Source organism: Zea mays, chromosome 5, assembly GCF_902167145.1.
Source record: "Zea mays cultivar B73 chromosome 5, Zm-B73-REFERENCE-NAM-5.0, whole genome shotgun sequence".
Classification (NCBI taxonomy): Eukaryota; Viridiplantae; Streptophyta; class Magnoliopsida; order Poales; family Poaceae; genus Zea; species Zea mays.
Genome location: NC_050100.1, coordinates 223,594,646 through 223,655,593, shown reverse-complemented (window position 1 = coordinate 223,655,593; position 60,948 = coordinate 223,594,646). Strand labels below are relative to the sequence as shown.

At 46.3% G+C, this 60,948-nt stretch overlaps 3 protein-coding genes, 1 long non-coding RNA gene and 1 pseudogene across 6 annotated transcripts; 1 reads left to right on the top strand and 4 right to left on the bottom strand.

Annotated features, from left to right (window-relative positions):
- Positions 1-465: 465 nt before the first annotated feature.
- Positions 466-2,043, bottom strand: LOC100217312 (F-box protein PP2-B10). The gene is made up of 2 exons (NM_001143658.1): positions 1,540-2,043; positions 466-1,304 (listed from the first exon to the last, which is right to left on the bottom strand). Exons 1-2 carry the CDS (start codon positions 1,980-1,982, stop codon positions 713-715), a joined length of 1,035 nt encoding a protein of 344 aa, NP_001137130.1. The 5' UTR covers positions 1,983-2,043; the 3' UTR covers positions 466-712.
- Positions 2,044-2,588: 545 nt separating this feature from the next.
- On the bottom strand, positions 2,589-10,940 carry LOC100272405 (Trimeric LpxA-like enzyme). Of its 3 annotated transcripts, none has more exons than XR_553885.4 (16): positions 10,652-10,936; positions 10,298-10,537; positions 9,484-9,798; positions 9,219-9,326; positions 8,930-9,122; positions 7,908-8,170; positions 7,652-7,781; positions 7,465-7,538; positions 7,104-7,340; positions 6,949-7,025; positions 6,253-6,344; positions 5,149-5,231; positions 4,282-4,353; positions 4,022-4,147; positions 3,463-3,580; positions 2,589-2,932 (listed from the first exon to the last, which is right to left on the bottom strand). XR_553885.4 is itself a non-coding variant. In XM_008648191.4 (15 exons), the coding sequence occupies exons 1-15, from the start codon at positions 10,808-10,810 to the stop codon at positions 3,536-3,538; spliced, it is 2,214 nt and encodes a 737-aa protein (XP_008646413.1). In that variant the 5' UTR covers positions 10,811-10,940; the 3' UTR covers positions 3,168-3,535. The 3 variants fall into 3 exon arrangements, 1 of the variants encoding a protein (XP_008646413.1); XR_004849783.1 differs by having other exon boundaries at positions 2,589-2,980; positions 10,652-10,935; XM_008648191.4 differs by lacking the exon at positions 2,589-2,932 and having other exon boundaries at positions 3,168-3,580; positions 10,652-10,940.
- Positions 10,941-13,615: 2,675 nt separating this feature from the next.
- On the top strand, positions 13,616-14,650 carry LOC103627886 (uncharacterized; annotated as a pseudogene).
- A 1,108-nt stretch (positions 14,651-15,758) lies between these two features.
- LOC103627885 (uncharacterized) lies at positions 15,759-16,574 on the bottom strand. Its single transcript, XR_002262098.1, has 3 exons — positions 16,522-16,574; positions 15,961-16,025; positions 15,759-15,816 (listed from the first exon to the last, which is right to left on the bottom strand). It is a non-coding gene; the product is annotated as an uncharacterized lncRNA (long non-coding RNA).
- A 12,127-nt stretch (positions 16,575-28,701) lies between these two features.
- On the bottom strand, positions 28,702-31,008 carry LOC100278838 (uncharacterized). Its single transcript, NM_001151983.2, has one exon. It carries the CDS (start codon positions 30,786-30,788, stop codon positions 29,142-29,144), a length of 1,647 nt encoding a protein of 548 aa, NP_001145455.2. The 5' UTR covers positions 30,789-31,008; the 3' UTR covers positions 28,702-29,141.
- Between the last annotated feature and the right edge of the window lie 29,940 nt (positions 31,009-60,948).

The following is a 60,948-nucleotide window of genomic DNA, read 5'->3' as shown; positions in this document are numbered from 1 at the left end:
TCAGATTCGCTACCAAAATTATGGAATCTTAACCAAACGGGTACAGTAGGAGAATAGACTCCCATAAATATATAAATTTCTATAGTTCAATTCAGAATCACCTCTTGTCCTAGATTTCCAAGATTCGTGTCATCCATGTTAAGTTGTGATGCTGTTATAGAATATGTAATTCACAAACGTTTGAACCAAACATGTTTCATTTTTTCACAGTTATTAGTTCACAATGAATTTCGTGTAGATCACAACTGGAATTAGATTTTCAGAATTATACAGCTGAATCAAACATACTCTTAGAATACTTAACAATACTATCTTCAAGCTAATAGTGGTGGGCCTTAGTCGGGCCAGCTGTTGCAGCTAGGCCGAACGTGTGTGCACCGCAGGCCGTCGTCACGTCATCTCGTCTTATGCATGGACATCAGGACATGTCAACAGTTAAACGGGCGGCCCGTTTGAACATGTCATGCAAGCAACTGACCCGAAAATAGATAATACAGCATGCGCAAGCTATATGGACGGTCATTTTAAAAACTGCCCTTGCATGCACGCTGTCTGTCCAGAAAAGAAACAGGTTCGAAAGCTACCCTGATGCTGATTATGCACATGGATCGGCTAGCTGCTCCTGTCTAAGCATAATTGATCGGCATTTGTTAATTAATCACTGAATAAAAGAACGAAGAAAAGAAAGATGAAGTCCACTCCAGCTATAGCGCTAGCACGGCGTGTGCTGCTTGGGCCTGATCTCGACGCCCAGCACGACGAGTCCTCTCTTCCAACGGCGGCAATCCACCTCCTGCACCCTGACCTCCACCACCGCCGCGTCGCCCTCGTCGCCCGCCACGTGGAACTCGCCCATCTCGACCTCGGCCCACCCGTCGCCCCTCCGGCGGGGGCACCTGATGTCAGGGTCGGCCTCCCGCGTCGTCGTCAGCACCGTCGTCTTCCGGCCACCGCCGTAGCCCCTGCGGAGGCGCACGTACTGCTGCTTCCGCCGGTGCGCGGCCTCCTCCTCCTCCCCCTGCATGTGGTGCAGGCAGATGGCGTGCTCCGCCGTCGTCGTTGACGTCACCGCCTTGCTGCCGCTGCTCGTAGTCGTCGTCGTCCCACTAGCGCCGCCGGAGGAGACGGTGACCGTGGCCTTGGGCGGCGGCATCCCGACGTGGCACTCGAGGCCGTACGAGTCGTCGGCCATGGTGAAGACGAGGTAGGCCGCGTAGGTGGTCCCCGGGGACAGCAGCGACAGGCTGAGCTTCCCGCTGATCTCCAGCCAGCACACGTCCACGAGCTCCGCCACCTCTGGGAACCTGATCGTACGGTCACTCGATTATGACATAATTTTTGTGATGCAACCATGAACCATGCATGCAGTCATGCAAACTTATACGTCAGTGCGTGCTTTGTCAGTACCTTCGGAATACGTGCCCGCATGCATGCATGAACAGATATGGAGGCATGCATGCATGATGAGACGTGTGTAGAATCAAATAAAACAAAAGGTAATGTAGTACGTTACAGCATGGGCATTCGTGATGGACCCACCTGGACCCTGGCGGGCTAGCGGCCCACGTCCAGCACGAAGGGTCGTCTCCCCACGCAATGCTGAGGGCCCTCGCCGACAGCACGAAGCATCTGGCGCCGCTCCGGATCGACCGTACTGGTGCTACGTTACGAACCAATGCCATGGTGGCCCCGTCCTCCAGGAGGACGGGGCTACAGTCGCAGAGGCGCGAGAAGGGGTCTTCCTTGGACGCGCAGCAGCCGGCGGCGACCGGCCGCTCGTCGGCGCGCGCCAGGACGTCGTCCGCGTGGTCCGGCGGCAGGAACCGCGCCCAGGCGGCGTCGGAGTCCGCAGCGGGCCTGAAGGGCGCCGGCGACACCGCGGACGAGTGGCACGCGTCGCCGAGCGTCGTCAGCGAGATGGCGTGCGCCACGCACTGCTCCGGCAGCCGGCAGACGATCTCCGCCGCCGATTCCGTCGCCATGCACGCAGAGTACTCGTACGTACGTCCGCGTCGCCGGTGTGTGTGTGTGATGATCACGTCGGGTCTCGGTTGAGTGACGGCGGCGGCTGCGCGCGCAGCTAGCTTAATATAAGGGGCAAGCTTAAGGGCTAAGGCTCAGCAGCCGGGCCGCGCGGGCGGGTGGAGTTGGAGCGGTTGCTTCGCTGGGTCCGGTCGGAGGCCGTTGCTGTGTACGTGCTGACTCGGAACGCCGTTTTATTAAACCGGAAATGCGACCTCCTCTCCTCTTTTTTTTTCTCGGCCCGAGATCTCCTCTGCCCCCACAGAACCTTTTTGCTCCATGGGCTGCTGACATGGTTGGCTTCATACCTCACCTCTCAGCACATACATATGGATATTTCAGAGCAGCAATTCTTCTATTCGGGAAAAAAAGAGAATCATCTTTACTTGCGTGTGACACAAATTGTCGTCTGACTGCAAAGGAACGACGCAGAAGAAACGGCAGACGAAATGAAATGCGATCAATCTTTCCCAATACGACGACATGATCTCGATCGACCAGCGTGGCTGTGAGGTCAGAACCAGAACTAAAGATGGATTCCTCTTATCCGCACAGAACACATCCCAAGTCCAAAATGCGATTCCTCTTATCGACGAATTGTCCAGTGTGATTCCGCGGTAACTCTTTACGACCAGAAGATTACAAAGGTCAAACAGTATTAGGAAAACTGCATGCTTTCTCTTCTCATGGTCATAGTAAAACCATCACCAACATTAAACAATGCACACTAGTCACAGTATGCAGCTTATAAACTCGAAACAGCACATGCTGCAGAAGATGTGCGAACGCACAGCGAGATTGCTTAGCCCAGCAGTGCAAGTGCAACCTTCCACTGCTACTCCTGCCGGCTTTTTCCTCTTCTTTTGGCCCCCAGGGCCCTTCTGGTTTTTTCATCGTCCTTCGATTTTTGCTGCCCATTGTTCAGTTGTTTCACAAAGCAAGCAGGGCTATCAGGGAACTAGGGCGAAAAAAAATAAAGAAACATCAAAGGTTTTCGGGGCAAAAGAGCGTGCTTTAAGCAAACTGTGCCCCTTTTGAGGTAAGATTAGTGCCTGATCTACGCAACCCACATGATCCACTGGGACCTTTCGGAGAAGAAGCCTCCATTGTTTCTTTCCCACTACATTTCTCACCAGAAAGAAGATAAAAAAAGGGGGGCCATATCTAAACAAGCTTTTATTAAAGATCTGTGCGAGTGCCGGCTGGGTGCCAAGAAACAGGTGATGGCCAGTTAAACAAATGTGGCGAAGACTTCGCCCAAGCGTCAACCAAGCAAAGATAGCACAGTTATAGCATGTCATCTACACTGGGATCATTTTGGTTCATTCACGCCAAATCGCTCCTTGCTACTCTCCACCAGTTGCGGTTAGGGACAAAATTGTGTTGTGTTGATGTACAGGCAATTACAGGTTGCAAAACTTGCTGCTCGCGAGAACTCACCGAGAGACCCACTCAAATCAGATCCTGCGCTCACAATGCATGAAAGAATTCGAGTGCCAGCTCAACTCCAGGGTTATTCCTCTTCTTCGTCATCCTCCTCTTCCGCTTCCTTGAGCCACTGAGAAGTTGCAGAAAATTAATTGCGTCAAGGCAATCATGGCAAGATATCATCATGTTTGGATAATTGGATTTCAGTCGAGCGTACCCACATGGAAGGCACAAGCACAACGAACAAAAACATGTATGCAAGCCAACACGAGTGAGCTAAAACTAAACCAGTCACACGCAAATCTCTGCCCCATCAGAAAAAAAACTAATGCCACCAACTCAGATGGTTCCATAAACACAAGTTAGCAACATTTAAAATCAGTAGCATTCACGTTGGCAAATGCAACAATTCTATGTCTATGGCTATAGGAAAAGTCTCCCTAGGACCAAAACTGTGCAACAAGAGGAAAGATCAAAGGAACTATAAGTGAATGTGCTAGATTCAACTGGTTCTGTGAAACCATGCAGAAAAAGGGCAAAAAAATAACTAACTTCAGCGCAGGATATATACCTGAATAAAAGCCTCTGACTGTTTAACAAAAACTTTATCAGACTCATCAGCATGTTCTTTCTCTTCCGCCCATCTCAAAATTGCATCTTCACTTACTACCTCCGTATCATAGAGGTATGGCAAGATCTGCGTTCAACAGCAGATCAAGGAAAAGCAGTCACAAAGGCTCAAGTACAGTATATGTTTGGCAGTCTAAACAAAGTGATTTCTTGTTCGTGGTGTACAAAAATGGAACCCATCTCCTGTGAAATAAGTGTTACCTTTGGAAACAGCGGAGAAAAATCTTTTGTGGTCTCTTGACACATTTCCTCAAACTTTAAAAGTATCTCCATCTATAGCAGTACCCAAGAAATGGTTTATTTAGCCATGGCAAGAATCCAAGGCGAAATATACTCCAATAAGTCATAAATCAAATTAGATAACAACAGTTTCTTTCAAACAGGCCCATGAAATTTTACAATTGCAGGAGAGGCCTTTCCAAGAGTCATCATGCAACATATCGTAATTCGGTAGCATTAGCATAAAACCATGCCCACACTTTGCTGTCTCCTACTCCAACTTGCTTGGGACTAAAGGCTCTATTGTTGTGTATTAAAGATATGAACAACACGACGTAACTTTTTACCCAGGTGCCACTGGAGATGTGAGCTAAGCAATCCTAAAGCTTTGCAAGCAATAATTCTATGACAAACTCAAAGAATGGCCAGAATTATTGCTGGCAGGTAATGTTGGTACTGAACCATGCAGAAGCACTTAAGCAGGGATAATGTGTTGGAAATATCTTGTGTCTAGGTGCATGCTAGTGTCTACATTCACAGCATTTACTTGAGCTAAAATTCTGCATGGAGAAATAGGAAGTGATAGGCTGATAAGTTGGGTAATATTCTGCATTTATTAGGGTATATCATAGCCTGTTTTGCAGCTCGCATTTGGCTATATTAGTAGAAGCAAAAAAAAGCTAAGTCATTCCGGCCACCAAAACACTCGTGCTCGTGTGTGTTCTTGTGTGATATTTTGTTCCTGTGATCTGTTGGAGGCTTTAGGCCTATGATAATGTTTGAAATCTCAGCAAATCTTACTAATTTATGGTTCAAGGTATTAATTCAGAAATATATTGAATCATATACCTCTTCATCAACTGTCTTGGTGTAATTGCGCAAAAGATCCTTCCACTTGCCAAGTGCATCAGCAGTTGTCTTCAAAAGAGTATCTAAAAAGCAAGAAAAAATTAGCTTTTGGTAATAATTGTCAGATTAGCAAGCATTATGACATAAGAAAGAAATGATAAAATTACATCCACTTTGTAACTAATGAATTATGCAAATTTGCAACCAAAAGGAAAAGAAAACAGGATTTTAAGTGACAGACAACACAGGTTTACACAAAAACATGAAAACCTAACCAAATTATTTAAATCCATTAATTTGACTGTGCCACTGCATTAATATTCAAGTATGTTACCACCAAGGAAATCATTGAACAGATCCACTGAAGTATTCTAAAGACCAGAAATCAACCAAATAAAATGAATTTCCATTATGAATGAAGATCGCTAGAAATAGGCCAATGTGGTTTAAAAGCATAGTGCAAACAATTTTAGAAATGATTATGTTAGGCTGCATACTTAGACTGAACATTCGAGAAAACAAACTTAGATTGTACTCTTCACCTGTCTGAGCACAGCTAATATTCAACAAAGAGTAATAACTTTTTTTTGTGTGTGTGTGTGGGGGGGGGGGGGGGGGAGAGAGAGAGAGCTGCACTGGACAAGGAAACAGCCTCTGGAAGCATTTCAGTTGCCATGGAACATGCAAATATGAAAGCATAGTTGGAGGCCTGGGTTGGCGGACTTATGGGTTTACTAGGGTTAGGTTATGAGGAACAAGTAATGACTAGTGAACTTGTGAGTGGTTGTACTTGTATACACACGAAACACAACAGACAGGATAGCTGCCATGCTTATATGATGTTGCTGTTGACATGAAGCACAACCAACATCACAATGCCATCAAAGTAAATAAAAGAACCAAAAGAAATTAGTTTCTTCTTCGTAGTACATACTCAACAATAAAGGCATTTTCCGATGACTATTTCGAGGTGGATAAGAGGATACTATCTTCTGTAAGGCATACCTATTCTATCAAATAAAAACAGCCAGATCTCTGAGATTCACTGCCCAAGTTTACAGTCGTTATGGGTTCGTAATATTCCTAACACCTATAAAAGCTTACCATTACTAGATTGTGCAGCCAGTAATGCACTCTTCATGACAGAATAGAACACAGCTCCAGCACAATCTGCATGTTGAAGGCTGTAGGCTAACCTGAAACACATAAGCATTGTATATCATAGTCAGTGCAATCAATCATGGTTGGCTGGTTGCTACAATGACATAATTGACAAACCTGCAGAAACAATATTGCCTATCAATGATTGTCAATTTGCAAAATATGAAATGAAACTGGATCGAAAAAAATGCATCTACCAAACCATTGCAAAATAATAGTAAAGTCAACTGAAAAGAAATCAATAAGAACCGGCACGCCATAAAATCAACACACTTAGTTCCAATAACATGTAGCTTAAAATTTCTTAGACAACAAGATAATTCACAAGCAGGCAATACATTGCTGATCGAACATTCAGTTTTAAATAAACTAAAGTACATTCTGCTACAGAAGCTCACTTTCTCGTTCTTACCATTGCCATTAAGAAAAAGGGAGATTTAGATTATCTAACAGGAGAAAGCATATTTAAGGGACTGATTATTTCATGTGTCAATTAAAAATTCTTAAGACCTCTGACAAGGATGATTGTTCAAGTATTGGATTCAGTTCAATCCAAACTGACACTGCCACATACAAAGGCAGATCCTTAGTGTTTTCCAGTTTTTACATTTGCCTGATAAAAGAGGAACGATCTTGCACCTTAGGCCATTAATCTCTAGTATCAAATTATCTCGATTAACGCCGCCACCCAGAGCTCGTTGGAATGTCTCTTCCACCTAAACAGGGGAAACCACTCAGAAAATGGGCAACAAGAAATGCAAGTACGTATTTCTTAATCACATATATGTAATAACCTCTTTCTCAAACTTAGAAATATGATCATCATCCTCAACCAGACTGTCTGAAGAATCATCTTTATCTGGTAGAGTTGGATTGTTGGATTCATCTTCTGACCTATCATCATCAGGCACAGCATGCTGCAGCTCTTCAAGCTTTTCTTTAGGAATAGGGGCAATTGATTGTCTCCATTCTTCCATGATCCCACTATCAACACTTGTCCATATGTAACCGACAACACCACAGGTGCCAGTCTAGTTGGTGACATCATGAACAACCACAATCCAAACAGTTATAGAGATGAACAGTTCCCCATATTCAACCACATAATTCCATGAATGTTCCAAACACTAAGGCAGATAAGAAAAAGAAGGATACCTCGGATGTTCCCAACTCATCTTCTTCTGAAGGAACAGTTGCTTGATCACCATTACTCCTCATACTGGAAAATGCTGCAAGGAAGAAACCAGCTCACCAAGTAGAACATGTAGGTTACATGGCTACAGAAACAAAATGAGTCGTCCGACATAAAAATCAAATAAATTTTTTGGGTCTGCAGACTTACGTGGACTATCTGCAATTCCAGAGTTAGTGTCAGCATACTCAAGTTCTTCATCGCTATCTTCATTTGAAGGCTGAGGAAGTAATGAAACTTTTGAGTGGGCAGGAACAACAACATTCTTTCCAACTTCAACCTGAATGGTGAAACAGTTCAGGATGTACCCAACACAAAAAGAATACAAGATTAAAAAACAGATTATGTATTTTTCAAAGACAAGAAAAGCCTCTGATGTGGTAATGTCAATACTGTTGCAGTGTACCTTAAATGACAGTACACAACCAGGTTCAACAACAGCACCAGCTCTTAGATGGACACCATCACAGACTAAAGAGTTACTAACTTTGCATCCATCTTCAATTATGACATTGTCCCATATAAATGAGCCGTTAATCAGAACATTTTTCCCAATCTTGCAGCCTTGTCCAATAACTGAATTTAAAACTTTGCAGTGACCTGCAATACTAGTCACACTACCAACAACAGAATTTGCACCGATTTGTGCAGAAGGTGACAATGTTACATCTGTTAAAAAAGCATGAAGAATTACAATGTGCAGAGAATAATGGAATTGATCGCCATAAATAATAAAATATTCATAAGCCAGAAATGTAGGCAAAAAAGAGTAAGAAATATAAAATACAGTCTAACAGCAGAATATAAAATCCTATCTAAAGCTAGCTAAGCATCTATAATAGTTCAGTTTACAAGACCAAACATATAGTTCCCTTGGAACTAAATATGTAGGCTAAGTGCATGTACAGTTGGACATTTGGACAATAAGCATATGTATCAGAAGCAAAATTTTATAGTTTTCAGGATGCAGATAAACTAATTTGACTATTATATGCATTGCTTAGTAAAATGTCTCAAAGAATAAGATATTTCCTAAGACCAGATACCAAACTAAAAATTCAGATTATTACATATTTTGAAGCAAGCAAATAGTTAATGCAAATATAAAGGGTTGACTTCGTGTCGGAGGCTCCCACATGAGTGGGGTTGGGGAAGGGATAAACCGAGGCAATCCTTTCCCGCACAAATGCGGAGAGGTTGCTTCGAACCTGCGACCTGGTAACTCGGTGAGACAGCTCTCACCACTGCACCAGGTCTGCCCTTCTTAGTTAATGTAAATACATAAAATAAAAAAGTGTAACAAATAGAAATATAGTTGTGGATGTTCAAATATCTGGCTTTACAGGAAGCATGAACCAAGGAACAATAAGTCAATAGAAAGTGTCTAGAAATAAAACTACTGTACAAAATTCTAAACACACCATATACCTGATGCCTTGTATATTCCCTGCCTATGAAGTCTACTCTCCGAGGAATCACGACTGGATACTACATCAGGCACCATAGGATATGTCCACCTTTGAATTACATCTTTGCTCACGGTATCATAGCTCCTAAAATTATCAATCCTTGCAGCATATCCAGAGCGTAATTCATGAGTATAGATTTTGTACCCCATAATCTGAAAGAATTGGTAAGGACATTACTTTGTTGCAGAACAGGCAAACAGCATATGTCCTTTTTCTTACTGTGGTCAAACAGTAGTGAATTGTCTTACATCATCAACTAGTAAGCCCTTCACAAAATGACGGCGAAGATGCTGATAATCGAAGTTATCTGTAAAAAGACTTAGGACTTCTGGAGAGCAGATATCAATGTAGCAGTCCTGCCAGGGAACAAAAGAAGATCAAAATAAAAACAAGACATACATAAGCAACAATATTTTTTTTACCATGAAAACTGTACATAAGCAACAATATTAGCAGAAACATATCATGAAAAAAAAGGTATCAACTCTTGAGTTGTAGACTTTGAAAGCAAACCTCCATATCATTATGCAGCTGGAGAGTAGGATTATTGGTCAGTATATCCTTATCAATTGTAACATGCAAGTGTGAGTTATCTGCCCTGTCTTCATAATAAAGTAACTCCTTTGTCTCAGGATCTATCGCCATAACAATTTCATCATTACCAAGACGGGTTTGGTGCGTCAAGATAGAAGGTTTTGAATGCTTTATAACCATAGTCATAACAGCAAGTGGGTCCTTTTTCTTCCGATCCATATGTTCCTGGAGAGCGTCCTTCAAGCTCATGTTACTGACTGTATCACCACTGATGAGAACAAAATCTCCGTGTATCTACAATAGAAGGATGGAATGCATGGCATGAAACAACTGAAGCTGCAAATGGAGTTACATTAACTTATAAGCATCGTAGTGCTTAAGCTTTGTATAAGTTAAGATAGACTGGCGTCAAGTTTTCCAAAGAGGATGTCAACAAACTAGCAAACTAGCAAAACAAACCAAAACGAAAATAAATAAATAAAAAGTGTCTTTATTTTCTATTTAGTAGCTTAAGAAACAAATTGTATTACTATGCTGATTCGGAGAAATGCTACAAACAGTTCTCTCTTTGATTGGTGCTATAGGATGGTTTTGATGCACTCCTGGATCCCTCTACTGAGGCAACCAACATGGAAGGCCATTCACACTTTCTTATAAACGAACTGAAACAGATATCAGTTGGGAATCATCAGTAATAAACTCAAGGAATGATCATGCCAAGCTAAAATCCTCAAACGTCGAACACTAGAAAGGCAACATAATCCGGAACAGGGAAGCAGGACAGAGCACACACCACGCCGCGGTCGTAGATGACGCGGAGCGCGTCGCCAGCGCTAATCGCATCGTGGGACTCGACGGCCGTGACGGCCATGCTCCCGGGCCCGGACTTACCGGACCACCCGGCCTTCTCCAAGTACTCCTTGACCTGGTGCGAGTGCGCGCAGCAGAAGACGAAGGCCTCCTCCACCCCGGCAGACTCCAGCCATGTGAGCGTGTACTCGATCATCGGCATGTGCACCAGCGGTAGCAGCACCTGCGAAGAGGCAGCGGCGGAGCAAGAGCTCGTTCAGAGGAGCCGCCAAGCTTGACCGCCGGTAACGAGGTGGCGCTGGTGTGGGATTTGAGAATCGGGTGGTGCATCGAGTACCTTGGGGCGCTCGAGGGTGATGGGGCGGAATTTCAGCGTGAAGCTGTCAGCGAGGAGGACCGCCTGGAGGGGTGGCGGGCGGGCGAGATCCTCGTGGCCGTCGCCGGAGGCGGCGGCGCCGCCTCCCCCGCCCCGGCTGCGGGATTTCTTCTGCGACATGATTGCTGCAGGTGCGGCGGCGGAGAGGAGTTTCGGAGGTTTAGGTCTGCTCCCTCGCGCCGTCGGCGTCGGCGTCGGCGTGGCTCGGCGAGTCTGGACTCCGGCTGGACTTTGATGGGTGGGCTGTATCGTAGATGGGCTCTTACAGTTTGGGCTCCTAAGTTCTTTTTAGGTAATTATTCTTGGGCCACTCCAGATTGGTTTCTTATGTGGAGTCGGAGTTTCTTTTTAAGGGTAAAAGGACGTCACACCACTATACACATCATACCACACGCGCAAGAAATAAATTGAGAAGTCTACATCTCTAGTATGTGAAAACACTCAATACTACTGAACGTACATACGTGTATTTACCCTGTATCTAAAGGGTATGTCACCCAAGGTTTGAACCCTAGGAGGACGTACTTACAACTAGTGGCCTTTGCCACCGTGCCATGAGCCCCTTCCGAAGTAGGGATGGCAACGGAGAATTCACCGTCGAGCTTTGTCTCCTCATCCCCAACCCCGCGACGAAAAAAATCGCTGCGGGGATCTCCACGAACGTTTATGGAGGAAATTTCTTCCCCGTCCTCGTTCCCTGCGGAGATAGAAAAATCCTCGTCGGGGATCCTCGTCCCCACTTAAATTATACTAGGTGAGTGCCCGTGCGTTGCGACGGCAAACCAATTAGGAGAGGCCACGATAGGGGAAATGGAAGTGAGGGGATACTTGACAGGTTCTAATGTTATGTAAACACCTAGAATATGTTTCTCCACATACATTTCTTTCCATAGAATGCTATAGAACTACATTTCATAAATTGCTAGGAATCCGAGAGCAAATGACTGAATATGGACATGGTAAAAGACAAGAAAGAAAGATAGTGTTCTATAGTGAATCAACGTTTGAGTTAGTAGATGTGATGTATTTTACTTATGTCTGATGCTTTCTCCCTATTTTGCAGAGGGAGGAGATAAGTCGTATGAAAGAAAACATGTACCAAAAATCATGAACAAGTTGCACTGGAACAAATGATTTTTAGCATATTTACTAAATGGCAGTCACGACTATTACCACCCACACCTATAAAACTTAATCCAATACACCTGACTTGAATGTCTTACCTTCTACGACCACGTGTGTGACTAATTTAAGAACTACACAATCAAATTCATTCGCATAATATCAGGATACCTAACTATACAACAGAAGTAACTGATTCGCTGTTCAAGACTGAAGATTCAGATACCTTTGAACAAGGTCTCGAATGACACAAGTTGGCTTCAATGCATCCGCTTAACTTCTCGACGAACAAATTTTACTAAATCTCCTTCAACTATTTGTTGTTGTATAGGCCTTACAAACGCCCAAATAAAGGCCCTATTTGTGGGAGTTGTTGTGTGTTGTGATGGCACACACGAATTTACAATTTGAAAGCACCATATGCTAAAGATAATATTGAGTCTTTTGTAAAAAAAATTACTGAGACAAATGAAAAGAAACAAAAACTATGGTGCCAGTGCATCCTTACGAGCTTCTTTTAACAAGAACAAATGAGTGATAAAAATTTATCATTCCACCAATCTGTAACATTTAGATGTGAGGACCTCATAAATGTTTTCTGCCTAGTTATTCAGTGATACAATACCTTCCAGCAACAACCGAATTTAGGATATAACACCTAAAAAGCTAAAGGAACAGAAAAGGTCAGGCATCAAGCTGCTACAACTGAATGATCGTGGAATACAATACCTCCATAGGAAAATATGCATGTCGTGAATCACTGTAAGTCTGATGGCAAGGCCAAGAGACATACTTCAATTTTTCTTATCCCAGTCCAAGCTGAAACGAAACACCATAGACTTTACGCTGAAAGTAAACACCATAGAATTTAGTATTAGCTTAGCCCAAAAGAGTAAATGAGATTTAATCCATAGAAAAGCTAAGACTTTCTTTGACAAATTGTTAGATACGATAGTTCAGGCATGCATGTTTGGCCAAAAAAAACATAAACAATTTTTGTAGCTAGCTACTGATTAGTGTCCAAAATGGTTTCATGTGTAGTGACCAAAAATTGAAAATCCCGACATGGCCAGCCCAGCCATACATGCCAAAGGAATGCAAAAGATACAATCTAATGATCTAATGAAATTAAACCTCATTTGTAGTCTTTCATGGGACAAGATCCTTATAGTTTTGAATTTCATCTCCATTTGAATAACTGGATGATGTCCTTTCCCCTGTAACTGCACATAAAATACAGATGAGAACTTTGATGATGAATACCCGTGCGATAACTGGACGTGAGGTATAAAGCTATGGATCAATCATGGATGCTGAGGTGAGAAGCAAGAGGATGCCTCAGTTATTAGGGGCAGCTTACGTTCATCATGCAGGAGTAGTAGGTATTGATCCAGAACGGCAGCCTATTATGCTGGTGGGAGAAGCCTGCTAGGTCAACCAAGGAGAGCTTCCAGAGCAGCGCCCTGTTTTTTTACAGGTAGCAACGATCATTCATTCCATCAATATGCCAAGTCAAACAGACAACAACTCAGCAGAATTCTAGTTCTTTCAATTTGTTGATAAATAAGTTTTATTTGTACGTCAACTGGTGAGTTTTATATTCTTTCCTGTCATCTTCTTGTAATATGTTTTACCACTTCCTGCAAAAAAACATGTATTTTTACCGCTTTACTGGCGCAATTTAAACATCATTGCACCGAAGTTTTCTGGCCACATTTTATTATTATGTTGGTCTCTTGTTCTAATCTATTGTCTGTGTGCATATTATTGATGAAAGCAATTTCTTATACCTTTTCAGTTATTACCACAACATTAAAGGAGATGCCTTTACTCCAGAAAGCATTGCCTCCAGAACTTGCTGATAATGTGCTCAGGGCAACGTTTCTTTTGCACCTTTTGCCTTTTGCTGTGGTCTCCTTGGTATTATGGGTCGCGGCCAACTTTCAAATCAACTTGTACTGTTGTACTGTTAATGAATAGTCAGTCATCAGGCTTCATTCATTTGCATCAGTTACCCTAAATTATAGCTTCAGCTTTTCCAGAAGACACATCTAATATGCACCCTGTAGCCTAGTTTTTTGTTACTTTTATTAAAAACTGTCATGAATGAAACAAAACAAAATCATAGTCGATGCTGGAGAAAAACATTTTTTTCTGTTTATTGTTCTCTCCTTTTTCATGATGTAGTTATATCGTGAATGCTTACGGAGGGCGAAGTATATTGGCCATCAGGTATGCATATTTTTATCTGAAAATTTACCATTGCTCTCCACCATGAAGTTGTGATTTTTTTAATAATAGACTGAACCAGCCTTTTGTAAACCAGAAACACAATACAGAACTTTTAGTCGCCATGGTGAGACAACAATTCAAGAAAAACATGCATGAAACTGATCCAGAGAAGATATAGAAAATGAAGGACGAGTAAGTGACTGCCCTGTGTAAATTTTTACTTTTGCTTTCAATTTTACCGTCTTATCTTCCAATAATTTATCATGGTTGGAGCATACCTTATGAAATTGTTTTCTGCTGTGCAGTGCTGCAAGGGGCCTTATCAATCATATTCTATATGAGTCCGAGAAGATTACAGGACGCAAGTTTTCAGGTTAAAAACAGAAGTTGAAACTGGACTTACAGTGTGTCGTGCTGTATGAATAATAGTAAAAATAATTTACTTTCTTGCCTTTGAATGATTCCGGTTCTATTGTACAAGGATCTGCAAGTGTTTTTTTCCTTCGGATTGCTGAGTACTCGAGCTATTGCAGCAATGATTTTCAGTAACCAAGAGTTTGGCTGTCTTTTCTTTTGTGCATCTGTCCAATAAATGCTGACTACAAATTATTTTGGATACCGTATAAATGTAATCCTACTCATAGCCAGGAGACAGAAATATTCGGTGCCTTTGAACTCTTCCCCAGTGGTTATGGATAGTACCCTTTTCGTTTGAGGCTTTTTGCTGTTGATGTTATGGATAGTACCCTTTATGTTGGTCTCTTGTTCTAATCTATTGTCTGTGTGCATATTATTTGTACAGTCAAATGTAGCTTGCACCAACAGATCAGTAGTACTCCCAATTTATTCTAAAATAAGTACATATTTTAGAGTTAGACTATTTAACTTCAGTTAACTTTTTTTCTACATCCTCTTCTCGTAAAGGCAATGATTATTAGTATATATCTAATCTTTTACAGTACGAAATGTATTTGATTTGCAACGGAGGTAGTAGTAGTTACCGATCAATGGAAACTCACTTCAGTCTCTGGCCAAGAGCGGAGTCGTCGCCGGTAGAAATGTTCGTGTCGACTGACCGGAACTGCTTGTACCGGCGAATGTCCCGCCACCCGAATTCTGGGACATCGTAGGGGTCTGCTGAGCTTCTTCCGCAGGAGCCGGAGACCGACGGCGGCGACACTCTGCATCTCATCTCACCGTAACAGCAGACTGAAAAACAATAATTTGGTCCAAGGCACAATCTCAGCCCCAATAGCACCTCGCCAGCTTGCCTCACGCACACGCTTGCACAACACCGCCCAAGCTCGGACGTGTCTTCTGGTCGGCCGGCAGATGCCACACCCAGAACTCGTCCTTGGTGCCGGCGCTGGGGTGCTTCCTGGGGCTCGCCTTGGGCGACATGGGCCTGCGCCGGTGGCCGAGGACGTCCTTGGGCTAAATGTCAACTAAATTGCAGAGGTTTGTGGAGCTAGAAACTTAGGTCCCATGTTACAATCGATCTAAATTAAAAGCCCTACTATTCTGCCATCCATAACGTGATCTTCCTCCTAAACCTTGTCTATAACAGATGGATCAAAAAATGTAACAAATTTAAATCCGTGAGGCATATTAGTATGCTTGTCCTACATAATTACAGAATCAGCTATTGCCCCATATTTCTCAAAATGCTTGGAGAATTATTCTACATACAAAAATAGCAAACCAAGATTAGAGATGAAGGTGCTAAACGCAGCTCACCAGATTTATACCTCTCAATATCTGATGCGGGGCACCTGCATAGACCAGAGGAAAATTAGTTAAGAATCACATTGCAGGGAAAACACATTTCGGACACCCTTCAAAAAGTTGCATTCAACTGTCGTTCAGTAGGGTGGATGGGGGTGGGGTGGGACTTCATGAATACAATGAAAACTCACGTCATAGTTAGAATTGGAACTTCATCCTCATTCCCAAGATAAAGTACATTGGAGTACCAGCTATCCTGCAAGAAATTCATCCAACAGACATTAGATATATTCCAGAACTTTTGAGACTCAGTATTGCCACATAGATTAAACATGGTGTCACAATTATACTGGTAAGGCTGGGTTTGAAATTCGTCCACTGATGACATGACACGATACTGTTTTTCTTGTGTACTTTTAGCTTACTAAAATCAGCCTTCATTTCAAAGGTTTTGGAGCTCTGCCAACCTGATCATACAATCATTTCTAAGACCAGATGAACTTGAATACTCAAAGAGGCCTGTTCTGCTCCATGCTAAACAGATCAATATTAAAAGCGACCTACATCTCTATGGGAAAAAAATTTGTCATCTATCAATAAGCTCTTAGAACAGCAGTCAGCCTGTCATACGTTTAGCAGTAATGTTTTCAACAGCATGCTAGTACAGTGTTATTTAATCTCATTAAAAATCATATAGAAATTATGTACAAAGGGAAGGGTACAATTGTAGAAGTGGGACAAGCAAATCAAACCTTAATAGGTTCAAGATGAATAGCTCTGTTTGTAGATATAAACTTGATTTCAGATGAACCACTCGGACACCCCATACTTCTTTGGGGGCGTGTGGGGGCATGGCGAGGGCCCTGGCTGGAGCAGAGATGAGGGCAGGGCGCGTGAGCGGCAAGGGCCCTGGCTGGAGCAGAGATGAGGGCAGGGCGCGTGAGCGGCAAGGGCCCTGGCTTGAGCGCAAAGGGCCCACGTCGCCGCCGCCGAGCTCGACGGCTTTCCTGGCTGCCTCCAGCCTGGTGACATAGTCGCACGCTGGAATATGATGGTCGGGTCACGAAAGCGGCGAGGCGAGGCGAGGTGGCGGGGAAACGGCGGGGGCTGGGTGCCTGATTCGTTGCGCTAGCGTGGGAGGGGGCCGCATCCGTGCGCGGTTGGCGCAGTTGAGGGCGAGATCCGCGGGAATGGGGGCGGGGAAATGGCGGGGGCTAGGTACCTGGTTCGTTGCGCGGGCGTGGGGGAGGGCGGGGGCACAAGGAACTCATGGGCCACAGCTCCCCCTGCGTGCCCGCCTATAGAAGCCTCCTGCTTGTGGCCGAGGAAGGTCGTCCGCGGCGGGGGCAGGGGATGGATGACGATGGGCGGGATGGGCAGGAGGGACATCTGCAGAGCAAGTTTGTAGACATCGCGCAGGCGGACGCTGGAATCATGGCTGACATCGCGCGACACGGCGGGGAGGGGGGAGAACGCCGGCAATCCGGGGGTAGGCAGGCCAAATCGTGGGGGCGAGAACGCCGGCAATCTCGGGCTTGCGGGGAGAGGGGGCGTCGGGCGGAGCCACCTGTGGACGCCCTCCTTACAGACTTATAGAGTAGTAGTAGATTTAGAACACACATCAAATGTTATTAATGCATAACATTGTCACTTATACACATTGTCAGATGTAGGAAATCATTATGTGTACATCAAAATAAACAAATTTGTACAATGAATGATCTCTTGGCAAGGTAATCATTTACTTTTATTATTAACTATTACATGAAAATGTCGTCACGTGTAAGTTTAACGGGTCCCCCGAGGGGAACGGTGCTTCCCCATCTCCGTCCCCGTTTACCCGTCGAGAAAGAATTTTTCCCCGTTTACATCCCGTGGAGAAAGAAACTTCCACATCCCCTAATAGATGAATTCCCTGTGGGGAATCGGGGATCGGGTCCCCATTATCATCTCTATTCGCGAGTCGAGTTCCTTTTAGATTCTTTGCTAATATAACCATGTTCGGCTTGGCTCTACCTCTGCATGTTTATATATATATGATCCACTCTATAATTCCAAGTGGAGCAGGCTCCACCTAGAGTTAGAGCTATTTGAGAGGAGAGGTTTGGGCGTTTGGCTAGTAACTTGTTTTGACTAAAGAAAGTATGCTTTTATCGCTACTTTGATATTCTTGCTTAGGCCTTGTGGGGAACATGATCGTCGACCGGGATGGGAGTGGGGCAAGTGAGGAATGGGGTGGGTGCACATAGGAAGCAGCGACCCAGCATGCGAGGGGCGCACAGCCAACAGGGCGGCTCAAGGCCAGGTAGGTCGACGTAAGTTTGGCCGATGACGCGAATCAATGGTGGCAGCGGGCTAAGAAGAAACACAAGGCGGGCGATGCTGGGAAGAAACATGAGCATGAAGGAACATGATTAATTGAATAGGGACCAAATTATTTTTTAATTGATGGCATTGGTGGATAAACACCACCGAACTCTATGTCCTGATCTATTTTGAAGTGATTCGCAGTAGGAAAAGAGGTGTTCCAAACTTCACGCCCAAAATAAATTAGAGCTCAAGAAATTTTATGGAGTTCGGTTGCTCAAAAAAGTGGGGTTGGATGTTTGGATGTCTCCACTCAACTCCAATCTGGAGCTTAAGGTTAGAGCAATGCCAAACAAGACCTAAATTCATATTTGGTGAACGTGAGTTTCTTTTTTAGAATGTATTCTATATATGAAGAGGTGTAGATCTCATGTCAGTTGCAAGATTTTTGTCATGGGACCCAACTAAACGCACGTGTGTAACATGAGTCTATGATTAAGATGTTTGTATTTGTTGAGCTCAATACATCTAATCCGGAGCCCAACTCATCGCATCGTACATACCAAGGGCACGGTTCACACAACATAAGCTCGGAGCCCCCTACCCTTCGCCTCCTCCTCCGCCTCTGTTTACGTTCATTGTTCCTGCCAAGCAACCGGCTCTAGGAGTATCGTGCACTTGTCTTTGATGTAGGGAACTACAACAAGACAAATGGCAAAGCAATTCAAGTTCTCCAACCAAAGGCTTGACCCTTTCCTCGTCCCACACTCTAGGGGTGACTTGAGGGCCTCCCAATGTGTCAACATCAACTTTGCTCGTTCCTATCCCTCCTCGTCGTCGTCATCGAGAGGGGCATGTGGATGTCGACAACTATGATGAGGTGGTGATAGAGCTTTCTTTATCCTAAAGTGTGCCAAAAGGGTGTGGTTGGCATGTCGTCACCATCCTTGATGGTTGCCACACCGTTGAGCTCTTGTGTGCAATCTATTAAACATGGATAGGTATTATCTATAGGTGGAAACCTTGAATCCTATTTAGGTTGTGCTCCCATGATTATAGCACATGAATACGGTACATGCACATGATAAAGGAATACAACCCATGAGGGCTTTGTCGTGTGCCACATTAACATGGTGAAAGGGAAATAAGCTTTAAGCCACTTCTATATTAGTTTAGTGTTCGATGTCCATAGCAACATTAGAGCTAACTAGTTTGCTAAGTGAATTGATGTGGGTTCATAACAATGAAAATAGAATATTCAATATGAACAATATCTCAAAACTCAATTAGAAAGGGCATAATTTGGAAAAGGGGAACCTTGAATGGTTTAACTGTTTGGATAAGTTCTAAAAGGTCCTAGGGACATTTTTGAACCCTTGGAAGTGGCTAGAATGTTCATATATGCAAATAGTGGTTCCAGGATCTAAGTTTAGGAAAACCGAGTCTAGAAGAGCATATGAATTAAAAGTGATCAAAACGATGAAGATCTATGACTTAGGGCGTTTGCATAGTTCGAGAATGTGTTTATCTAAGTCATAAAAGTGCTCAAATGTATAGCCAAATGAAGATAAGAGAAAAAAAGGCTAAATTTGATTTAGTCACGATGTTTTTGGGTGCACCAGACCAAAGTCCTAGAGAAAGATTTAGGCAACCCAGGTAGCTGATGCACCGGTCTGGAGTCTAGTGTGTGGGGGTAGATATCCCCTAGGTCCCTACGAACATGATTCAGTCTATGGACCGTCAAAGAGCTTCCATGGGTCAGACGAAATAAACCACGCAAGCGAATCGATCGGATGTGGCCAAAGAGAGACACGTGAATCCAAACGCACGATCTGAAGCAACGCAACCAACCCCCATGCATGTAGGGATAATATAAATCCCACGAAGGTTCACACGCTACTGTATGGGTTAGAGTCGGTTCTTCGTAACCATATGTGGTAATAGTAGTCAGTTTATCCCTTTATAACCCTAACCTCGTCGAGTATATAAGGCAGGTTAGGGCCCCTACAAAACGATTGGACCCTCTATTATACATAGCAAGAGCTAAGACTTCATCCACTTTGTAACCTCAAACCCAAGATCAATTCCACCTCAGTAGCACACAAGACGCAGGGTCTTACACATCGTTGTAGTCCAAACATGTATAAATCTTCGTGTTCTTTGTACTTTGTCGTGTGCAGCATGAACCATCGAACTAATTGTCGATGCCGCCAACCACAAAGCATTGCGAGGGACACCCCGTAGTGCAATACCGGTGCTAATCACCGATAGTGTGCACCGGACTTAAATTCCAGATAGGCTATTTTTGAACCAAGATGAGTTGATCACCGGACCCAGTTCGATTGAGCACTAGACCACTTTCCCATAGAAACTATTTTCCATGAAGTCAGATGATGCACCGGACCTGTCGTACACCTAGTGGTGGATGGGAAAGACCAACGGGGACATAGGTTTCATTTGGAAACTGAACTCGGTCCTAAGGGACTCCTCAACAGAGACGTAGGTTTCATTTGGAAACCAAACTCCAGTAAATGAATTCTTGTGTTTTTGAAAGGGAAATAGGGTCAAACCTTTTCCTAAATGATTTTGGTGTTTGAATTACCCAACACAAATTATTGGACTAACTAGTTTGCTCTAGATTATAAGTTTTACAGGTGCCAAAGGTTCAACACAAACTAATAAAAAGTCCAAGATAGGGTTCAAAAAGAAAGGAGCAAAACCAACCGAAGGCTGCCCTGGTCTGGCGCACCGGACTGTCCGGTGCACCAGGGAGATCAACTCTGAACTGCTCAGCTTTGAGTTTTTGGAGAGCCACTCCGCTATAATTCACCGGACTGTCCGGTGTAGCACCGGACTATCCGGTGTGCCGGCTACTGCGCCAATGGTCGTCTGCAAAAGGTGAACAGTGCGTGAACAGTGCGCGGACAGTTCGCGCAGAGTCAGAGCAGCGCTAGAAGGCGCACCGGACAGTGAACAGTGCATGTCCGGTGCACCACCGGACTGTCCGGTGGTCCCAGCTGTCAGAGCTCCAACGGTCGAACCCTAACGGTTGGGTAACATGGCTGGCGCACCGGACTGTCCGGTGCGCCCATCGACAGACAGCCTCCCCAACGACCACTTTGGTAGTTGTGGCTATAAATATCCCCAACCACCACGCTTAAAGGCATCCAAGTTTTCAGCCATTGCATTCAATACAAGAGCTCTAGACTTCACTCCAAGACACAAACAAGAGATCAAATCATCTCCCAAGTCCGGAATCACTCCAAACTCTTAGTGACTAGTGAGAGAGAGATATTTATGTTCATTTGAGTTCTTGTCACTTGGATCACTTTTCTTCTTCCTCCATTCTTATTCTCAAGCAACTTGTAATCAAGCAAGAGACACCAAGTTGTGGTGGTCCTTGTAAGGGGTCTAAGTGACCCGTTGATTAAGGAGAAAAGCTAACTCGGTCTAGGTGACCGTTTGAGAGAGGGAAAGGGTTGAAAGAGATCCGGTCTTTGTGACCACCTCAACGGGGAGTAGGTTTGCAAGAACCGAACCTCGGTAAAACAAATCACCGTGTCATCCGCTTTATTTGCTTGAGATTTGTTTTCGCCCTCTCTTTCGGACTCGCTTTTATTTCTAACACTAACCCGGCTTGTAGATTGTGCTTAAAGTTTATAAATTTCAGATTTGCCTATTCACCCCCCTCTAGGCGACTTTCAGTTTTTGTGTTTGTCTGTATACAATTTGTTTTCTCCTCTCCTCACTAAGTTCTCTTTCATTGGTCTTAATCTAAATCACTTAGTGTAGTTTCAAGACTTTTTTCCGCACATATAAAAGAGAAACAAAATGCAAGTTGACCTTATCCCTTACTTTAATTGACTTACATCTTACTTTAACCAATTAATCAGGATCTCATTTTGTTTTAAGTTGCAAACTTCAGGTTTTGCTTATTCACTCTCTCTCTCTAGACAACTTTCATAAGGTACAAAGCCAAGGCTATTTTCTTAAATCCCCACCACACATTTTTTCCGCATACTCTATCATGTTGGTAGACCTCTTCAAACGTCGGTTTGAGTTAGGTCAAGGTCGAGTCATGGGTCATTTGGCACAGCTCGCGTCCGACCTGTGCATAGTGTTAGGTCAGGTTGGGTTGGCCCGTGCCTCCTAATTGGACGCGTCAAGGAGGATTTTTTGGGTTGGGTTGGGTTTTTTTGGCTTTGGGTCAGTTTTTTTGGTTGTGTCAGGTTTTGGGTCAAAAATCATGGCCCACTCCTAGACTATGGATTGTTGTGGATCAATAACTACGGCTCGTACCTACCCACCACATCGATCGAGTCATATCGAATTGGTCGTGTCAGGTGGCCCATGATTAGGTTTACATGTTAGCCACCCAGAACACCACCATGATCCTGATACACATTCATGAAGTCATAACCACTACACTAATGAAATCCAATTTTATCCTATGGCGTGCTCTACCCTGTCATACCTTCGAAGTTAGAAGTTGATTGGGTACTATCGAGTACTCAGGAACCAGGTACCAGAAATAGGCCTATGAGCCTTTTTCAAAAACGGCCTACCTGTCGACTAAGTCTCTTTCGAGCGACTCTACGAGGTAGACCAGTGGACCAACTTCGATGACCAACTTTGCCGACTAACTCTGTGAGGCGGACCGGCTGACCAACTCTACGATGACCAACCTTGCTGACCAACTCTGCGAGGAAGACCGACTCACCAACTCTCTAGTGACCAACTCTACGAGGCGGACCGGTCGACCAACTCTCCGATGACCAACTCTGCCGACCAACTCTGTGAGACAGTCCGACTGACAACTCTCCGCCAACCAGCTTCGGCCGACCAACTCACCGTCGAACAACCCAACGAGGCAGAGATCTAAGTCCAGAGCTACCTATCCACGTCAGCTATGACGAGACGCGCCACCATCAAACCACGTCCGAACATATGCATAGCATGCCGAATGGCATCGGGGTCTCTACAGTTACCCGTACATCGGAAGGACGAGACAACACGGCAGACCAAGCATGCACCTGCGCATGCTGACAGGTGACGAAGGGCCCATGACAATAGGAGAAGCCACACCACGTACGACCGCACTTTGAGACTGATCCGTGGAACCCGCCGCACACCATTACGAAGATGTCAGCGATGAACTCGCTACAGGAGCTAGAGTAGTAGGTGAGGACGACGCCATGCAAGGAGTACGACTACACGCGACCCTAAGGAGGACCCGCCACGCCAACGCGGAGCAGATCTCTCTATATCTCTCTCCGGTATAAACGGTCATATGGTGCACCAACGGTCCGATGCCACCCAATAGATAGTCTGGTGCCCCCAAAACGCCTAATCAGGGATTCAGTAGCCATTGCACTGTTCGATGTGCACCGGACAGTCTCGTGCACCCGCGGACAGAAGGCAACCAAGTCCTTCCAAATGGAGCCCCAACGGCTCCTAGGTCCCTTGGGGCTATAAAAGGGACCCATAGGCGCATGGAGCACTACACCAAGCTCTCATTGAACATCCTACAACGCTGAGATATCGCATTCAAACCTTTGCTTTAGTAGATAGAGATTTGAGCACTTGTTTCGAGTTTTAATTTTGTCGTGTTGTTTTTGTGCTCTTCTCTCTCGATTTGTGTGCGTGAGTTGCTGCAAGTTTGTCTCGTGTGTTTGCTTCTACTTCCTCCTTGCTCTTGTGGTTTATTTTAGATCAATTGTGTAAGAGTGATAGACTTCAAATTGTGGTGATTCCTCACAATGGTAAAACGTTGAGATAAGAAAGTGAATCGTGGTTCTCAAGTTGATCAGTGGATCACTTGAGAGCGGTTGAGTGCAAGTGTGCAACCCTCGTCCATTGGGACACCACAACGTGGATTAGGCAAGCATTTTACGCTTGACCGAACCACGGTATAAAAATTGTCGTGTCACTTGTCTCTCTACCTCATTGCGATTCTACTCTTTCTAGCAGTTCACTTGACTTACAAAATTGCTCTAAGTTTAATACTCACCTTGTGAGAGCAATTATGTGAAGAAGCTCTCTCCTCTCATCCTCTTCATTCGGATTTGGCTTTTGAGCTCACTAATAAAATATTAGTCCAAGTTTGTTTTGCTGAGCTATTTTTATAGGATCACCTATTCACCCCTCCTCTAGGTGCTCTCACCAGGCCGAAAGCGTGGACCGTTTGTGGTTGGCAAAAAGTGGGCAACATGTAAGAAGTGGTTAGTGGCTATAAATACAACCCCAACCACCTCCATTGATAACACCCAAGCATTTCAGCTCCCACATTCATTGCAAAAAGCTAGAGTTCAGTCCAAATCCTCACACAGGGATCAAAGATCCTCTAAGTGCAACAATTGTGATTATGTTCGTTAGTGATTAAGTGCCTTGTGAGAAATTCTAGAGAGTGTGAGCTAGTGTTTCATTTGTCGCTCTTTGTTGCTTGGTTTCTTGTTCGTGCTTTCTTCATCTCCTTCTAAACACTCAAGTGACTTGTAAATCTAAGAAGAGATACCTAATTGTGTAGTGATCCTTGTGGAGTCTGAGTAACCCTCGAGATTAAGAAAAATCACTCAACCGGTCTAAGTGACTGTTTGACATAGGAAAAGGGTTGAAAGAGACTCGGCCTATGTAGCCTCCTCGACGGAGAGTAAGTTCTTCGGAACCGAACCTCGGGAAACAAATCGTCTGTGTCTTTATGTTAACCTTACTTCACAATTTGATACTTCCTCTCCCTCCCTCTCCCTAAGTTCTCTTGCTTACAATCATTTTGAGTTAGCTTCCAAAGTTATCTGCATTGATTGCGCAACTCGTGGCAAGAAGAACTATCTTTCGCACTCTTGTTTTATTATTACTCGTTGTAACGCTAATCTTGGGTGAAGTTCGTGTTCAAAGTTTATAATTTTCAGGTTTTGCCTATTCACCCCCACTAGGCGACTTTCAGCGCTGGGAGGTCGCTATCGACATGACTGCACATCCCGACGTACGGTCCCGGGTGCGCTCCGACTACCCTCGAGGGGCCAGTCGACCCTACTAATGAGGGACCTCAACACCGGAGCTCCTATAGTGACCTGTATAACGGATAGTACGCAGTAGATACACCATATCGGGTGTACACCTACGCACACCAGTGAGTGACATGGGCTCGTAACGACAGGGAAGACCACACGACGCACGATTGCACCATATGACTGACTCGTGGGACATTTATTGCCCCTACTTTCATCTATTTAGTGCTCCTAAAGTGGCCAAGTAGTTCCTTGATCAGATTTAACGACTTCATGGGTTGCCAACCTATATTATCTTAGATCGGGATAGAATCTTCACCGACACGTTTTGGCAACAATTATTTTAGCTGATAGATACACGTTTGTGTATGTCTTCTGCCTATCATCCATAATTGGATGAGAAAACTGAGAGATTAAACCAATGCTTGGAAACTTTTTTGCGTTGTTTTGTGCACGCCTGCCCAGTTAAGTGGTCCAAATGGCTGTCAGTTGCAGAGTATTGGTATAACACTTCTTTCCACTCAACAATTGGTCATTCTCCATTCGAAGTTTTGTATGGGTATGCTCCCAGACATTTTGGGATATGTTTAGAGGCAGTAGTACCTCAGCTAGAGTTGGAGCAATGGTTAAAGGAAAGAGAGCTGATAACTCGAGTGATCAAGTGGCATCTGACTCGTGCACAAGGTAGAATGAAGAAGCAGGCTGATAAGCACCGTGCAAAGATGCATTTCGTTATAGGTGACTGGGTGTATTTGAAGTTACAACCCTATATTCAGTCCTCGGTGGCTACACGTGATAATCAAAAGCTGGCATTCAAATTCTTTGGACCATATAAAATTGTGGATAAAGTGGGATCAATAGCTTATCGTTTACAATTGCCACCTTCCAGTTCCACTCATCTAGTCATACACATATCGCAATTGAAGAAAGCGGTGGGTCAGAATCAAGTCTTGGTTCACTCTCTACCCGAGGATACTACACCGGTTCAAGTGCCCCCACAAGATAGTGCAACGTCGAATGATTGAACATGAAGGTGAGCTTGTTTCATAGGTTAAAGTGCTTTGGTCAGGTACGGATGTAGCATTAGCCACTTGGGATGGTGTTGAGGCTCTCCATTCCAGGTTCCAGAAGCGCCCGCTTGGGGGCAAACAACTGTCCAAGGAGGGGGTATGTGGACGAAGTGGCGGTGCCTACTGAAGAAGTTGATGATGTCGGTGCTCTGAATCAGGATGACAAGGGCGTTCTGAAGCATGACAAACAGATGCGGGTGGCGGGAGCTTAAGTGAACAAGCCGAGGTGGGAAAAGAATCCCAATACGAAATACCATGGGCCTACTTGGGCCATGTAATAGGAGTCTTAGCACTACATTATATGTGACTTCTGAACACTAAAGTGAATAACGAAGAACCGAATACCTTATCCCAGTCGCCAAATGTCTCTTCTTTGTCCTTGTGCCGTGTTCTACCCTTCTTCTTCTTCTTCTCCATCCAACACCACTCTACTCAATCCTATTAACAACGCTTGATCCTATTAGCTTGCTAGATAATCCAAGGTTTAAGCGCCTATTTGATGTGGTTTTATCGATGAAAAATGGTTCTATCTCTCTAGAAAATCAGAGAGATATTATGTTGGGTACTTGATCTCAATCCCCTAAAGGTGTTGAAAATCACGACAACACGTGTTAAGAAATGAAGACCTTCGTCCTGAGGTTAATACTCTTTCGGGGTATGAGCGCGAAGGGCGAAGGTCTTCGGATACGCATGCATAACATAAGTGAAATGCGATAGAAAGAGACAATTTAAATAATACATGAGAACTTACCTCTATTTGCTTAGCATTCTCAATATGTCTATGTCTCTCATTACATTATACGAATTTACAAATATACCTTCGACTCCTGAACAATAGGATGCACAAAGGTTTTCAAAGGCTAAGCACTACAAATTTATGGCCCTTGTAAAAGGTACTTTAGGTAGGGTATTGTTCATCTATTTATTATGGGAGACGAACCGTCTCTATACAGATTTCCAATAATGCCCACCAAGGCTTTCATACACTGTTTACAAACGATACAAGGTCAATATTGTATTTTCTCTATCTTTGACTTTGCGGATCTGTCATTTAGTGATTTCCTTTTCAACTCGTGCTCGAAGTCATTGCTTTTCGTACTTGTTGTTTGCGCATGGACGAAGCGTCTTTATTTAATGCTTCAGCCGAAGGTTAGCTTCGTATGTAATAAGAAACGTTCCTAAAACATATATACTTATGCCGAAGCTATGTGTTAGTCAGCTGATTGTTTCTTCGTCAACCAGTGATCTTCGGCATGACTTTTGTCGTGTCCTTAAGACAATCATGCAATACAGTTAATCAGAGCACCTTCGGCAGTGTTTGCTTCAGGATGAAGAAGAGCCCTTGCGTACACGTAGGAGTAAGAACAATATCCCTAAAATTATGTTCTTAACCGTTACGGCTCGACCAAAATTTGATACAAATAGAGTTTGTATCTTTTATGCAAAGATTGGAATATTTCCTTTGGTTAATTTTGAACGTGCTAAGAGAAGTAGTATTAACCAGCAAGCTGGAACCATTGAACTGGGAACGTTGTTGTCTTGTGTGGTGACCCTTTGTTGTACGCAACAAAACAAAGGTGTTGCTGCACTGCACTTTACATGAATGGAATGGCCAGGCGCAGGATGAGGATCAGGATCGACGGGGTGCAGTCGCTGCTTCGGCTACGGCGGCGGCGCCTGAGGCAGAACGAGCCGCACTCCTTGTTTCGCGGTCGCGGGTGGACATGGATGTGAGCCCTGGCCCCGCCCGCCGGTGGGCTGCGCGACCGATTCCTTCCTTGTGGGCGCTACTCAAGTCGGCGTCGGCGGCGGAGTGGAGGTGGGTCCGCTTTCTGGCCCAGTTTCACTCACGGGCCCATCGAGACGCGACTAACTGGACTGGCACTCAGCGAGCGCCCGCTGCAAGCTGAGATCATTTATGCCTTTGATGTTTCTGTCACGATTCAGAATGTAAGCATTTCGGTGTGCGCTATAGCCGATTACGGGACGAAGCCATCTTCGGGCAACGCTCACCAAAGATTTTTCAGAACGTTTGCTTGCAATCATCGTCAAGGAACATGTAACATACAACCAGCGAGCGGGGTAGTATAATCACACACAGGTCACCTCCTGCATGGGTAAAAGGTCCATGGAATCATCCGCTCCAGGCTCGACATGCTTGCGCTTTCAGACACCGACGCGCAAGGGCATCCCAGGCATGATGATACCTCGATGGCCGTCGAAAGATCCTCTCTGCGATGCAAGGGCATCCCTCCCAGGCCTTTTTTTTTTCTACGCACGCAGCGCCGTCTTTACAGGTGACAACGGGCGGCGAGGGAACAGGACCTGTCGGTTGCCAACTGGATAATGGAGATGGCCTTCGTTTTCAATGGACAGGTAAGGTAATTGCTACGCATTTATGATGCTCATACTACACATAAAAGCAGCACGCTGATCTCCCGTGATCAGACAAGGGAGCAAGGAAATAACACGCTCATCAAGATCACATGGCCATTGGATTTCTGGAATTCATCCATACAGCAAACCAAAGAATTAACAAATGCTACTAGCAGAAGTGTGATGACACCATCAAGATTTGCCCAACTCAACTCTCCAATAGGCTAATATATATATAGTGCTTATCCATCATGTCCAGACTCTTATCTACATCTAAGCACACCAAAGAACTAATAGTTGCATCATCATCATATCACGGAACCAAGAAACGCCAAGCCAAAAGAAAACTCTAGACAACCAATGAAAACTCTAGGCAATTATAAGGGAAAACATATACTTAGGTGCATACTAGAGACGATAACGAATCCAACTGACACAGTATTAACGAACGCATGTTGACGAATCCAACCGACACAGTATTAACGAACGCATATTGACGAGTGGGTGGCGGGCGGGTGAGGATGAAAGAAAGATGGGAAAACTCCTTTGATCCATTCATTGGCGATGAGGGGCTGTGCTGTGAGGCGAGGTGTTGTAGGCTGGTTGGTGTGCTCACGAGACGGTCGGCTTCACGGCCACCTGCTTCGCGGGCTCTGTCCCGAGCACGCCGCCCGGTGCCGACATGCCATTGACAGCCGAGGGGTACTGGGGGAGCATGCTGGTGTAGTAGATGGCGCGGCCATTGCTGTCGTACGCGACCTGTGTGGGGGCGGGGGCGTAGGCCGTGGCGTTCGACACCACGGCTGACGGGGCGGAGCCGTTGGCGGTGGCACTGGGTGGCGCGACGGCGTACACGGCGGGGTAGGAGGTCGCGCCTGGGGAGGCGGCGGCCGCAAAGTAGCCGTGGGGCGCCGGGATGAAGAACACGGGGGCATGGTCTGCGCCGGAGCCAGGAGCGACGGATGCGTACCTGCCCTGCACCTGCACGTAGGTCGTCGGAGGCGGAGCGGATGACAGCGGCGGCACGGGCGGCTTCTCCGGGAACTTTGGAATGTAGTACTCAGCGTTGGAGGTTGGGGTGGCGGTCACGGGAGGGTAGGCGCGGGCAAGGGAGTCGTCGCTGCCGTTCCTCGGGAGGGCGGCGGGGACGGGGCCGTGGGTAGGTGCCGGAGCCGTCGCAGGAGGTGGTGGTTGGTGGGTGGCGTTGTCGGCGACCTGCAGCTTCTCGAGCTCCTGGATCTGGCGCTGGTACTCCGCAGGAGAGACGACAGGGGAGACAGCCACGTGGTCGCCCGCGGGGTTGGGATGGCGGTCGTCGTTTTTGGCAGGTATTTCCACGGGCACATTCTCCCTGACCGTCGGAGGATCGCCCGCCGGGTCCTTGACCTTCACCGCCGGGGGAGGAACGAAGCCGTTGTCGAGGCCGAACAGGTAGTCGGGGCCGGCCGCCGTGAGCACCACGTGCGACGGCTGCGGCGGCGGCGGCATCTGAAACGCCGTCTGCGGCTGAGGCGGAGCCTGCTGGACGAACACCGCCTCGTGCTTGGCCTGCGGAGGCGGCGGCGGCGGCGACGACGACTGTTGCGCGAACACCGACTCCCGCTTCTGCTGCTGCGGCGGGGACGACTGGTGCGAGGGCACGGGCGGCGGGTCCAGCTTGGAGGAGGGCAGCGAGACGGTGTTGAGCGCCTCGACGATATAGAGGCGCTGGTCCGCCTTGGGCTCGAGGAGCCCGGCCGGCGGCGGGGGAGGCGGCGGCTGGACGGGGAAGAGGAAGACCCTGAGCCTGGGCGTGGCTCCGCCGCGGCCGGAGCCGGAACCGGCGGCGGGGCCGTTGTTGTGGGCGCGGTCGTACTCGACGACGAGGTGCTCCAGATCCTCGTCGTTGGTGACGGAGATGAGCGCGTCCAGGTCCTCCCCGGGCAGCTGGTACTTGACGCAGACGTCCCGGGCGTTCCCCACGAGCGTGGTGAGGCGCGCGGCGAAGTCGGCGAAGAGGACCGGCCTCTCGAGCGACAGGATCTTGGTCTCGCCGTTGACGTACGCGAGCTGGTTGTCGTGCGGCCGCGGCTGGATGCGGCCCCCGTAGCTGACCATCAGACGCACCTTGGATGGCTGCGGCGGCGGGCGCGGCTGGGGCTGCAGCTGCGGCTGCGCATGCACCGCCGCCACAGCAGCAGCAGGCACCTCCGACCCCTCGTGGTGCGTGTCCTCCGGGGCTGCGGCGGGGTTCGGGGACGACTCGCCGGTTTCGGCCATGGCGGCGGCGCGGGCGCTAGGTCTGGCCGTCTGGGGATGGGAGGATTTGGGATCGGAAAAAGGAGGAGGGAGGCGCTGGGGTGGGGGCGTGTTAAGGGTAGGTGGGGAATGCCTGGCCTGCGAGTAGCGGCGGCGGAGGCGGGTGGGTTTGGGGGATACAGAAAGGATTAGTGCTAGGGAACGGCCGTCGTCGCTGGGATTCTGGAAGCGTGGCGGCTTCGGCGGAGGGGGTGTCTTGACTGCGTTTAGGTTTTTGCCGTGGCCTCCCCTGCGTCGGGACTCGGGAGGCGTGTGGGGACAGTTGGGATTGAGGTGTCCGTCCGCGTCTATCTGTGTGTTGCTGCGGTGGGTCCGTGCTCCCGTGCTTTTCCGCTTTTTTCTCTATTTCTTTTCATTTAGATCATCTCGACCCATTCAACTATATTGTCACTAAAAAAACTATTTTAAGGTAAGCGCTGATTTAGTGACCAGGATCACGAAGAGATTAAAGGGATTGAGAAAGAAATTAGTTTATTTTCCTCTTAATCATATCTAATCCCTATGTGATCCTTTTGTTACCAAATAAACCCTAAAGTTGCTCGAGATAGCCTAACCCGCAATATGTTTTGCGGTAGGAGAATGCATAGTTATGTAATTATGTTAGGCTAGCGAGTTGTTTTGCACAGCTGGTATGTTTAAAATACGGAGTGATATTAATAAGACATTGTTCCAAACGTCTATAGCTAATTTTCTGTATCTACTATATTAAACCATCAATTTCCCGTGTCAATATTTTTCAAAAAACCTCCCACATCTATTTCAAATAACTCGTTGTAGACCCCTACCCTCTGCGCAACCAACCTTTACATCTCAAATCACACCTTTGCATATAGATGGCCAAACGGGCGGCCCGTCACAAGCTCGCTAGGCCTGACGCCCACGGGCCGCATCTCCGGCCTGCTGACCATGCCAGGCCAACCCGTTAGCCCGTCGGACCATTTGGTTAAATCGGCGTAAAATGTTAATAATGACGCAAGAGATGGGGTTCGAACACACGCCATGATGGAAACAAGGGGGGGACACTATTTGAAGTCGTCTAACGAGTAAAACATCAATGCTCAAGTGTTTTAAATACTGAATATAAATTGTACATGTGTATATACAATTTTTTATAAAATAAAAAAATATAACCGTATCGGACCGGACCAGCACTACGGGCCAAGGCTACGGCCCAAGCACGGCTCGACGCTCGTGCCAGGTTGGCCCAGTCACTATTAAATGGCATGTGCCCTAGGCTGGCCCGCCAGGCACGACCCGTTTGGACATCTATACCTCCGCACGATAATGATAGTCCTCGCCTCAGTTACCGCCACCTCGTTCGCCTTCCTGCATCTTTTCTCTCTCCCCTCATGCCTTCGCCTCTGCGCCACCCCATTCTCGCCAGATGGCATGGGAGCAGGCGCCTCCTCCCCGTATTTGTCCGACACCAGCCCTGACATCGACCTGCGCAGTGGCTATTGCATGTCCACGAGGACGTTTCACAGCATGTGCGCACCATCGTTTTCGCCGTCGCCAGACGTCCCATTCGTCTTTCCGGCCTTTGCCTTGTTCTTCATTCCCAACCTGCTGCCCCCGCCCACGGTCGCAGCTGTGAGCCGACCGACGCTCGTCGACAAGGGTACGAGCGAGTCAATCTTACTCCTGGTCTTTCTTTGTGTGTGCCGCCGAGGAGTCCAGGTATGAGATATTGGACAACCAAAGTCCATAGCGCGGCGGCAATCGACATATGCTACGAAGTTGGTGATGGTGTTGTGTCGCCTCAGCGGGTCCAGGGCTGGGAAGGCACTCACACTCTCTTGCCCTTCTCGGACTGACGCCTGGTGCGGGTGCCTCTTGTTTTGGAGCTGCTACAGCTGGGCTGCTTACTCCGCTTGCATGCTCTCTCCCTGTATGCATCTAGAGGTATACTACATAAGCCGCCTCCAGACGCCTAGGTCTTCGTCGTGTCCTTCTCCGACAACGAACAGGTATGCATGTCTCTTCACTTCCCTTCCTGCTCTACAAGACCTTAGAAGTGGGGGCGAGGGATGGGGGGTCCCTGATTTGCTGCCTATGGTACCCGTTCGATGGCTCGACATCGTCTGTCTACATGGCCTTTTTCTTTACCATGGTGTCGACTCGGTATGCTTCTACCACTTATATGTACCCATCCTTATATCATTGCAACTCTATTGTTTTGGGTGTTAATTGTTTGTTGTGCTAAGGACAGAACATAATTTGGGTGTGTTAATACTTTATTTATTGTCTGCACGTGTTTTGTGTTCTTCTGATGATGGCTCATGGATCCTGCAAAATATGTGTTAGGATTTGGAGATCCATGCGGGCACTACCACAGGGTGCTTGTCCCTTGTGTTCTTGGATCTTGCATGCATTAGGTCGTTTCTGAAACCAAATTGTAACAATGGACTCCATGGTGTTTGAGATTACTGAATTGGATGAAGCAGAAATGATTTATCACGCTAACAGTAAAAGGAAAGGTTATTTGTTGGTTTTAAACGTTAGTAGTTGCTACGAAGCTAAGTACCATAATTTATATGGAGCACATCCAGTTTGTATTGATGTCTGACTTTAGCAACCACTCCATATTTGATCTTTCTTTTTTTATAAGCAAATGACCAGATTATAAGCAAAAGCCACCAACAAAGAGGATGTAGGGTATTATCTCGCATTGAGAGCCTGAATCTGTCTAAATCTTCGAGTGAGTTGTGTATTTAGTTTTAGTCCTCAATCTTATGATCTACCATATAAACTCATTGTCGAATATTCCTAGAACAACATCAAATCTCACCGGGAGATGTGACAAAGAACAAGGTAGAGCGAACAAAGGGGTAGAAGAATCGATTTAATGTTGAATACCTCGGTCAATTGTAATCCTCTCGTATATAGAGACTAGTCAGCTGCACATGTTTTGCTATGATTTTTATATATCATATAAATATATATTGATATATTTATTTCTAAACACTAAGGTATGTATGGTCTAGTGACTAGCTCCAAATTTATAGAGTAGTGGGCATGGGTTCGAGTTCTCGCTATGCACTATTTTTTTGATATAATTATCGTATATTTTTAAACATTAAGGTACGTGTGGTATGTTGTTAGCGACGCGGATGGGGTCGGGTGCGTGGGTTCGAGTGCTAGGTGCAAGGTTTTGTGGGGTACCACGAAGGGTGAAGCCATGCGAGGATCAGGTGTCCACATTAGATCATCATCTCCAAGAGACTAGTTAACTGGCTCGCCAAGCCAAATTTTAGCTACTCAACAATAAAATAACTCTCCAACAGCTATGTGACTCGCCAAGCCAAATTTTAGCTACTCAACAACAAAATAACTCTCCAACAGCTATGTGACTTGTCAAGCTATTTGACTCTCCAAATTGGTTCTCTCACTAGCCAGATTTGGCTAGCCACTTGCCTAGCAAAACTAGATAGATAATCTGTTGGAGTGAGATTTAGTGTAATATTTATGAAAAGATAAATAGAGAGTCCAATAGAGAGCCAAAATAAAGAGTCCATTCGAGATGCTCGTAGGTTTTTAATAGATTAGTATAATATAATGTGGTTTTTAATTGATTATCTTTACTATACTTAAAACACTAGTTTCAACGGTAGTCCTGCGTCATCTTTTCACAAAAAAGTCCCTACATTTCTTCTAAATTAAATCAGCGTAAAATATTAAAAAACGGTGCAACATATGTGGTATGTTAAAAAGCGATGCAGGAGGTAGGGTTTGAACCCACACCTTAATGGAAGAAGGGTGAAAGATACTGGGCAAAGCTATTTAATCAGTAGAACATCATGCTTAAATGTTTATAATATTGAATATAAATTATACATATGTATATATGATTTTTTTTTAAAAAATAATCGTGCCGGGCTGAGCCAGCACTATGGGCCGAGGCTACGGGCCAAGCACTGCACGACGCTCGTGCCGAGTTGACCCATGTACTATTAAATGGGTCGTGCCTCAGACCGGCTCGCCAGACACGGCTCATTTGGTCATCTATACCTCCACACGATAATGATGGTCATCGCCTTAGTTGCCACCACCTCGTTTGCCATTTTACTTCTTTTCTCTCTCCCCTCATGCCTCCACCTCCGCGCCATCACATTCTCGACAAAGGGTGTAGGAGCAGGCGCCTCCTCCCCGTATTCGTCCCGCACCAGCTCCGACACCGACTCGCGCAGTGGCTATTGCACGTCCACGAGGACGTTTCACATCATGCGCGCATCATCGTTTTCGTCGTCGTCGGACGTCCCGTTCGTCTTCCCTGCCTGGCTGCCTTCGCCCTATTCTTCCACCCCAACCTGCTGCCCCCGCCTAAGGTCGCAGCCGCGAGCGGACCGATGCTCGTCGACGCGGGTACGAGGCGAGTCGGTCATGCTCCTAGCCTTTCTCTGTGCGTGCCGTCAAGGAGGACATGGTGGCGCTTGGCTGCCTGCCATGCTTAGATTATCTTAGCGATGAGGAGTCCAGGTCTGAGATATTGGACAACTAAGGCCCGTAGCGTGGCAGCAGTCGGCATATGCTACGGAGTTTGTGGTGGTGTTGTGTCGCTTCGGCAGGTCCAGGGCTGGGAAGACACTCACATTCTCTCGCCCTTCTTAGACTGACGCCTGGTGCGAGTGCCTCTTGGTTTGGAGCTGCTCTGGCTGGGCTTTTTCTCCGCTTGCGTGCTCTCTCCCTATATATCTAGCGGTATACTGTCTATGTCGCGTCCCGATGACCAGATCTTCGTCGTGTCCTTCTCCGTCAACGAACAGGTATGCCCGTCTCTTCCATTCCCCTCCTGCTCTATGAAACTTTGGAAGTGGGGGAGGCGAGGGATGGAGGTCTCTGATTTGTTGCCTATGGTACCCGTGCGTTTCATAAAAAATATTATGCGAAGAGTAGAGACAACCAATAAAAAATATTGATATCTTTTTGGTGAATAATTTATAAGGTATTGTTGTGAGCCGTCGCAGCGCACGGGTAATCGACTAATATAGATATAGATGAGAGTCTTATCCCGGCCCGTAGTTAACTTATCCAACCCGCATTGGACAACTTCCCAATTTTAAAATTTGATGTTAATATAAATTATTTTAAAAACCAGTAAAAGTTGGTCTGGCTGATTAAGAAAGTCGGCTAAACCAACTTACACGAGTAAGGCGCCCTGTTCCAATCTCGCGAGATAAACTTTAGCAGCTTTTTTTTAGCTACTTTTAGCCATTTGTAACCTAAACAGGAGAGCTAATGGTGGTAATTGAAGCTAAACTTTAGCACTTCAATTCATATAGCTAAAGTTTAGCAGGAAGCTAAAGTTTATCCCGTGAAATTGAAACGGGGCCTAAAGCTGTCATGTAGCTAGCCTGACAGAGAAAGCCATGCTGACCATGTCAAAAAAGGCGGTTTGGCCAACTATCCAATCTTGCCGTATTAGGGAGTCGGTCTGGCCAACTCTAGACGTAATCCTCTTTTTGTTCGTTCTCAGGTCAGATGGGCATATTTAGAAGTAAAAGTATTTTTATTGTCTCTAGATACCATGATATTTTTAGAGTATTGAAAATTCTAGTTTAATCTAAAGTTTTTATGTTATGGTTAGCCTTTGTTAAAATACCGTCGTTTACAATGTTGTATCTAACAATATCTAGTATTTTTAGAGTTGACGAAAACTATAGTACTGTATATTACCGTGTTTTACGAATTTTTCCAAATTTTTAGCTAATCCAAAGCTACAATGTTGTAGCAATTGTAGGATAAGTACCGTGACTTACGAATTTAAGAAACATTGTTATCATACATGTACCGTGACTACATGTATATGTGTGCCACTTGCGAAGCAACTAGAGGAAGACGTTGACGACGCACCTCGCCATATATATGTGTGCCACTTGCGAAACGCAACTAGAGGGACGCACACTTTTCTTGCGGCGCCATCTCAGCTTTCTAGTACGTTTCATTTCCCCCCCGCCGAAATCTCGGCTAGTCGCCGACCCATATGTACTCTACCGGGGCTAGCTGAAACCGACGGGCCGTCTCATTCTCCGGGCCACGCGGATCTGGAGCCGATGTGGACGGACGTCCACGTCCCGGACCTTGACACTGAGAGATCAGATCACTCACCTGACTTGGCGGTGAGTATGCATGCATGTAGGCATGCATCGTCCGTCGTCGACCGGCCATTATGGAGCCTGAAACCGCGGGAGCCGGCACGTGCATGCGTCCATCCATGCATTCATCGTGGTCACTGGTCTCTGTGTGTCACGGGCGGCCACTCAAGAAGAGTGGCCACGGCTGAGCTGCTTACGACGAGAAAGGTGGGTGCACTTGACTGTTCCACGTCAACCGTCGCTTCTGCGAGCGAGCTGTTTGTATTGTATTGTATTGTATACAGCAGCGGAACGAACTTTTTTCTCTCTCTCTCTCTCTCTATGTTTCTTTTACAGATCGAAGACAGAGACACAGAGGAAGTAAAAATAATGATTAATTAACAGCCGCTCCCTGGCCTGAAGCTGATGATGCATGCGAAGCAAAGATTATTAGCGACTAGCGACGGCTCCTGATTACAGCGTCCTTTTAAAATGAGGCTTGTTTGAAGTTGAGTTACAGATATGTCCCTTCATCGAATCATATTATTATAAGTGTGTGCCCGTGCGTTGCCACGGAAGTTAAAAAATACTATAAAACATATATAATAGAACAAAAAAACATCACTATGTTATACAAAATCTGTGTGATAAAATATCACTGTAACACTAATATTATATTGACAATATAAATATGTAATATTGTTATAAATATACTGACTCATAGAATGAACTGGTATTGAACAAACATTATAAAAAGTTGAACAACTATGTCAAAACATTTATTCATGATTACCGTCAAGTACAATTCAATACAATTCAAGGAACGAAAAACAATCCCTTCTCACGAAATGAAATAAGAGGTAACATATCAAGACACATGACCAGACTTAAACCAACAATGGAACTCCACCCTCATCATCAGCAATTGCCCTATCAAACACACGTCATTGAACCCTTTTGCTACGACCCTAGAAACTGAACTTGTACACTATATATTAGCCAATTGCCTCTACCTACAGTCTTCATATAGATAGCGCCACTCCTAGAGTAAGGTCGTGTTGAAATAATCATTTATGGTCACAGGCGCTGCAGCAGCATAAAAAGGTCTCATTCAGAATTACACAAATTAATGAACTTGATAGAATCTATGTAGAAAGAGCTATGCATATTACATTACAATTGCATATTATGAAAAAAAAATGAAGCAACTGAGAAATAGGTAATATCCATGTGGCGGACAGGTGATGTCATATGAATCCATGCTAGGGTGATTTCATGAAATGTACTAAGTGATGGAGCATATGATTTTCGGTTAAAAGATATGGTGCCTACTTTGACAATAATGTCCTCATATATTGATAGCAAGGATTGGATATTTTCATAATAAGTCTCCAGTTTTAAACTATAAAACAACAAAAACAAGATGTGTCAGAAGTGGATTCTCATAAAACCATACTCACTGATTTTCCTGGTCTGCATAAACAACAAGCAATTGATGAAAATACATGATCGAGTAGAGCTATGCAAACCATCATAATCCACAGTTGAAGAAGCATCATCCTATATCAGTTACGGCTCATATGAATGTGTTTCCTCTTATGCATCACCATACCAAGACAATCTCTGTTTGCAAACAACAAAAAAGGGGAACCCCCATCCATTAGTAAGAATGGCAGCACAACAATGGAGTTGAGTAAAACCTAGAACGACATAACACACATCATGCATATTTGTTCACGTTGGTGTGAAACTGCACCTCGTCGACGTCGTGTCACTGGATAGTGTCGGTGGCCAGCGTCGCCACGTCGACGACGATAGAGCGTAGGTTGACTTTGATCAAATAATATCGATCGAAGATCCTAGTTCTAAAAAGTGCACACCAAATTAAAGTTTTGAAGAAACCATAGCCTTCCTTCACATGTAACTTGATTGACGCTACCGTAGTATTTTCTAAGTACCGATAGTTAGAGTTGGGCAGCAGGATGAAGATTTTCCTAGTTTAATATCTAGATTTATTATAGAACAACATAACATGACATAAGTTAGAAAGAAAGGAACAAGAAACATTACCTGATCAGGATCTCTCCAAGGTTTCCAGAGAATTGCTCATCAATGTACTCCTCAGTGTAGGCAAGCTACACAGTAGAAAAAGAAGGCATTGATGAATTTTGTATGTCATTTAGTACCAATTGATGATTATCTATTCATCTAAAATGCATTCAATAGACGATCACTCTATTAGTACCACATGCAAACTGTCAAATTAGTACCTAGAGATTCATATAGGACTTCGCCGAAGCAAGATAACCTAGTAATGTACTTGTTAGAGTTTCAGTTTGATTAAGAGCAATAGTAGTTCTAGCAAATAAAATGTTCCAATTCAAACTGGATAAAAAAGAAACCATAAATTATAAAAAAATTGGAACCATGAGGACAATATATATTGTCTACAGCTGCCTAGTGTTCTATTGTTAATTAAAAAATCTTGCCAAAAGAAGTAGTGCCATATAAAACTTGTGATGAAAGCTCAATGTACCTTTTCAATTCTTCATTAGTTGCAGATCAAGATCATTTACTCTGCTAGAAATCTTGCGCACTTCAGCATTCTTCTCATCCAAAATTATCTACAGAAGAAATAGTTAATACGACCATCGAGACTGGATTTACACATAATAAGGATAAATGTTAAATTGTGCAGATTCAGAGTTAAAAGAGATATGACCAATGATGACTTGAAGGATTTAGAAACTAAAAGAAACATTACCAGCTCGTGCACGGAAAACTTGTCAATGTGTCCAAAATCAATTATCTTGCAGACAATGGTACAGAACATAAAGAATTTGATATGATTCAACACATATAGTTGGAAAGCTCGGAAAGTGCACTCATCTGTGTCATCGACTAAATTATCTACAGACAGATCAAAGCAGAACCTAGATCGATCTTTGTGGCAAGCAGTTAGTTCAGGCACGAAAACACCTCAGACACTGCCGACTGTAACCTGCTTTGAGCTAGAGAGGCGTCCTCTTGATGCTGCCGCCTTGGCCTCGCCTCCATCTATTTCCAACTTCCTTATGTGTAAGGTTAACTGTTTGGAATTTTCCTTCATTTGAAACTCGATAGCTGAAACAGAGCAAAAAACATTGTGAACCAGATTAGCAATTTTCAATTCTCCTTTTTGCCTGTAGGAATAGAGATCAGTCTTCCTATTTAAAAAAGTACATATGGAATATGAAAGTATTCCAGCTGGACGAAAAGGTTATCTTTATTTTAACAACAATGTAAAAATTCACACTATAATTTCAAAAAATGAACAAAGCTTTACTTATCACAAGGATGAAATGAACTGTCAAAAGCCAGTGCAAATTCATCATCAAAGATGTGTGGTTCATTTGTTCTCGAAATAAGCTTGATAAGAAGGTTTAGAAGTAGTACAGTCAGGATTCACCTTGAGAAAAAACACGAAAGTTCATTCACAAACAAATAGTGATTTTCCGGTTCATAAAAATGAGCAGTTTTCATAAGGTAAACTTGACAATATGAAATTCAGCATGATAATACTTTAAAATATACTACCACTCCAAGTATCAAGGTATACCCACCCCACCCCTGTAAAAAGTCTCAATGGCATGTAGGCTAAAGGTCCTTATTAAATAAAATGTGGGGTCAAGGTAAGTTGTATGCCTCATAATTAGGATGTCAACCTTAAAAATTTGTAGACTGGTTCTATATCAATTACTGAACAGATAAGTAGACATAAGCCCGATATTCACGTAGAACACAGTTCAGTACTACATTGAAAAAATGATTACTACTTGTTTAACCGGAATGTTCATATATTTTAGTTAATAAAAAGTTGTGTAAACAAAACTTTATCTGGATATGCATCAGGGCAAATGTTGAAATCTTCCATACCTCATATCGATGAATTGGTAAGGATCTACACTCACAAGAATAATTGTTAACAGCGGAAGCTCCAATTAAGCTACAATAATCATATTTTAGGCATAATAAACTGGGTAGACCTAAATATAAATCGGTTCAGAATCAATGCTACAAAGATGTGAAGTGTCCCTTTTCTTTTTCTTCAGTCATACAAATGAATGATTCCAGTAGGTAATAAAATTTGTTCAGGTTGGGCGCAAGGTATATTTTGTTCCCTAAAAAATGTAGCATTCCATTATCTCGAAAACAAGTACAAATTTGATTATTAGCAGACATAAAAAATCTAAAAAGTACTCATATTTGAACCATGTTTGCTACTCTACCCGCAAAGAAGAAAAATAGACGCATCAACAGAGCAAGAAAAGTAATCCACTCACCATAGTCACCCCTAGATATGGTTGTCGGTAACATAAAATAATTAGGCATAATATAGTACTTTCACCAAAAATAAGAAGCATCCATATTGTATTGCAGACTGGTATCAAATAAGATCAAAAAATGGCACAAGAAAAGATTTGTATATGGCAGTGCCTTTAGCAAGTAATAACACTCTGCAAAAGATAAGAAAGAGTTAACAACATAACATTGTTCAAATTCGAATCCGCAGAGTTATGCTGTAACAGTGTATTTGTTTTTCCAATCCCAAGTGTTCCCTGAAAATCCTAAAAAGGTTAGGAAGAAAATGGACTTCAAAGTGTATGTGTTCTTCCACCTTCTTTTGAAATAAATGCCCAACGTCATGCTAGGGAATGGCTGCATGTATGTGGTATCTCCTCTCACCCAACCCCACCTTTCTTCCCCAATGCTCCAGCGGCAAGCACACAGGGGCATCCCACTCGCCACCAGGTGATGCCAAACACCGGCCAAGTCCACCAGATTCCATCCTAATGTACATCAGGCACCACCAACCCTTCCCAAACACATTCCCCACCCAAATTTAGACATCGGAGCCCCCACTACGCCATCCATAGGAGCCAGCCGATGATAAGAAACCTGAGCGTGAGTAGGGTGGTGGCTTGTGGCTTGTATACCTGAAACTATGGCGAGGTCGTAGCCGAGATGAGGATGGAGAAGGGTGAAACCACAGAGCTCTGATGCACAAAAACCTGTATGGGGCTTGACGACCACAAGCCGGGAAGCGACCACGTGGGGAGAGAACGTGAAGCGCGTGACACACGATTAAAAGGAGTAGAGGGCGGCAACCGTCTCATCTCATAGATCGCGAGCGGGGCAGGGGGAGGATGGCGGCGGCGCAGATTTGGGCAGCAGGAGGACGGCGGCACGAGCTCATGTTCGGGGGAGGGAGGGGCGCCTCGCGAGCGGGGCGGTTGCGCGACGGCTTCGGGGCTGGTGGACAGGATCAGGGAGTGGGACTGTTGTGTGGGATCGTACGACTTAGATCACAGAAGGATAGAACGGGTGGCTGAGATTGTCTAACGACAGAACGTAAGGGAGGCAGGCTACCTTTGCAGCCTTAATAAGTAGTATATATATAGATTATTTTCTGTATTCTAGCAACCTATGAATAAAAGTGAGCAAAATGTAACAATCAATGGCATAGCTCATGAACTAAAGAAAGTAGGCATGCTGACAAAAATTTTAACTACATCACTGTATAGAAAGGCATACATACCATATTTTATTAGACAGTGGGCATGATATCTCCTTAACACAAGAAAGACAGTTGAATTCAAATTGAGGGTCATCATCCTTCCACTTATAAAAAGTTAGCTCATCTAGTAATTTTATGGCTGCACAATGCATATGAAGCCCTTGGTTTCTCCTCTCACAAAAAATTATAAAATCACTACTCGATATAGGAAATAATCAAACAAAACTCCCACCACATACTCTGAGAATCTGTAATGATAGCAGCAGAGTTTCAATGATTATAATTGTTTGTCTAAATGCAAGAACTACTAAAAGGGATAGGTATAAAACTAACTATGTATGACATACCTTGCAAGCACTTCTTTGTGACAATGACCACAAAACATGGTGGATCTTTTTTTGCTTTGGAATAACCTATTCTACATATGAAATACGAAATACCTTTCATAAATAGTCTTTTCTAAGTCTACAAAAGCACCACCACATATAAAAAGAATATTTGTCATGTCTATCTGCAGTATGATGATTCATGGCATTCTGCTACAGGTTTGTCACCCTGAACAGTGAAAGACCATGCAACATTTACAATGAACCAATGCCTATAATATCTAAGCAAGTACAGAGTTGCAAACATACTCTATGCCCGGAAACACAAGGTATCCAAGCAATTTAGACAAAATAAGGAGCCTGGTTAAATACCACCTTGCCCCTACTTATTAGGACAGATGGAGTAGTTCAGATGTTATTTTCCTAAGTTATTGGCTGGCTATTTTGGGTGACACCAAGTTCAAAAGGAATCTCAATATTTGCTACCAGAAAAAAGACAGAGGAAAGAGAGGGTTGATAGAGGATCCAGAATACCTTGTATTTTGGTACAAATTTTGAACACTAAATAGAAAAGAGCATAGGTATTATATATGCCACTATGCCAGTAACAAACAAGTTCCTCGAAGTCTAGAAGCAGTTGATCTGGTTTTGCCCTTTTTTGTTTCGGCAGTTGGTGCTGAGCACTCTTAAGATATTGTGAGAAAATTGGCATGTGTATGGGAAGGAAATGCATAATAATTAGAAAAGGAATCAACTTGCGTACCAGTGAGCTATAGAATTATTTAGTCATAAATATGAGAGCTTATAAAACAACACCATACTTTCGTTTTGAAGGATACAAGTGAGCTATAGAGACACCATCAGCTAGAAACCCATCATCCTGTTTGAAGGATGATGCTACTCTCAAGCCCACTGATCTCACCCTAGTGCTGTTTGAATTTGTAGCGAAGAGTTGGCGGGTCGATGCCTTTGTCTTCTTGGACACATTCCCACCCTTTGAAGAACTGGACTCTGCATTATCACAAACAGGCGATCAGAAAGCAAAAATCTTTCTAAAACACTAAAATGAGCATGGTCTTATGAATGAATATTAGAATTATTGCGAAAAAAACTCTAGTTCAGTTCATGGAGCCATAAGAAACTAAAACTCATAGCTGACAAGTCACATATTTTTTATTTGACTAAACGGATTTATGGATGAAGTAGTGGTTACCAAAGTTTTGGATCCTAACCTTTTTTATCTCCTTCCAACAAAAATAATCCATTGATTATTTCATCCATGCACCTGCAGGCGCCTGGAGATATGTCCCGGATCCTCCTTAACTTGAAACCCAACACTCTTTAGCGAGCTGGTAACACCATGCTGAATAGTGAGCAGATGGCAGGCACCTCTAGCTGCAGGCCAAGAAAGCTTAAATGAGAAACTCGCCAATCACAACAACACAATATGTAGCAACCATCAATTTGGTGTAACATATTTGTTTCTTCTTCTCCTCCAATCCAGAATGAGATCCCCATCCTCATCCACGACGACTGCGTCAGGCGAATCACCTCCTCAACAGAGTAAATCATGTTACCCCAACGAGCAACTCAACACATACGCACCAAACTAACCTCTACATCATCAACACGAGATGAGGAGGCCAGAGACTTTGTCATCCCAGTTGTTACAGCCCTCCCTGCAAGATTTGGGTATTTATATAAGAGGTATGAAACCATATTGACATTGCACTCCCACACCCTCAATGACTCTCCGAGAAGAGAATGCAAACACAATATGTAATGTATACTAAGTTACTAACTGCTTCCAGCAAATATAAAGCGCCCATAATAATTAAACTAAATTGATGAGTTGAAAGACACAAACGTACAAGAACTTCCACTTTTGAGACCAGTGCCTAGGGGCAGGTACTGTATTTCTGTATGCCTTGAGATATACAGGCAATTTTGGCTCTGTAGCAGTTGCATCCCAGACATAGAATTGAAAAAAAAACATGAAACAGTTACCCCGAGAAACATTAGGCACTCATCAGCTCCTTCTTCATGTGCATCACAGTTAGTTGTCTCGTCCACATTTACCTCTTCAAGCTTTGATCAAAGTTTTAATGTCAATAATTAACTCTACTTTCTGCGGGTGGTACCAGATATAAACAAGCATCAATTAATAATTAATAAAAAAGAATAAGGATGAAATGGTTCATTTGACAAAACTGATTTACTGTAACATAAAATTGTTATTGCGCCATGATACACAAGGTTGCTTTCAAGGAAAAAAAGGAAGATTTCTAGTACTACTTTGTTCCAGTGACTTCTAAATGATAGTTTCCTCATAATACCCAAGGTCATGTAGGAACCTGACTAAACTAAGCACCTTATGTTAACACAGTGAAAACAAAGCACTACTTCAAAAAATCCAGCGCTTACAAAATGCCTGAATTCATAGGGATATATAGCATAATACAATGTCTATCAAAACGTAGCACAACAACAAATGGTGAAATACTAAAATGCATCCTAGACAGGTACTGTAGTTATAGGTTTATTTCACAAGGTGGCGCAAACAATTGTGATAAATGCCCCAACCAGGCGCTCCTGCTGTGAGAGATGACTAAGGAGGTCATCGGACCTAGAGATATGCATCGTGTACTTCTTGATCTGCAGCAGCCACGCCAGCAGGGCGATCAGATTGCCGCAACTGTCGTTTCTTTTTTGGGTCGCTAATTTTGGTTCAATCTAGAAAGGGTGGCGCAAGAACAAACACATGGTGGGTTGTGAAATCCTACTAACCTTCTCCAGGAGGAGGTAGGAGCGGAGGAGGAAGAGCGTGCGATCGAGGTCCATCTGGTAGAGCGAGACCACCAGGTCGTCAACGCCGTCGTCGACGAAGTCATCGAGCGCCTCCTCCTGGGTGACACGACACCAGGAGAGCGAGCCACGGTTAGATCCAGAGCTATGGGGGGAGTGGATGAACTCGCGATGTATGGGGCCCACCTGTCGTCGATGGTGTCGGCGTAGATCCGAATCGGCCCGTCTGTGGGCACACCCCCTCGCTGCCGGTGGGGAGATCTCGGCGGTGGCTCGCGTGCCGCGCATGGTAGACGGGGATGTGGAAGGTGGAGAGCTGTTGCACCGCGCTTTATGGATCCACGGAAGGAGGGTGGCGGCGGGCGGGCGACGTACGAACCGTCGAGGTCGTCGTGCACGAGGAAGATGATGACTTCACCAAAAGCGAAATGCCCTAAGTTTCAGGGTGGAGGACGATAAAACTGAGATGGGCGACAGATGGCTTGCTTTTGACCTGTGGTCGTGGGCAACGAGGAGGAGGTGTGCTCGTGCGATGTTGATGTCGGCACAAGCGGCGAGGTCCATAGCATGACACTCGCGTCGATCTGGGGGCGGAGGTGGAGGTGAAAGAGGCACAAAAGATTCAGGCGTCTCCTTGACTATCGACCGGTCAATCCACATTTAGGCGTGCGCTTCGCCGGTAACATCGCGGGGTGAGAGACGAGAGGAGCGTCGGGGTCAGGGGGCATCACTTGGGTGGGTGGGGCGATGGCGACGACGGCGGTGGCGTGGGCACATGCGAGCTAGGGTTTTTGGGTGAGAGAGGGTCGGAGGGAGGAAGGGGAAGCAGACGAGGGAGCGGGGCTGGTGGGCGGGATCGGGGAGCGGGGCTGGTGGGCGGGATCGACGGTTGAGATCGCAAAATGGTAGAATGGACGACTGAGATCGTAGAATGGCAGAACACAAAAAGGCAGACTACTATTGCTAACTTAATAAGTAGTAGAGATATAAATAATTTTAAATAAGAACTACCATCTACAACTATATTGCTATGTACTAATTATTATATTTTTGGTTTATTAACCATTATAATAGCTAACTTTGTTCTTTATTTTTGTTTTGTTTTGTTTTGTTGATCTTTGTAGGAAATGATGGAGTACAAGAAGTCATGGATTGTCAAAAGTCACTTCGTATTGGAAGATATTTACAATATATCGAGAGATTTAAGTTTGGTTTTCAATTATGCTAGATTGATGACCAGCAAATTAAGGGTACACTACCATTTAATTAAAGAATATATATTTGAGAAAGTGATACTTTAAGTGAAAATCAAGACCAAACATACAATTACCATATTATGATCAGTCCACTGAGTAAATTTCATTAGGGTATCAAGAATGGTTCTTTTGGGACTAACTTTATCCTAGATGGCATGCCGCCCTGTGTCGGATTACCAAACACATGGCTTATAAGGCTAAACAAAGTGGTGATTTAAGGAACATTAGTGATATCTAATTAAAGCTATGAGAAGGGTTGATCAAAAGCAATCAGTGTAACAAAAACATGCAAAAATATGGAGATCCAAAGATTTGTTACCCGTGGATATGTTAGTTGTTAGTAGGTAAAATGTTGTACCCAAAGATTTTTTGGGTGTTCCGATTCTAATTTGGACCCTGGATAGCCGAAACGCTTCTTCCAGCCTTCCAGGATACACGTCGCGGTTCTACGGATTCGGCCCAGTCGTCCCGTTCATGTCGGCCCATTTTCAAGAGGTCGAACAGGGAGCACGGGGCTGGTGGTGCTGAGGCCCGAGCAGAATCGCACAGGCGCACAGCATACATGTGCTTCTCGTTTCTCGTCTGTGAGTACTCGTACCGTCCTAACAACTACGTTACCACGGATCATCAGATTCGCACCTTTCCCTCCCGTCAGCAGATTAGACGCGAGAAGTCGTGGAAGACCCGTATCCCTTCCCAGAAGCACGATAGAGGAAACACACGAGACACGATATAGAGTTGGGCCTTTGACCTCTTTCTCTTCTCTGTATTATGAGGGGTGTACATGTTCCTTATATGTAGATGTGAGACCCCTCAGAGGCAAAACAAGTATTTGCCCACATAACTCTGACTAGGGTTACTTAACACTCCCCCTTGGGCGAATAGCGCGACCAACACATGCCTCGTTAAAACTCCGAAAAACCCAGTGAGAAAAATGTGGAGAAAGAGTGCATGATGATACAAATTGCATTTGCACTTTGTTGCCTCGTTAAAAACCATCATGTGAGATACTTCAAGAAAACTCACCAAGGGAAAAAGAATACAACAGCTGTCATCGGGACAGATTTTGATCCTCTGGGATCTAGATTCTATCGAATCTTCTACAAGGGCTAACTTTAGAAATATGCTCCCCATGATATTTGCAAAACCGTATCGATAAGGCAAAATATTTTCTTCTGGAAGTATATGCACATAAAGATTTAGCAAACGGATTGCATATCCTTGCAAGGACTATTTCAGGAACTTTAACTCTACTCACTTCTAGGATATACGAGGTAAGTGCACGTATCAATATAAATAAGCCACTTTAATTGATGGTGTTCGATCGACTGGATCTATATATTTGATAGAAAGTTTTATAAAGGTTCACATATTGATCATCAAGCTCACGCCTTTAGGGCATAAAATATGACATTTATTGTCTCACGATTGTGATCAATATAAGCATTCGCTCTCCCTGACGATGACATCTGTCAAAGTCGTTATCCCTCATAACTCAAGCATATTCTTCAAGATATATGTCTCATTGTTCATCTAGAATAATGATAATGGATGAGGTTGGGTGCTATCATTTTCTATCTACACCACAATTTATACATAGTTGTGCAAAGCAAATAACATGTCCTTCAATAGGACTTAGGGGATAATATAGTTGCAATAGTACATATTCTAAATATGACACATTACTCCAGGCGTTCATCCTTTGCAACATCTATGATGGTGTAACAAAAGTCCATCAAAGATCGTAATCCATCAGGGATTTTTCATCGATCAGATATATCATTATAGTCTGTCTTTCTGGCACAATGGGGATATTTTACCAGTAACACCTAAACCTTAAGGTTTTTGCCATCGTGGCTTTAGAGGATACCGTAATTCCACATCTAGTGGAAAATACCATGAGTAAAGATCGTGGAATGCACATGTGCTTATTCGGTGAACTTCAAGTCCTTTGGTACCTCATCTTATTGCTTTTCGGGTCTGTATGGATCTTTATCCCTATATAGGGATTATCAAACTTTGGTGTTTAACACAGACTTTATTTCTTCTGGAAAGGTTCCATTAAGGAACTATAATCTCATCTAGGAGATATTCTCTCTACACAGGAGAGTGTTCATTCGTCAGGAATGTATTATTCGGTACGAGATTTATATGTTGCATATTTATAATTCAAAGATATGGGTCCTCCTAGGATCTCATGACGGATCTTCAGAATCCTATTAACTGCATATTTTAATTCATGCCATTTGCCAGATATATTACATAGCAGAACTGTCGGCGTTTCGGATCCGGGGGACCCTCAACCGGACCGACTAGTGAATTTTGTGCCACGTGCCCTTGTCCAGATGGGTTGATGCAAGATGGAACACAAGAGGAGGGATGAGGCTTAAATTATCTTGCACCGGGGTGCTTGCAGTAGGGGTTACAAGCTTCGCGAGAGAGGGAAATGGGTCCTAGGTCTCCTGAGGAGTCTAGTGTTGCGGAGTGGAGCTCGATGCTTGAGTGTGTCCATCTCCGTCGTCCTTGCTGCCCGTCCTCTCTCCCCTTTCTCTTGAGAAGGCCCTGGGCATCCCCTTTTATAGACACAAGGGGATGGTCCAGTTGTACATATGGGGGTGTTGCTATGTGCTAACGTGGCCTGCGGAGAAGTGCTCGAGCCCTGTAGAAGCGTAGCTGGCGGTGCGGTCCTGGGTCCTGCTGACGTTTCTTTGCCTTCGTAGAGAGCTTGAGGACTATTGACGTCATGGACGCATGCGGGGAATCATCATTACCTGTGACCGGAGTAATCTAGATGTGACTCCGGTCTTGTTCCTTCGTAGCCTGAGGCAGCTAGCTAGAGGTAGGGTAATGATGTATCCCCTATAGCGTAGTCGGTCCGAGGCCGAGGTCAGACGAGGCAGTGACTTCTCCTGAGGCTGAGGTCGAGGTCGGGCAAGGCGGAGACCTTCTCCCGAGGCCGAGGCTGAGGCCGGGGTCGGGCGAGGAAGAGACCTTCTCCCGAGGCCGAGGCTAAGGCCGGGGTTGGGCGAGGCGGAGACCTTCTCCCGAGGCCGAGGCTGAGGCCGGGGTCGGGCGAGGCGGAGCTCCCTGTTGCGCCCGAGGCTGAACTCGGGAGAAGCCGTGACTCACTGTTGTTATCCTTACCCTGGTGGTTGGCATAGTAGTCGGAACGGGGTGAATAGTATTGTTTTCCTGTCAGAACGATCAGTAAAGGGGTGAAGTGACTGCGATCACTTCGACCTTGCCAACTGAGGCACACGTGTCAGGATAAGGTGTCAGGCGATCCTTGCATTAAATGCGCATGCGATACGGTCGGCGGTAAGGCGATTTGGCCGAGGTTGCTATACGACAAAGTTTGCCCGAGCTTAGCCTCGGACGAGCCAGGGGTGCGCCCGCTGCCTGAGGGGGGCCCTCGGGCGAGGCGTGAATCCGCCCGGGACCACTGTTCTTGCCCGACGCCGGGCTCGAGCGAGACAAGATCGCGTCCCTAGGCAGACGAGGCTTTAACTTTGCGCCGCGCTTACCAGCCTTTACGGTCTATTTTGAAGATGTTTTCTAGCTATGCTTAGGAGTATTGGGGGTACCCCTAATTACGGTACCCGATAGTAGCCCCCGAGCCTCAAAGGGAGTGTAGACACTCGCTTGGAGGTTCTGCCGGATTTTTTGCAAGGAGACTAGCCCTTCTCGGTTATGTTTTGTTCCGATGGGTGCGCGCGAGCGCACCCGTCGGGTGTAGCCCCCGAGGCCTCGGAGGAGTGGTTTGACTCCTCTGAGGTCTTAATTCTTCTTGTGATTCCTCGATCGGCCTTGTTGTTCCCTCATGCGGCCTAGCCGCAGCCCGAGTGCATGGTCAGGCTCCGAGTTTTTAAGCTGGTTTGTTGATGTGGTCAACAATTTGGCCGTAGCCTGGTGCGAGAGCAGCCTCCGAGCCTCTTCACGGAGCGAGAGGACGATCGAGGATTGTCTCGGCTTTTATTGTATGCCCCTTCGTCGCCTTTCCGCAAGGAGGAGGGGGGAACGTGCCATGTTACCCTCGGTGGGCGCTGAACATGGTGTTTCCAGTGAGTTGCTAACGGGTAATCCGAGTGGACGCCCAAGCCCCGTTCGATAAGGGTCGGCTAGTGGCCCAGAGGTGCGCTCCAAAAGTACCTGCAGGTGATTTGCTAGACCCGGACCCATTCGATAGGGTTCGAGGGCTCGATGCCTCCCTTCGGTGGGATTCCATTACAAATCGTTCCCGCTGGTCTCGGAAATGTCTTAGGGTACCTCGAGAGCGTAGCCCGAGCCTTGGCCGTGTAACGGACGTACCCCGGGTCGTCCCTGACTCTGCATGTTCTGGGGCGGCTGTCGAATCCCTTCGAAGGGCCAGCCTTCGAACCCCTGATCAGTAAAGGGCTCGGAGCCCGAGTGCTCTAGGGCAGTCGCCGAACCCCACGGGGTGCAACCTTCAAACCCCTGATCAGTAGGAGGGCTCGGGGTCCGTTTCCTTCGCTGCGAAGGACTCCTTCAAAATGTCCCGTTTCCCGATCCCTGCAGAGAGAGAGAGAAAGAGAAAGGATATATTTCGAAACAGTGTGGCGCACATTTTTTGAGGCAGTCATCATGACGGAGGTGAAGCGGTGCCCGTCCGCCTGCCAGAGGAGACGCGTGTCCTGCAAGGGAGTTAATGCGACGGGACGGGCGATTCGCGGGGTATCCATTGCAAGTGAGCGAGTTGTTCGAGGAATGGAACACGGGTGCGTTGTCTTTATGCTGTAGGAGAAGGTTACCCTGCCGCTTCAGGGGAGGATGCGAGCCTGTAGGTGGGACCAGGGCCTGGTTGGTGGTTGGACCGCTGCTTCCGCACGTCTATTGCTGCAATTACTGCCTGTCCACCTGTGGTCAGACCAACCGTCGCGTCTATCCCCACGGCTGACTGACCCGTGACCGTCGCCCTTAATTGGCACCATTGGGTCATGCACGGGGCTGCCTCGAGTCGCTGCACGGGTCCTGTAGTCCCGAGAAGACGTGACATTGGCGCAAGTGGCGATGCGATTTCTTTGCACGTGGTAACCGGTGCGCCGGTTACATGACAGGCGGGCCCGGGCCTCCATGCTAGACCGCCAGTTGCAACGAAGCTGAGAGGGTGTACAACCGTGGTGCGGTTGCACGCTTCTTGCGTGGCGGCCCGCCCTTTCGACCGCTGGATTTGGCGAGGATGAGAGAGCGCTTACCCGCGGGGTGGTTGCATGCTTCGTGTGCGGCGGTTCGCCATCTTCGCATTTCGGGTCAGTTTGCATGACATGTGGGACCTAGCCCCCGTGTCGTAGGGCGGGAACCCTGGAGCACGCCGGGGGAGACTTTGCCTGTGATGCTTCGAGGCGCGAGTGGGGAGATCCGTCTTTTAAAAAGGGATCAATCCCCGGGCAGTAGCCATGCCTTTGCTCTTCTCGCATTCACCGCGTCTTTCCATCTTCTGGGTGTAATACCCAATTTGTAATTTGTTAGAAATAATACAAATAGAGAAAAAATTTCTACTTATGTGAGTTTGACCTTTATGCATCATCACATGTGAACACCATATTCAAAAACAAATAATTAATGAACAGATATACTATTCAATTGTGCATCATGCTGGATTTTATTTTGTGTGCATTTTATGACAAAATAAAAATAATGTTACAAGAATTGGAATAAAGTCCAAAGTAGAATTGGACAATCTAAAAGAAACCCTAGGAAAGGAAAGAAAGAAAATTTTATGTAATATAAATAAATAAAATATTATTTCTATACTAGAGTTTTAATGTGACACCTGACTCAAAGGTGGAGCTCATAAGCACATTCAAATTCAAATTGGATTTCAAAATATTTATGAATAATAAGAACAGAAAATAAAAATTAAAAGAAAAGAGAAAGCTGTCGCAGTTGGGCCAACTACACGCCATTCAGCCCACTAGGTCTTTCCAGCGCGCGGCCCAACCCCCCAATTCCCCACGCGCGCGCTTGACGCCCACTGCCATGCGGGCCCCTGGGGTCAGCCATCTCCGCGCGCAAGACCACGCACTGTCGTGTGGGGCCTAGTTGTCTGGCCCTCTCACGCGCTCATCTGTATGACTGATCGGTGGGCCCGGCCGTTCAGGGTTTGCCATCCACGGATGTCGCTCTGCCGGGCTGGCCTACTCGTCAGTCAGCTCCAAACCCTTCCAGTTGTCGTCTCCGCAGGATTTGCGGACCACGCCGAACACCTCGGCGCTGTCGTTGGGTCACCTGATTTCCCCGCGGCACGACTCCGTCTCACGCTGGCTACAAAGGCGGACGACTTCCCCACATCTCCGTAAGCCATTGCCTCGTTGATTTCTTCACGCTGCCACTGTCGTCTCCAGATTTTCCACCCGCCATTGTTGCCGTGAGCGGAACCTCGCCGGAATCGGTGTGCCGCCCGAATTGAGTAGGTCGGGGAGCTCCACTATGCCTCGGCGAGCGTGTCTGCAACCTCAGTATCGGGTTGGGTGCTCCGACGTCCTTCTAATCCCTCACCGAAGACTGGCGGGTGCGCAGATCCACCGTGAGCACTCCTATGCCAAGTCTACCTCCCTTGTTGGTGAGCCCCGGTTTCTTACCCTTGCAGTGTTCCTTTACCTAGTTAATGCTGCGCCATCGCTAATCAGGGGCGGATTGAGCACGAATTTTGGCCTAACGACTCGGGGGGTTCGTCGGGACGCCGCCGCATCGCGGACAGGAATGCTCGACTGTGTGGCGGACGATGTAATCGTGCCCTGTGTGTTCGCCTTGGGGCTAGCTTCGGGTTGCTCGGGCTTCCTTCAAGGTTGTAGCAGCCGCGCCTCGTAGAGACGTCACCGACCATGGCGCCACCGTGAGAGGGCGGTCGCCACCGTGTCCGGGTTGCTGTGTGTGCGCGTGTTTGGTGGTGGCCGTTGATTCGAGAATGGGCGGGGGATCGTTGATGGGCGAACGGGTCTGAACGAGTGTAGCAGGGACCGTTGATCTTGCGATAAATGATAGAAGTCGGATCATTGGATGCATTAAATCAGGGCCTTAGATCGGGAATCCCGCGGTCATCATGCGCGCTAGGTGTGTAAATGGGGAGATCTAATCGTGGGCATTGATAATAGATCTGACGGCTACGATTTAAACATACCCCTTCGCCCTGTCGTTTTTGCACAAGAACCCTCGAAAAACTAAGAAACCAACCCGCCGTCCACTCGGGCTATTCACTGAGTCTTAGAAAACTTCGGTTTAGGCCCCCGACTTTTCTGGAAATCGAGGCCCAGTTCTGAGTGGATTAAAAATAAAGAAATAATGTTAGAAATTCGTTTTTAATACAAAAACAAATCTAGAAACTTGTAAAATGCATAGAAAATTCATTTTAGCTCCGAATTGAACCATTCCAATTTCTAAAATTTTGTAATATTATTGTCTATCATTTAGTGTCTCTGTTTTGTCATGAAAACAGAAAGAAAATTAATTTCTCATCTGATCCTATTTTAAGCACATTAAACCTTAGGAAATTCATAACTTGAAATCTATAACTCCAAATTAATAATTCCAGTTCCTATGATCTTATTTTAATGTCTAGATTATTACTGTGTATTTTATTTATATGTTTGGTGTAATGTTAATTTTTGCTATACTATGTATGTATTGTGTTGATGCGAGTAGACGAGCAAACTACAGAGGATTCTGAGGTTCAGCTGGTAGAGACTGCTGAGCAGGAGCTCGTGGAAGGCAAGTTGTGCCCTTGATCACTTCTTTTACCCATTCATGTTCTTATTATTCATAATGATCTACATAGGATAATTTTGATGGGACCCAATAGGTTACCCTAGATTTGACTATCTTTATACCTTGTTTTACCACTGGTTTTACTACTAAATTTTTGGGTAGTACATGCTATTGCTTTATGTGGCTTTGGGTATAGAGATATTCATCACTCATTTTTATACTAGTTATTATATGTTCATTATTTTATGTTCATGATAAGATTATTATGTTAATGGGAACATGGAGAACCACCCGGGAAAACAGTGCTACCACAAGGGTTTAATGGGACGCCCTTGGCTGATTAACTAGGAAAGCTAGTGGATGGCTACCTTACCCGAAAGGGGCAAGGGCAGTAGGGGAGTGGTCAATGTAGGGAGGTCCTTGGGTTGATTTTGCTGCGATGGCAGTCAGGCGAGGGATTCCTGCACTGGAGCTTCCTATAAACTGTAGCGGGTAGTCTGAAGCTAGTGGAACTTTGTAAAGGCCTCGTAGTGGTACCCTGCCTCGCTTCCTTGGTAGAGGTGTATGGGGTCTGATCAACTCCGTGGCAAATGGGTAACACGACTTGTGGGTAAAGATGCGCAACCTCTGCAGAGTGTAAAACTGGTATACTAGCCATGCTCACGGTCATGAGCGGCTCGGACACTCACATGATTAATTTATGGAACTTAAACTCAATTTGTCATCTCATTGCATTTGGGATTATTTTATTGTTACTTTTACTTATTATTACTATGGTTTGGTATTCACTTACACTTAGTAATTGTTAATAAAATTTTGACCAACTTATAAAAGCAAAGCTCAGCTTCAGCCCATATTTCATTGATCAGCCTTACACTTCATGAACTCCCACCTTTGGTGAGTTCATGCCACATTATTCCCCACGACTTGTTGAGCTATGAACGTATGTGAGCTCACTCTTGCTGTCTCACACCCCCCACAGGAGAAGAGCAGGTGGTTCAGGAGGAGCCACAAGGCGAGGAGTATGATCTGATCTAGGTGGCGTTTCTCAGTCGACATTGGCGCCGACGATCCTTAGTTCGTTTTATATTTATTCTTTTTATTTTGTAATAAGTCTTCCGCTATGTAATAAATACTCTGATGTTTTATGACATTTATCTCTATACACTCTGTTATTATATATGTTGTCTTCTTTGGCGCATGTATGAGATGCACCTGGCTTTGTTCCTTAAAGCCGGGTGTGACACTGGGCCCCCAGATGGGGTGCACCGGCGTTGCCTTCTTCCTGCCGTTGGAGGAGCGCGACCTCGTGGGGGTTTGCGCTCTTCAGTCATCGCTCGGCTTCAAGGATTTTCATCATGCAGCCCGGCTGCATTCCTCCACCAATGGTCATCCAGAAGGATGACCACTAGCCTCGTGGTGGGGAAGAGCGAGCCGGGCTGTGGCCTCCCTGCCACCCTCAGCTTCAAGGATGTTCATGATCTGTGCTGGGGGCGAGGGCAAGCCGAGTTGGAGCCCTGCCTTTTGCATGGGCTGGCGACCCGCTTCTTCCTCCAGCATTCGGGGGAGAAGGGCGTTCACCAGCCTTGCGGAGGAGGCGAACTGCCACCTACTACCTGGTCAGGGTGTGGTAGTCCATCCACTGCACGGGCGACGGTTGCGCCGTGCGCAGGTCGGCCGTGTCCATGGCCCTTCTCGCGCCGCCGGCCACACCGGGGGGGTCGTACAAGACGTCGTATGCCGCGAGGGCGGCATCCGCGTCCCTAGATGGCCTTGTCCTCACTCCCGTAGCGAGGACGGGAGCGAGGACCTCCTTGTGCGCGCTGGGGTGGCCGCCATTCGCCGGTGCGGCGTCGGTGCGTAGGTGGCCGCTGTCGTCGGTGCTGAGGTGGTGGCCGCCATAGGTGAGGCTTCCCACCGCGGAGGTGGTTGCCTCTGCCGACGAGACCGTCGGTGCCACCAGCGGGCAGACCTCCGGCTCTTTGGCTTTAATGGCTTGTTCTCGCCCCCCGTGTGGGGACACGGGCAAGGGCCCTTTCACAGTAGCGTTTGCCCTGGGGCAATCGCTGCTGCTGTCTAGCCGCCCATGGCGGAGGTCGTTGTCGCTGCTGGTGCAGTGGTCGCCGGTGAGCTGCTTGGAGTTCATCATCTTGCAGCCCTTCCGGTGTGGAGGTAATTCATTCCAAGACATCTGCTGCAGGTCGAAAAAACCGCCGAGGGTGCTGCCGACATCCAAGTCTATGTAGCATAGTTGTCCCAAGTATGTGTGTTTGTTTTCTGTGGCTGCCGAGGCCTGAACATTTGGGTATTTGAGTATAAAGCCGTGTTTCTTTCCTCTTATTTTGAGCATTAGGACTTTGTTCGTCGGTAGCAGAATCACTTATCCGAGCGTGAGCTACCTTTCGCGGAAGGTGATGAGTGAGGTATCCGTATCCCAGAGGCGTAGGAGTCCCTCGGCTCGGTCGGCCTTGCCGTTCAAGGTGTCGTTTTTTAGGATTCCACTATCGATATAGTCGAAAGGCACGATGGTCATTTTGGTGGAAAACTTTTCCATGGAAAATTTGGCACGGGGGGGGGGGGGGGCCCCCCTTTTTAGACCCCGAGGCGACTGCTCGGGCCAGGACCCTCGCGGAGGGCCTGGCTGTGGCCGATGGGTCTGCCCGGTCTGCCCAAGCCATGGCCTCACAGCAACATGCCCGGGCCAAAGGTATGTTTTGTCTGCTTTGTGACTTTGGTTTAGCTTCATCCTGTTCCTCGTGTCTAAAGGACATCGTCCGACTGTCTTTAGGGTTCGAGGCGGCTCTTGACGAGTCCGTTAAGAACTGCAAGGTGCTTGCCAGGCGGCCGAGCAGAAAGAGGCCGACCGCATGGCCATGTCTGAGGCCATCTCGGCCTTCTGCCAGACCTTTGGCCTCGACGACGTCCCCTCGGGCAGCTCTCCCCAGAGTCGCCTGCGGGCCTTGGGCGGCCACGTGCGCAGCAGACTCCGCGAGGCGCTGATGACGAGGCCGCCGCCCTGGCCGAGGTCCAAAGGCTTGATGCGGCTGCCGAGGGCCCTAGCGTGGCGTTGGCTTCCTTTTTTGAGGTGGAGATCCTTCCGCCCGTGTCACCGTCCGAGGCCGGGCCAGATTCCGCCGTGGGTAGGAACGACGCCGAGGGTGCTGCTCCTCCCCCTGCCGACACCTGAGCCTGTGGGGAACAGTTTATTCTAAGTATGTGTATGTTTCTTGCGGTCACTGAGGCCTAAACATTTTCAGTGTTAGAGTATAAAGCTGCATTTTCTTTCCTTTTGCTTCGAGCGTTAGGACTCGTTCGTCGGTAGCAGAATCACTTATCCGAGCGTGAGCTACCTTTCACGGAAGGTGATGAGTGAGGTATCCGTATCCCGGAGGCGTAGGAGTCCCTCGGCTCGGTTGGCCTTGCCGTTCAAGGTCACTCTCGCTCGTTTTTAGGTTTCTGTTATCGATATAGTCAAAAGTCGTTTTGGTAGAAAACCTTTCCGAGGAAAATTTCGACGCAGAAGGGGTTCCCCCCTTCTAGTCCTCGAGGGAGGGTCGGTTTTTGCTGAGGCAAGGCCGATCCTCCCTTGACAGCTAGACTTTTTAATTGTACATGTAAAGGGACCAAGGTACATGAACGACTTGAAACATTTTAAGGGTAAAAGTGACGTAGCTGTTCGATGTTCCAAGCGTTGCTGTAGACCTTGCCTTGATCGTTGGCCAGCTTGTATGTCCCGGGCTTCAAAATTTTGGCGATGATGAACGACCCTTCCCAGGGAGGAGTAAGCTTGTGGCACCCTCGGGCGTCTTGTCGTAGCCGAAGCACCAAATCTCCCACCTGGAAGCCTCGGGGCGGAATCCTTCGGGCGTGGTAGCGTCGTAGAGACTACTGATACCGCACCGAGTGTAGCAGTGCTACGTCCCGAGCCTCTTCTAGCTGGTCCAATGAATCCTCTCGGCTGGTCTGGTTGTTTTGGTCGTCGTATGCCTTTGTCCTCGGGGAGCCGTATTCTAAGTCTGTGGGTAGGATGGCCTCGGCTCCATAGACTAGGAAAAACGACGAGAAACCCGTGGCCTGGCTTGGCGTCGTCCTCAGACTCCAAACCACCGAGGGTAGCTCTTTTATCCACCGCTTGCCAAACTTGTTGAGGTCATTGTAGATCCTTGGTTTTAGCCCCTGCAAAATCATGCCATTGGCGCGCTCCACTTGCCCATTTGTCATTGTGTGAGCTACGGCGGCCCAGTCCACACGGATGTGGTGGTTCTCGCAGAAGTCTAGGAACTTTTTCCCAGTGAACTGCGTGCCGTTGTCAGTGATGATAGAGTTTGGGATCCCAAAGCGGTGGATGATATTTGTAAAGAACGCCACTGTCTGCTCGGACCTAATGCTGGTTAAGGGTCGGACTTTGATCCACTTGGAGAATTTGTCGATGGCGACCAGCAGGTGCGTGAAGCCCCCGGGTGCCTTCTGCAAGGGACCAACAAGGTCCAAACCCCACACAGCGAACGACCAAGTGATAGGTATTGTTTGTAGAGCCTAAGCAGGCAGGTGTGTTTGTCTCACGTAGAATTGACACCCTCGGCAGGAGCGTACAATCCTAGTGGCGTCGGCCACTGCGGTCGGCCAGTAGAAACCTTGTCGGAAAGCGTTTCCTACGAGGGTCCGAGGTGCTGCATGGTGACCGCAAGCCCCTGAGTGTATTTCTCGTAACAGCTCTTGTCCTTGGGCGGCGGATATGCATCGTTGGAGAATGCCTGAGGGGCTGCGGTGGTACAACTCCTTTTCATCACCCAGTAAAACGAATGACTTGGCGCGCCGAGCCAGTCGCCGAGCTTCGGCCTTGTCGAGGGGCAGCTCTCCCTGGAGGAGATATTCCAGGTACGGGGTCTACCAGTTTGGGACTGGTGTGACCCCATTCCGCTCCACCTCGACACGCAGGGCCTCACCTTCGACGGCCGAGGGTACCTCGGGCTGGGCCGAGGTCTCCTCGGGTTTGGGCGCGTCGTTGAGTTTGATGGATGGTTAATATATGTCCCTGGAGAAGACATTCGGGGGAACCGTTGTTCGTCCCGAGGCTATCTTAGCCAGCTCATCTGTAGTCTCGTTGTACCGTCGAGCAACATGGTTGAGTTCCAGCCCATAGAACTTATCTTCCAAGCGCCGAACTTTGTCACAGTAGGCCTCCATTTTTAGTCGCGGCAGTGAGAGTTCTTCATGACTTGGTCAATAACGAGCTGCGAGTCACCACGAGCGTCGAGGTGCCGAACCCCTAGCTCAATGGCGATGCGTAACCCATTCACCAAGTCCTCGTATTCGGCCACGTTGTTTGACGCCAGAAAATGGAGGCGTATTACATAACGCACATGTTCTCCGAGGGGTGAGATGAAGAGCAAGCCTGCGCCTGCTCCGGTTTTCATCAACGACCCATCGAAGTACATGGTCCAAAGTTCGGCCTGGACTGGAGCCGTTGGCAACTGGGTGTCTATCCATTCAGCTAGGAAGTCGGCCAAGACTTGGGATTTTATGGCCTTCCGAGGGGCAAATGAAAGTGTTTCCCCCATGAGTTCCACTGCCCACTTTGCTATCCTACCCGAAGCCTCCTGACACTGGATGATCTCCCCCAGGGGGAAGGATGACACCACAGTCACCGGATGAGACTCGAAGTAGTGTCGCAGCTTTCGCCGTGTTAGAATCACTGCGTACAGTAGCTTCTGGATTTGTGGGTAGCGGATTTTGGTCTCGGATAGCACTTCGCTGATGAAGTAGACTGGCCTCTGGATGAGCAGTGCATGCCCTTCTTCTCGTCTCTCGACTACGACCGCAGCGCTGACCACCTAAGTGGTTGCGACGACGTAAATCAAGAGGGCTTCTCCCGCAGCGGGGGCACCAAGATGGGCGCATTTGTAAGGAGTGCCTTTAAGTTTCCGAGGGCTTCTTCGGCCTCGGGAGTCCAAGTGAAGCGCTCAGCCTTCCTTAAGAGGCGGTACAAGGGCAACCCTTTCTCGCCAAGGCGCAAGATGAAGCGGCTCAGAGCCGCAAGGCATCCCATGACCCTTTGTACTCCCTTTAAATCTTTGATGGGCCCCATGTTAGTGATGGCCGCAATTTTCTCCAGGTTGACCTCGATGCCTCGTTCGGAGACGATGAACCCTAGGAGCATGCCTCGGGGGACTCCGAAGACACACTTCTCGGGATTGAGTTTTACGCTCTTCGCTTTTAGGCACCTGAATGTCACCTCGAGGTCAGAGAGGAGGTCAGAGGCTTTCCTTGTTTTGACAACGATGTCATCGACGTTAGCCTCGACTGTTCTGCCGATGTGCTCTCCGAACACATGGTTCATGCACCTTTGGTATGTTGCGCCTACATCCCTCAAACCAAATGGCA

Excerpts from the sequence above, each read along its gene's own strand:
- LOC100272405 (XM_008648191.4), bottom strand. The coding sequence starts at position 10,810 with ATGTCGCAGAAGAAATCCCGCAGCCGGGGCGGGGGAGGCGGCGCCGCC. Across the intron at positions 7,782-7,907 it reads GTTGTGTACTGTCATTTAAG|GTTGAAGTTGGAAAGAATGT; the intron begins GTACACTGCAAC and ends TTCACCATTCAG. Across the intron at positions 5,232-6,252 it reads GGCTGCACAATCTAGTAATG|ATACTCTTTTGAAGACAACT; the intron begins GTAAGCTTTTAT and ends CTTGCTTTTTAG.
- LOC100278838 (NM_001151983.2), bottom strand. The coding sequence starts at position 30,788 with ATGGCCGAAACCGGCGAGTCGTCCCCGAACCCCGCCGCAGCCCCGGAG.
- LOC100217312 (NM_001143658.1), bottom strand. The coding sequence starts at position 1,982 with ATGGCGACGGAATCGGCGGCGGAGATCGTCTGCCGGCTGCCGGAGCAG. Across the intron at positions 1,305-1,539 it reads GCTAGCCCGCCAGGGTCCAG|GTTCCCAGAGGTGGCGGAGC; the intron begins GTGGGTCCATCA and ends CCGTACGATCAG.